This window comes from Colias croceus, chromosome 16 (genome assembly GCF_905220415.1).
Source record: "Colias croceus chromosome 16, ilColCroc2.1".
Taxonomy (NCBI): Eukaryota; Metazoa; Arthropoda; class Insecta; order Lepidoptera; family Pieridae; genus Colias; species Colias croceus.
The window spans coordinates 6,928,431-7,000,519 of NC_059552.1; positions in this window are offsets into that span (position 1 = coordinate 6,928,431).

Consider the following 72,089-nt stretch of genomic DNA (forward strand, 5'->3'; position numbering starts at 1 on the left):
GAAAAAGATTCATCCTAGTCTAGAAAATAATTTTGTGACTCTCACAAAAGAATGCGATTAAATATTCACAAAACGAAACTGATAGTAACTCTATGAATCAACAAACTTATCTCAAATTGCTTCGCAACAGGTATCAATCTGTCATACTCTATTCTCGAGGACTGGTATTCACTTTCTTAATGAAGGAAATGCAATCTCTTAGTTATAGGATTTTAGACGTATTTTTTCTTGAATATAATAATACATCGTTTGGTTAGAATAGTGAGGTAGGTCATAACAAAGAAGTTTAATACAAAAGCAGTGATAAGCGAGGTGCACAATGAGTAATAGATAAGAACGCCGGACGGTGTAATTAGCTAATAGGAAAAGGTGAACAATGGGACGCTAATGACCCACCGGATATCAATTAGATATGAGTTAATCGATCTGCACATCTTCGAAACCGTGCATCCTATCGCTTTGGGGGTGAGTGCTATCGACTCAGCGTGGTCGCTTTAGTGGGAAAAGAGTCCAAACTTTTTTTTTTTTTTTTTTTTTTTTTTTTTTTTTTTTTTTTAGGATGGGTGCCACTGATTTGTGGGTTCGCCAATACGTGAACCAGAAGTGGGTTTGCCAGAACCGGCGTATCACAACTACTAATAATATTACCAGGCGGCAGGTGCCTATTGAAAAATTCAAGTTTCATCTTATTAAAAAAAAACTTTTCTACTATTTATTTATTAATTATTTATTAATTTTCTACTATTTATTGATTTTTTTACTATTTTCTTCGGGCATGATTACGAAACAAAACGATACCTACTTAAAAAAATGCCTTTATAATTATACTAGGTTTCAGCCCGCGGCTTCACCCGCGCAGTCAAAGAAAAACTCGCATAGTTCCCGTTCCCGTGCGATTTCCAGGATTGCGTCATTTTCCCGGGATAAAAATTAGCCTATGTCCTTTCTCGGATATCAAAATATCTACATACCAAATTTCATGACAATTGGTTCAGTAGTTTAGGTGTGATGGAGTAACAGACAGACAGAGTTACTTTCGCATTTATAATATTAGTATGGATTAATATAAAATACCTACTCTCTAGTTCTTTTGAATTAGAAATCCCATTCTTTAATTATAGCAGCATATCCAACGATTAAAAATACATAATCGATTTTGAAAATTCTTTCACCCCTAGAAAGAACAATTCCTCAATAATATCATACCTACCTACGCTATAATTTTTAACTTACCTTAATAAAAAGCAGTTGCGAAATAACTGATCGAGTACTAGCTAGTAGCTTATGGCTATAACATGCAATAACTTGAAGCACTTAGATCCACCGTTGATAGAACAAAGTTGAACACTTAGGTTATCTTAAGTTAATTAGCATTCTGGCTGCATACACTTGATACAAGCTTCACGCGCATTCGTCAGGATAAAGTTATTTCAATATATTTGAGAAAACTGGTTTTATTATCTACTGTTCATTTGTTACAGAAGTTACAGTTGAGAAATTCCATTATCATTTTTACTATTTTTTTTGCCAAATTCTGCATGGAATTATGCAGGATTATGGGAATAAAATAAATACATTTAGATACAGTGCTATAAATGATAACATAAACCCTTATAAAAAATCTGTATGAACATTACTTAGCCCTACTATCTGAGGCAAATCTTCTGTGGGTAACTTTCTTTGTGAAAGGTGGCAAAATACATGCCGAAGTAACTATACTCCACATTAATATATAATAATATGATAATACAATCTACCAGATATAGATGGGTATTATACCAGATTTAATTTAATAAAAACATTATCAGCTCTATCTTGAGCCAATCTTTTTTTGGATTAATTAAAAACGTTGAAATGCCTTAAATTCCAAAAGGTTTGTTAATAATTAGAATCTATATGATTTACCTGCATACAAGTGATGTAATAGATACTAAAAAAACTACAATCGATAAAATTCATTAATCCCATACGACATTATGTCACACTCCCAACATATCACAACACTAACTCACGTGATATCATTGATTTAAATACCGCGATAGTGATGTGCCAACACGAGCAGTCGATAGCGTGAATTATATCGACACTCGCCTTATTTGCACTTAATTAGTATTTGTTGTTTATGCGTCTGATTGCTACACCTCGTGACTTGACGATCCAGATGGGGTTAAGTGGTTATTTGCATATGGTGATAGTATTTATTTAGTGTTTTTAGCATAATATGCTAAAAACACTAAATAAATATTATACATAACATACAGAACATAACATGTTCAAATAGTGGCTCAGTGGTTAAAAGTAATTTATTAAATGTTTTGAAAACCTTACAGCAAATAAGGTCATAAGAAGTGTCTATACCTACAATAAAAAATCTTAAATATTTAATTTACCTATGTATTAATTAATATCTAGTATAAGAAAATACAATAGATTTTCACAATGCTAATCCACAATTGAATTCCCAAAAACAAAGGCGCACCGCAACTCAAACTTATAAATGGCGGCCCATTTACAGAGTGTAAGATATGACGTCATATAGATCACTCACTTCGTAATAAATAAATAAATAACATGAGAAAAATTACGCCGTAAAACGAATGTTACCGGAGGCGCTACGGATGGGTTGGATTAGTGTGGACATGCCTTTGTATAAAAGAATAATGCTTAGGTTCTTAATACATACACATATACAATGTGTTAGGTCCTAAATTCAAACATGTTAAAAGTGAAATGCTTGGAAAAGGGTAAGTACCTATATATTTTGTTACAATCGCAAGTGATGAAATTATTACAAAATTAACATCGATTTGTCTTTCAAATTTGTGTATTTTTACCATGCAAGTGCTTGTATTAAATACAGTTAAGAATATGCTTGCTGTATTATATTTAAATAATATTTTTATAAAACAATAACGAAATGAATGTATAGAATCGTGTGAATCCCGCTTTGTCTTTACTTGGTTAGTATTATTAAAAACATTATACAGCATTATTAACGAACGGATCTTTAAATACTGATTATAGCATTTTAAATGACAAAATAATTTAAGTATAAGCATCCAACTTACTAGCATAGAAACCAGAGGCGGCTCGTGACAAAATTTTATGGGTGTTCACTTGAAATAAAACACTGAAAATACATGATGTAAACAGTACTATTTAATTAAAAAAATACTTATAAAGGAAATGCATACGTCTTTCTTTTTGATGTGCAAAAATATCTATAACTTGACACAATCTATTAACCTTCGTAAAATATGTACCTATGTTTTCATCGACACGGTCATTGAACTCGCGTATTGACTTTCGGTACGCGGAATCTAGTGCTTTACGAATGTCTTGTCGTCCGATAGACGCCAATTGCAGTTCATTCGACAAATGGTACCTACCGAGATTGTGAATGTTTTTTCATCTTGATTGAAAGATGAGCTAAGTCGTCAACGCCCGTTTCAGTCCAAGCACTCTCACCTCCGCCGGCCGCGCCCGCTTCAAATAAAAGACACGGAAAACAAAATAGTTTGTTGCTTTCATGTTCATCACAACCACACAACCACGGTGTTTTCACATATTGTTCGGTTTTAAACACACGCGTATATGTTTTCGTTTTTGTCGTACATTTTTGCGTAAGGTCAAGTTCAGGCCGTGGCGGTCCCTTAGCTTTCAATTCAAGCCGAATTTGTAACGTTTTAACACACTTTATAATTAAACGAACGAATTATTATTATTGGTTTGAACGCCACATTATAATTGTCCATTTTAACACTCACAAGTAACACTGATAACTACAGGCTATTTCAACAGTCAACACGTATCTTATGATTTTAATTAGAAAATTCCCGAATGTACATTCGCGCGCGTGCAGTCAAGTTGACTAGAGTGTTTGTTTATATTAGCAACGTCGCGCGCAATCGCTGTCTTGTGTACGGGCGCGCGGTAAAAACGAACCGGCAACGTTTGCGGGAGCGGCGCTCCGAATTTTGCTATTTTTTCATAGAAAATCTTCTGTTTCATGCGTAGGACTCTGACAAAACTATCTCTTTCACTCCTATTGGATTTAGTATTCGCCCTATAACACTAACCTTATTTTTCGACGTTTAATACTAACCTTCGTCGTTTCGACTACGCTGTTTATTGGAGGGGATTTAAGGGTTTAATTTAAAAAAATATATTTGTAGTTATGTTTTATTTTAACCATAATGTATTAATCTACATATAAAAATATTAAAATATTTATTTTAACATAGTTTTAATTCAAATAGTCATCAAAATGAGATCACAGTTTACACGCTTTATGAACATTCTTAATTTTTTTGAAAAATTCTGTACATATAATATATACCTCTAAATTGCTCGAAATAAACTATTAATTACAAAAATAATATCTGGAAAATTAATTAAAAATATAATTTTGATAATAGCTTAGAATCTAAAACATTTGTGACACACATCAAGTTTGTGTTCCCCACACAACGATTTTTTGCACCTAGTGCACCTATTTTTAGTCTACCTTTGCTATACGGAGGGACATATAGCATATAATATGTTTATTTTATTTTGTTATGGAGGCACATTAGCAGCATTACTTTGCTCAGTCTCATTTATAACTTTCACATTGTTTCTTCCTGGCATGTTTAAAATTTATGTGATTGAGTTCCGCAGAGTATCAGTAATGTCACCAGTAATTATACCTGAAAAACATTGAGGATCTAAAATATCTTGAAAAAAGCGTACAGGCCCACGTACTATATATCTTTGTTCTTTGAAGGTCTTCTGCTTTGTGACCTTGACTGTTGTGATGACCATAATATGTGTTTGTCTTTCCCACGAAGAATGGTACGCGATGGTCTTATAATCAAATCGCTAGGGTCAGCTGAAGTGCTAGGTGTCTCATCTTCAATAGAACGTGGGGAGATGTATTACTACTTGCCTCATAATCTTGATCTGGAAATTGCTCTTTATTGACAGTAGAAACTTCATCATCACCCTCCGTTTCATGCCTCTTCAGCCTCAATGTGGTCTTCAGGCTCTCTCGCAGATGAATTTTCCTCATCGCTTTCACTTTCTAAAAATAACGTATGAATCGTATCTAAAAAATAAAATAATAGGCACCATTATAAAAGATAAAATAACGTAATTTTAACTTAACTAAATAGTACGAAAAGTTACGTTAATACTAACCTTCGTCGATGTGACGAGCCATGGTTGCTGGAACAGCGCGTGTGGACCTTCCACGTACAAAGCACTACCGTCCATCGCAAGCGCAACGGGTTGGCTGAGATTAGCTGAAGTCAGAAAACCATACGGTCGCGCGCGTAAAAGTTATAGCGATTTTTTTGGTGACGCGTCGTCGAATCGACGAAGGGTAGTGATCTAGGGTTAGAAAATGTACTAAATATTTTTTCATTGGAGCGCAATCGTGAGCGCTCCGCTACGCGCGTTTTATAATACAGTATTATACCTACAGGTGTATGGGATGATGGAATGATGGATATATTCATTGGTATTGCCAATAGTTTTTTACGATTACGATTGATTTTAAATAGTAATAATTAATATTAATAATGAAATTAAGGAGTATGATTTTATTATAATTATTTATGGGAGTTCACTGCACCAGCGCTAATTAGGGCGAGCCGCCTCTATTAGAAACACTACATATTATGATATTATACACTTTTTATTCCTATATTATAAAGGCACATCCACACAAATCCCTCAAATCGTCGTGGCGCGAGGGAGCGACAGGGACGGATGATTTAGAAACCCCTCGGGAGAGGCGCGACGCGACCCGATATTAATATTGTGACTCTGTGGTATATGCTGATGGTGCAGATAAAACGGTATTACTAACATCATAGAATAAACCCAATAGGTACTGAGGTAAGCTTTAAATGTATACACATTTTACTAGGTTTCAATATTAAACTTAATCAAGCTGTTAATATAACATGTATTTTCAATTTATTTAATTCATAGTACATATAAGTTTTTAACTTTTTAACAGCTATGAATTATGATGCATAAAAGTGCATATAAATGCAAATACTGCACAAACATTAAAAAGTTCTACATCGCAGATATCCTTCTCTTTAAAAGTTTAAAGTGATTATTTGTTTTGTAAAAAATTGATGTGTTATATAGAGCAACGTTATTCAGTACATTTTCAGTAAGTATTTATTATTTATTTTTTATTACAAGTAAATTTAGTTTATTCCGTACATACTTACGATATCATTTCTAGTATACCTTAATAAAGTTACAATAATCATCTATACATATAATAAAATCGTAGGAAAGTCAAAACTGTACATTGAATATTTTTTTAAAAGAATACATAATCCATGATCTATAATCGATATAGAAGCCAAAAACATAGTTTTTAGAATTTTTGTCTGTTTGTCTGTTTGTCTGTTTGTCTGTTTGTCTGTTTGTCTGTATGTTTGACCGAGCTAATCTCAGAAAGTACTGCATAGATTTACTTCAAATTTTGCATGAATATTCCTTAGAGGTCGGGTGAGGATAGTTTATACATATTATCATGATATCACCTTCGGGGGAGGAGCTGTGAACCTTTATTTTTCTTACCTATTCTGTGTACTACGACAGCGTACAAGCTAAAGACTCATGTTTAAATGTTGGTTTCGAGTAAGCCATGCTATTATCTAGCTTTACAAAATAAAAACTATGTCATTTACGTAATTTGGGTAGAGAAACAGTAATTAAATGAATCTTAGCAGTTTATAGACAAATTTGAAACAGCGCCATCTATGAAGTGTTAGAAAAATCAAACACACGTTAACTATTGGAAGTTAATAATCAAATGACGCATATATAAATGTTGTTTGACAATATCTAGATTGGCACTATAAAAATTATGCCATTTAAGTAACTTGGGAAGAGAAACATAGTTTAAAGAATGTAAGTTGTATAATGTTAATTTTGTAACAGCGCCATCTATGAGATTTCGTAAAAATCAAATAAATTTACATGTTAACACTACTGAATACACTGTTGGAAATTAATAATTTAAATATAATTATGTTATTTATTTAACTCTTTAACCCATATCTTCCCTTCCCTATAAGGTATATTTCGTGTAAATAATAAATATACTACATTTTTTTAAAGTGAGGGTAGATGTTTATTATTTTAAGTAAAACTAGACACCATTATTCACAGTTAATCTAATATTGTATGTGTTCATTAGTTACAATTTTAAAAATCTTCGTGTTTTATAAATTTACTAGCTTACCGCCCGCGGGTTCGTCCGCTTTGTCTAAAACCTAATAAATTATATACTAAAACCTTCCTCTTGAATCAGTCTATCTATTAAAAAAACCGCATCAAAATCCGTTGCGAAGTTTTAAAGATTTAAGCATACCAAGGGACATAGGGACAGAGAAAGCGACTTTTTTTTATTCTATGTAGTGATATTTATGAAGCAATTGAATGCCATAAAACCAAAAATATCAAATGCAATCTTCGTGTTTTGTGAATTTTCACCATCATGCGTTCCCACAAAAGGTAAGTTGTTACTTATAGGTATTTATTTTTTATAATGATAGCAATTCATGTTTTTTGTTGGTATTATATTACACTTTTAGAATGAAATAATAAAATGATGAATTCTTTTATTATTTTGAGGTGCATTGGGAACAATAGTTTTTGATCATTCATCAATAAATTAATGTTTATAATTTATATTAATTTAAAATTTAACAAGCACAAATTAATGTAACTATTCGCATGCCAGCTGTGACTGGCGAATTGTGTAGAACAAGTTCTCTCATAACACCATTGTATTACCACTTTTCTTGCGAATAAATTCATTTCATTTCATTTCATTTGATAAAATTTTATTTGTAAGTAGCTTTTTTTTTATAGATTTACAGTTAACTTTTGATTTTTTTATTTACAGATTCAATGCTCATAAAATTATATCGCCTCTGGAAGACGATTTCTGCTGATAATTTTACAACACCACTTGAAAATTGATGATTTGATGATAAAGATAGTAGCAGCGAGGATTAAGTGGAAATTAGTAATCATCCGCTTCGTCAATTTTTGACTGAAGTTAATGTCCAACGTCCAATGGTTCAATCATTGGAAGTATCTCGGGAAATTTTGGAGGATATTTTTCAGGAAGGAGAGGAGGGGCAGCCAACCACATATCAAACTACTACGTTTTAGTACCGAAAAAAATGTTATTCCAAATGAAACGTAAATTTTGCACTCACAACTGTACAAGTAATGTTTTTATTTTGACTTTGCGGTTATCTGATTATAATATTTATCGTTATGGCTATCGAGGTACCCACCGTACTGGGATCAGAGTACATGATATTATACAGTTCATCATCCAGGATTGCTAAGAGCATTTTAACACTGAAAAAGATGTTTTCTTTGAATCGTAGTTGCTTCATTTATTTATTTTTAATCATTTTACATAATAATTATGTTTTATATTTTATAAATATAATATCATTTTCATAATTTATTTAAGTAGATAAAATAAATTATGTAACGGTTTTATAAGAAAACACAGTATATTTATTAGGCGACGGTGATTTCTTCCAGGCAAAAGATATTCATCAGCTCAATAAAATTGAATAGTATGTTGTTATAGTTATTCTTTAGATTCACAATTGTAATGAGCATTTCCGCATGCAAGTTGTATCGTAGTTTAGATATATCATAGTTTTTACATATTAAAGTTCCAACAAAACCCTCAAATTTTTTAGTAGAGTTGAGCAAGATAATTTGAAAAATGTGCCGTGTTAAGTATTATAGAAAAGGTTAGTTCGTTGGTAATTATTATTTCTTCTTCATTTACATGTTGTTAGTAAAAATAAACTTTGACTAACAGTCAAAGTAGTCAAAGTATATTTTAACTAATACTACATAATATCTATCTCCATATCTATTATACTTATGTTCAGTATTTATCTGTATTATTATTGCTTGGTAATTAATATATTTTAATGTCGTATACCTAATTATAAATATAAGTTTGATGTGTAATTAGCTGGATTTATTTTTACACACTCACAGACTTATATTTTATGTTAAAAGAGTGTTAATAGTGTAAATCATAATATTTTTTCACAATTAATAATAATCCTTTTTTCTAATGGTGTTGGCATTGAATTAAACCGCGCTGTCGTTTCGTTCACAAAAAGTGATGTTATGAGGAGCATATTCGGTCCTCATAATATCATAAAAAATCTGTGCGAAAACAATAAACACGTGTGAGGCCCTCACGGCAGATCGGGGCGGTCTGACGCGAAGTGGGGACAGCGTTGTCACTGTATCGCTCTTGCCACGCTGTTCAACAGACTTATTCGATAGTTCAGTTTTGTGTTCAGACCGCTGTGACAACCAACCCGTGAGACAACCAAACCCGGTCTCCCCTACTATCCCGTGAGACCGAAACCTTCACTGAGAGGGTATGACGTCTCACAGCTGATCGCAAACGGCATATTGTACTATCCCGTGAGACCGAAACCCTCACTGAGAGGGAATTACGTCTCACTACTGATCACGACAGTCATATTTTATCTCGAGAATCTGAAACTTTACTCAATATGAAGACCGTTTGACAAATGATAGGGTGCATCATAATATTATTCGATCTCTTGAAGATGAACATGAGCATACGCAATGACTAGAGTAGGGACGCGAATATTACAATTATATGAGACAAGAACGATTAATAAGTTTGTTTAATGAAAGATTAAGAATTGAAACTATTCGGTCTCTGGAAACGGACGAATAGCGAGAGGCCCGTCTTACTGCAGACAGATTTCGTCATAGTCTTAATGACTTGAGGTAAACAATCTACGAATTCGGTGATGTGGTCTGACAAATATAAAAGTGGGTTTGCTTATAACCTCACAATTGATTACAGATCATCTTCTGTAAAGGCGATATTAACGTAGTATGTTCTTTTTGTAATGCTTTAAAGTGTAGTAAGGAGTCGGCTTTCGTTTGAAGATACACCGGAATCTTTGAAATCACTACTTTTAGAGGAACATACTGTGCAATGTAAACTGTTATTAGACAATATTATAGTAGTGCGTTTCAAATGATCCTTTGGTGCTCAATAATTATCAGAAGGTCCGTTCATGCTTACTTTTAAGATACAAGGTCAAGTTTACCATTTGATAGGATCCCTTTTGCCTGAAGGCCAACCTAAGTTTGTTTAAATATATTTTGTATTCGACTACAACGAATAGTGGAATACAAGAAATCAATATTTCTCAAATTTAAAACTGAACTCATTTCACAATTTTAGAACAGGTTAATTCGTATGTATGCAGTTTTAAATCGACATTAGAAGCTTTTCCTCAAGATGGTGATATCGGCACTCAGGAACTCCCTGGACGTGTTATAACGCCCAGGCCACAGTATTACAAATTTTTCCTAAAATAGAGCGACGAATGTATTTTCGCATAGCAACGGAGGGGAACTCGCGGCCCCCCGCGTCAAGTGACGCGGGCCACGTACCACAAACATGCTTAGTTTGTGGTACCGAGCGCCAAAGAAAGTCATCGTGTTTTTAGTAAAGTTACTATGTTAACTAACGTAATTTAATACTTAGGTACATATTCTATAATGGTGTGCTCAAACTGTTAATCTACATTTAATTTAGATTATTATAATATTTTGATACTAAGTAATGTAGAATTTAAATCACATTCATTCATGTTTTCTTCAGATTTTAAGATTTTCTTATCAGAGTGTTCAATTTTAATGTAGTTAAATTTTGTTAGAGACAATAATTAAGAACATTCAAAAATAAAGTGTCACGTATTTTTTTTAAACGACGAATGACGAAAAACGACCCAATCGCGGACGAAGTCGCGGGCAACAGCTAGTAAATCATAATAGTGATTGTTCTGCAAATCCTCCCCATACAATCACGTTGATACTAGTGCGATACCCCGGTGTCGCATGGCACCTCCAGCTAAATTGGTTCCAAAATTCCAAATTCAAATCCCACAAGCCCTAAAGCGAATTGAATTGTAATTGGTCTTTTGATTTGGTGGCCTTTGATCTTGATTGGTCGATATATTTGGTGTACAGTTAGTATGTACCTAGGTCATGGTTTAGGTTATAGGTAGGTAATGTAAGTATTTACTGGATAATGTTACGTTTTTGTTTTGTTTATTAAGTTTTGATTTACCTATACATAATATCGTAATTTATTAGAATTATACATTTCGTAATAATTTTTAAGTAATTAGTTGAAATTAAATTTAAAAAATTGTAGAAACTATCACATATAGTTATGTTTTCAGGATTTTTTGTCTACTGAGCATCTTTGGGCAACAATGAATACATACATCTATACTAATATTATAAAGCTGAAGAGTTTGTTTGTTTGTTTGTTTGTTGGTCTGAACGCAGTAATCTCGGGAACTACTGGTCCTATTTGAAAAATTCTTTCGGTGTTAGATAGCCCATTTATCGAGGAAGGTTATAAGGCTATATTTCATCACGCTACGGGCAACAGGAGTGGAGCCAAGGGGGTGAAACCGCGCGGAGCAGCTAGTGTATCATAAGTTCTATTTTATCTGAATATGTAATAAATGTATCTTTTTCTCTAGTAGTATGTAGATCTATAAACGAGCTACTATTTCTAAAAGCAGCTTGTAAATATTGTTCTTTGTCTTGTGCAATGACTTTTGTTCAATAGAGACTGGAAATAGGTACCTAATAATAGCGCAAATGAAGAAAATCATTCCTAAGAAGACGACAGAAGAAATAAAAAACATTGTATTTTACAAACCGTATATTTATTCAAATTAAATCTAAGAAATGTATCACCTTAGGCTATGACACATGTTTTATTTCGAATTTATAATTTAATAGCTACTGACAACGCGTATAAAACGACCAATTGAACTTGACCCCTAATTTTAAGACATTTTAATCTGTCCAGGGTTCAAGAAGTTTGGTCACTTTGATTTGGGTTACTTACAAATTATGGTATATAAATGGTTCTGTGATTAGGTAAGAATGTAAATTAAATATGAAGATATAAATAAAGATAATTGGTGTGATATTAGCAGAGATGCTGTTTAGATGCTGTAGGCACAGAATACATAATAGTAGCTAAACCAGAGAACATAATATAAACGCTACTGTAGGTTTCTTTTAGGGCAATATGCATAGACATAATTTATTACTCTAACTTTTGAGTTTGAATGTAGTTTTATAGTGCATCTTAGGATAGCTGTTATATCCAGAAAATAATTTATACTATATGCCTACAGACATTTCAAATATGTATATATTATATCAATTACTAAGAATCTATACAATATCTTTAAATAATACACAACACAAGAACAAAACAAGAGCAACTGCCGAGCCACGTGTCAGAAGTGAAACCTCTTTGGCAAGATTCAAAGGTACCAAAATCGTCGCCTTACTCCATGACGTGGCGGTATTTTACTCTCTATTATTATCTATGTATATTAAACTTTCAATGTGGATAAAGAAGTTTCACTTCAAAAAAGTTCTCTCGTAAATGTAAAATTACCTACATCTCTAAAACAATTTACAAAAATCACATAATTGGTCCAAGATGCACCGTTATGCTAAAACAAAAACAATAAAAACATTATAATATACAAGTAATTGGCAAACAGCCGATTTCCCGGTAATTGCCCGGATCGGCGGGAATCGCCTTATTTCATTTAAAAACGAGGATTATTTCCCCGGGGAGGCTTGGAGACGAGAATTTCATAATATAATATTTACCGGGTCGCGGAATATCCGATAATAATTAGATAGCGACGTGATTTCGTACGGGAAGGCTAAATTAATATCAATGTTCTTTGTTTTATAAAGCTAGTGATGTAATGGTATATCGATATTAATATTAAAATTTGATTAGCTGAATTAGAACAATCTGCTGTAAGAATTAACGATATCATGAAGAATAACGAAAATTATTTCTTGTTTTATACCTATTTGTACTTAGTATTAATTTTATACTTTAGCGCTTCTGATTTTCTACAAAAATCATATCGGAACACAAGATTGTTCAGAAAAAAAGACAACTTCAGAAACAACAATTTAATTATATTATCACTTGTCTGCTTACGACGCTCTTGATAACGATTATATTTTATATAACTCTCATGCTGTGCTCTTCTTGTATGTAAGCATACTTTAAATATCAAATCTATCTGTCGCAGATTTTCCTCACATTAATCACATATTTACTTTAAAAAAAGTTTAATTATTTCTCAAAATTTTATCGACACCCCAGCGCATCCCTATCAAGACTAAGTAGCGGAATGAAGACAAATGCTCAAGCCGGCGAGGGGTTCGATCTCGGGCGACATGACAAACAATGTATGACACGCATAATTTCTAACGTCCCTTCTTGATTAAGTAATGAACTGGGAATTGATAGTGATGTTCTTTATCGATATTGTGATTTGTGAATTTTTTATGAGGTTAAAGTAATCAAAAATATGAGATTTATAACTATCAGATGAAACCGAATATTTTACATTAAAATATTTTAACCCTCTCTTTGGTTTCTTGGTATAGTTGTTTATGTTACTTATATAATGTTTCCAACATCATGAAATATTCATTGCTGGGTTCTTCTTAGAAGACCAAGAAAAACGATTTAGAATCTTTAGTATTGTAACGTTTAGATTTTTCAGTTTTAATATTTGGTCCTTTATAATTATCAACTAACTTCCACTATAAATCTACAAAGTAAATTTATATCCAGAAAAATCTATTACAAAGTTTTTGAGACGTTTTTACACCGTCACCCTAAAAATGACACACCGTGCCAATAATGGATAGTTTTAAAAACTTCCTCACTATAAACGTTATCAGGCCATCTTTATGGGCGCGACGTATTGATATGATCGTCCTTGATAAGGGTGTAAATGCGTTCAATAAAATTAAAAAGTTGAGGGTTAATTAGTGAGTGGTGCCTGGTACGACAGGCCTGCACAATCAAACTTCGTGTTACACTTAAGGTGATGTAGAGTTAGGAAGGTTTAGACGGGTATTGGGAAAAGTAGAGCAAAAAAAAATCTTTACGTGTTAGTTTTTGACGTGACAACGTCTTATAATTCGATAAAGCCGGCTACACGCACGAAAAAACATGACTCATGCGGCGTTACCTCGCTCTGACTCATCTGAGGCGTTCCATGTAAGGCTTGAAGTGCGAGCGAGAGCGCGGAACGAGCGACAAAGAAGCACAATCGGACGTTGTCACGTTCAACTATCTTCAGTAAACCGACTTTACAGACAACCAATTTTTAATCAATGTTTGGTTTATAAATTAATGAACCGAAGAATTGGCTATATGCTGGTTACAAAACTCTTCAGTCTGCATCTGCTCGTCTGCTTTCCTAAAACATAAATAAATAGGGATGTTAGGTAAATGTTTATAATTATAGTCTGAAATTCTTTAAATCTATATTATCGGATTACAAAACACAAAACGGGTGAATTATTATCAAATTTGTCATGTGCGGTTTGAAGAATATTTAAAACTAGTCTGTACTATAGGGGTCTATATATTCCTAGGTCTTTATAATAGGCTGAGAGCTAACGGCTGTCCCTGTAAGTTACCGAGTCAATTACAAAACTTTGACGAGTTGTTCGATCGACGATCTGGAATAGACCGAGTGCTTTACATGGGTGAAATTAAACATAATGAGTCCTTGTGATTGAAGTGTTTGTAGGAGGTTTTTCAAATATAGTTATGGCACAATTTGGTCGATAGGGATTAGGGACATGTTTTGCGATTAAATAGTAGCATACATTTCTAATTCATCGATTTTAATAAAGTAGTTAATTAATTCGATTTATTATACCCTAATTATGTTTTATACCTTTTGGTGAAAATTGAAAATCGGTAGTTGAAAATATAGTTTTGAGTTAACCACGAAGAGAAGACGAAGCGAGATAGACGCAGCAGAGGCCTTTGTTTAATAATATTATGACGTATGTACCTAGTGATTAAATGATAACGTCGTAGGTATACCAAAAGGACTCAGGATAAACATAAACATTATGTACCTATAATTTCTGTATCTACATACAATAACTCTTACATAAAAATAGCCTTCGAAGCGAGAAAGTTTCATCAATTTCATTATTCTTAATTAAAACAACGATAGTATTAAGTTTTCTAAGGTTAATAATGTTACAAAAACTTCATAGCCGAGTTACGAATGTCAAAGTAATTTTCCAAGCCATATAATTATTTTAAAGCCACACCATTAGTGGCAATGATGACAAAATAACCAGTAATTTGATTATAAAATATAATATTATGTACACAGCAGGAAGTCGCGCGCTAAAATTATTGCCCAATTGAATTTGGAGTCAAAATATTTATAGAAATGTCATGTATTGAAATAACTAGCTTTCCGGCTACGGTTTCACCCGCGTTTTTAAAGAAAAGTATAGTTCCCGTTCCCGTGGGATTTCCGGGATAAAACCTATCCTATGCGTTAATCCAAGTTACTCTCTATATGTGTGCTACATTTTATTGTAATCAGTTTAGTAGTATTTGTGTGAAAGAGTAACAAACATCCATACATACACATACATCCATCACAAGCCTTCGAATTTATAATATAAAATATTTTGATAGGAGAGGACATAGGATAGGTTTTATCCCGGAAATTCTACGGGAACAGGTTTTTCTTTGAAAACGTGGGCGAAGCCGCGGGCGGAAAGCTAGTAAATTTATATTTATGACTTTTTTGTCCAGTAGTATATAAGAAATCAGATAACATAGATAGTCGATTAGAACTGATAATAAATAAAATACAAGAATTTATATATAATTTAAGCTTCATTAAGCCACCGATAGTTTACCGCCCACAGTATTGCTAATTACGAAAAACGACAAACACCATAAACATTTACAATTATAATCTCGCAAATAACTTTCAATACTGCACTTGTCAAAGTGTTTTGAAAATTTAATAAAAATGTATTAAAATATGTTTTGTTTCATTTCGACTGGAACTCTCTACCGCATACAGTTTTTCCACCTTCTTACGATATATCCAAATTTAAGGCAAATGTGAATAGGCACCTTCTAGGTAAACATGTTCCAACTTAGGTCGCGTTGTCACTTACCATCAGGTGAAACAGCGGCCAAATGTTTACCTATCCATGAATAAAAAATAAAAAAAAACATATTATTATTTATCCTTATTTCTTACTCTTTCTAAATAAAGTTTACAAATAAGACGAAGAATGCTTTTAGTGTTTATTATTTTACTGTTTACTAGTAATTTTGCTTTCCTTTTTATATAACATCGAATAATAACTATTTAATAACGTAATTATATTTTAATAACATAACAGATTGAGGCGAAAGTCACATCTTTGTTAAGATTTGTGAAACTGTACAGAGTAAACAGCATAGAGGTCTTATAAGCTTAATTCTAATAATCTATAACTATATTTTATTACATTAATTTAAAAAAAAAAAACGATATTATAAAAACAAAAACATTTGAGAACCACATCTCTAGGAATCGAATCCGTCATTACTTGGACGTCCTACGCGAAATGACATTCATTATTTTTAAGGACCTCATAAAACAATATTACGATCCGTACTCTATACTTAAACACTGTTCCCTCCCAATTATGGCCCGTAACTGCCGGTTCGATTCCTGTCGATAATTACAAGTTCAACCCAAACATACCAGGGAGGCATAAATAACTTAGCTTGTCTTTTTTCTGCCTTCCTTAATTGGTGTTGTCGCTAATACAAATTAAGAGACGAAATTGGTTTTCGTCGTGTTTTGATATATTTTGGGATCAAGAGTGCTGTAAAACGTCTGGACTGTAAATATAGTGTTTTAAAACAACGATTTAATGATTTTGGCAGGATTTCATTACCTATACAAATAATAATGTATATGGAGAGTTCTATTAATTAAATATGATAATTAGTCAGATAAATCAGACGAAGACAAAAATAATATAAAGTTTGTGACATAAATAATTATTATAAGTCAATTATTAATGATGCACATAAGGTAACCGTTATTAGTGGATCACAATTTAGTATCTACTGTTACAGAATAACGCCTCTCTTTTCTACTTATCAATATCTATGTAGTTTATAATCAGCGAAAAATAAAAAAAAGCATTTGCCTATAATTCTATATGCCACAGTTATTACTAGATACAATATCAGTAGATATTAATAAGGTATTATTCAATAAAACAAAACCACCTTGATAATTGAATCCGTAGTCAACACGTAACATAAAATACACAGATATACATAGCAATTATTTTAACTCGATATAAGGTGATAAAGGTTGTTTATTCAGTGTTGAAATAACTCCTTCGTACATGATTACATAAATAAAGAACAGATGTGTCTATGAATACATAACTCTAATAAGCACATCACTATCTGTAGAGACAATACGTGCGTTTGTATGTAGGGCTAGTGATGTGCTAATGTTTTATCGATGAACGTGAAATGTGAAGTGTGAACGTTATTAGCAAGTGATAACTTTTGCATGTTATCTGGTTAAAAGCGCTAAAAGCTGGTTAAATAAATTACTGCGTTGATAATTACATAGGTACATTATAGATTATTTTGTATAAATAGCACATTAAATAAAATACAATTATACCTATGATGTTCCATTGAAAGATGGAGTTTATTGTAAAGTTTTAAACTAAAAAATTAAAAATACGAACTATATTATGGTATATTGGCTTGTAAAAGTAAGATTGTACGACTTCAAATGACTGCGTTATGATATACATAAGTACATACGAGTAGCATACTTATTGTCAATAAAGTTTATGAATCAATTACTCAGTGTAAATATGGTGTAATTATACATTGACCGCTTTCTTGGCACAGTTGTTAAGGCGTGAGCCATGAGCGTAGAACCGTTCGATTCCTTGTAGAGACGAAGAAAAAAAAATGTCTCGATCTGACTAAAAATCGATCAATGAAACAGCTGATGTACATGTACACGTCATGATAATATAAGCTATATTTTCGATTTTCCACATAAACTTTTTAATTATATTTTGTGAATTCGATAAACCAAACTAAATAATTATCGAGGATAAGCTATAGGTAGGTACCTAAATACCACGCTACGACTAATTTATGCGAAGAATGAAGATCATTGAAAAATTTTGCAAAACTTATAAAGATTTACCATTTGATTACAGACGAAGCTATGTAGAGCAGCTAGTATAAAACAAACATTATCGATAGACCCCATCACTAGAACCACACACATTATGGATAGCGGCACCTGCGCGCGCGCACCCGATGGTTATGTCGCGCGTGATTGTCATTTGGCCCCGCCTTACGCACTTGGACAATTATTATAATTTCTATTATTCCGTCCCCTTTGTGGAATATTGTTTTGGAATTTACAACTGTAATAGGTTAGGTTACTATTATAAAAGCATATAGGTTATCTTACTCCATCCATAATACTCGGGTACCATCATAAGGAAGGTACCCGGTCCTTTGGAAGGCTTACGTGGGGACACGGATCCAACACGCAGAGGCCCTTTAGAGAACTTTACTGTGTTGTGGGACACCAGCCACAGCCTGCCCATGACTGCACTATAGAGATACAGTCCTAGGCAGTCCGCGGCCGATGTAGGACTATTTTGGAATATGGATAAACAAACTAAACTGGGCTATGGAGTGGGATGTTAAATGGGCCGGTATTTGGGGACTATTGGAAACTATGGCCTTTCTACTAAAAGGTTCTACTAAAAGAAAGTAAAAATATGTTGGCAGGTGGTGTCTCGCCCTCTCACTGTATGGGCCCCCGAAATAAGTCGCTGCAATAGTGCGACAAGGGGGCAACATATTGTGAGCAGCTAAGGGTGGAGAGGCGTCCCTGGACTTTAAACTACGATCACGCGCTCCCTGAGGGTCCAGCATCATGTGCCCACTCGCCACTTACGATTCGCATCCACCCTTCGAGCTAAAAGCTCTCGCGACTCCACTCTGGCCGGCCGGTGAAGGCAAGCCAGAGGTGGGGGTCCTGTCCTCGTCAGGCTTCACTCCGACCGGCCGGTGAAGGCAAGCCGGAGATGAAGACAGGGGCCTCCCCCGGGAGCACTCGGTTCCCGCGGGGTCGCTACTCCCCGACACCCCGCCACAAGGTGTCCTGCGGGTTGACTGATTGCACGGGTGAAATATCTATTGTCACATAGACAATAGATATTCCAACCGTGGGCGATGGGGTCGTCACATCCCTACGCCCTTATTACTATTACAGATTACTACCTAATAGTTAATACTACTTGTATACGTAGTATATTATTATTAGTCTGTGATACTACTATTAACAAAGCGTACCTATGTCACAGAATAATAACGAGTAGCTAGCCTATGTGTAGTTTGTATAAATGTGAAGTGTTTTGAAGAAATTTGGCATGAAGATAAGTTATCGTTTAGAATAATTATTAAGTCTTAGTTGAATTCTAGTGGCCCTTTTAAACTTTTTGAGTAAGTAGTGTGGGTCATCACTATGTAGAGTTAGTTTAAGAACTTTGCTACTGTTATTATATATATTAAATCAATTATTTTTACCACACTTTTCAACGCAAAAAGTGCACCTAATCTGCCTCCGTCCGTGTGAATGTAATCCAAATTTAAAATTAGCACAGAAGCAAACCAATTTACATACACCAATATAAAACCGTTACACTATCTCCGATCTTCAATTACAGCTCAAAAACAAAGATTATACCGTTACCAAATCACATCTTAATCTAATCCTGAACTTCACACTTGATAAGGAACCTTATTGACACGATATACGACGTATATTGCGTGACACTTTAAAATAACTTTGAGAAAAGTGTCCCGATTTGTCGCAACAGTAGGCGTGGTAGTTACGTCAGATGTGATGTTATACAAACTTAGATTTACAGGAACTTTCATACTTATTTTGTGGGGGATAAGGTTGAGAATAAAAGAGGTGAATAACATGGATGTGTGTAAATCAAAGGCGAGTGGACGAGGCAATTTGGTGGCCATTAAAGTACGCTCTGTACATGTCATTATATAGCGCATAGAGCGTGAATACAAAATTGTGCAATGTAATAGTTCTTTTGTCTTGGTGTCGTTCTTATGAACGCTTCTGTAATGTAATTTACTCGGGTGAGAAAATGTATTATGTATCTTGGAATATATTACTTTTGATGCTTTTATTACCTATTTGTTGGAAAATTTGAGATCTACAAAATTGTCTAATATTTGTAAAGAAAGACATACTTCTATCGGACATAGGTACTTCTATCGGATAAAATTGTGTGCAAGAAAGTCTGAGAAGTAATAAAAATAATATATTTCTAATTCCGTGGTATTTAAAGGTTACCCAAACGCTATTAAATAGTATTCATAAACACATTTCGCAAACTTTATAATTTCAAGTGTACTTATCGACAAACATTGAAAACTTAATTTTAAATGTCATAACGTAAATTCAAGCTAAGTAGGTATTATTCATAGCAAAATGTCAATAGTGTAACAAAAACAGTACAGTTGTAATAATTTACCTATACCTAGGTAAAATGATTGTTCACTTATTACTAAGATATAGTTTAAAATATATACTACATATTATAATTATTCACAACTGCTCTTGATGCGTTTCCAACACAAATTGGGATTTGTATTACCTATAAGCCTATAAAAAAGATGAATGACTTCTCGCTCAACCAATCTGGAAGTAGGTGCCTACATGTTATTAACAATCATATTTATTTGTTTTAAGGTTTCTTTAAATTACTTTGCTTTAAGCTCACAATGTACCTATATGCAAGCAATTTAGAAAGTGAAGAGATGAATAAAGTTATATTTGATTATTTATTTTTATCCAAAATAACCTCAATCCCTTCGAACCTTCGATTTGTCCCAGTTACCTACTCCCAATAGTACCTAATTTAAAAAATGTGACCTATTCCGTATTACGAGCAAAATCGATAAAATTGCTCTGACATTTTGGTGTCGACACCGCGTCCAAAGGCATGCCAAAGGTCTCATTGACGCTACTGCTTCCAATTACTCTCTAACTGCTTCAATTGCAGAATTGTTGGCGAGATAACAATAGGCAATTGAGAATTTGGTACCTACACAATTTGGAAAAGTAGGTATGAGCTATATTTTACGTTATTAGGTAACGTATTGTCATCAACTAAAAGATTTCGAATGCGTTTCGATCAATCTGCATATGGTCAAATTAATAAGGACGTAAAGTGACACTGTTGGTAATGTTTGATATCATTAAAGAGAAAGTAATAAGATATAGATAGATAGAATTGATCCGTGTCATAGAAACAAAATGAAACGAGAAAAGAGGACATAAGCTTTTTGGAATGATACCTACGTTAACATAATGATATCAATTGTCGTAGGTATTTTATGATGCTGAACTTGTAGGTAAGTGACATAGTGACACTTGTAGGTACGTAACAAATTATTATTATTATCACATGTCCTTATGGTGCATTTACATCAAACTTGCGAATGCTCATTTCAACCCCACTAAATAGGGACCGAGCATTCTTTCATTGTTCTTAGTGCGTTTGAAAAGATTCTATGCAATGTTCTAATACCTACTGATCAACACTGGATACGAGTTTTTGTTTACACAAAAGATAATGCTCTTGCACTAGCTCTAGCTCTATGTTGATGTAAATGCACCGTAGACCAAGCTCCCTCCAATACGAAATGGACTAGTTACTATATAATCTATTATATACGAGCATCATCACATCAGCATTTCACTCCTAACAAAACATAAGCGTGGGCGTACAGGCAGTGATATCCATTGCAAGTTGCAACAAGGCTCGTAATTATAAACGCATCAATCACCACTCGCCTGGGGTACCAGCTAAACGGTTATTAGCTCCACGCAATTGCTATGACACTTTCATACACACATATACACAAACATACCTATACCTACCTACACACACGTATACTGCGTAAGTGAAGCCTTTTGGTATGCGACGAGTGAAGCTTTGTTAGTAGATACATTTTTAATTATAGAAAGTTTGTAGTCTGGGAGCTAGCAGCTAATTTCGTCAAGCATCTCTTCCGAGCTGATAACTTCTAGGTATAATAATAATTTGGAAAGATAGGTGTATCATTAGCATAGTGACCGTTAGCTGCTGCTTTGTTGGTGAGATTAGCAATTGTAATGTCACTTCATTTGAATGAATTTTATGAAAAAATTTGAAGGCAGGTAGGTTGTTTGTATACCTATTAATTATCAAATTTATGTTAAAAACTAGATATTTAATTATATATTCGTTGAGAGGGCTATAACTGGTCGCTAAGTTAATACCCTACGAAATGAGGACCTTTGTCGTTTAAAAATCCCTTGCATACATTACCTATAATCTCATCCAAAAAATATTATTTTCATTTCCTTACCTCAGTATTATGCTAACATTCTAAAACATCTTCATACAATCTCATGTTTTACCTTCAAAATGTGTGTAATCGCATCCACACTTGATTTATGAGCATATGAAATTTTAATATTCTGTATAATGCAGGTAATTGCGAGCAAATTGATTTTGTCGCGTAATTACAGTGTGAAGTTCGTCTGTCCTGTTATTTTGCACTTATCCAAGATTGCCGCGTAACATTTAAATTAAGACAGATGAATGGAGATGGAAACATGATTGTATATAGATGTAATGCTTATGGATTTTATATAAAATTGCTAATTTAATTTCTGTTTTTGAAATTCGTTTGATTTAACAAAGATGACGTAAAAAATGTATGCCACTCTACGTTAAAATAATAGTATCTACATTTTTTATGAAAGGTAGTTGGTATAGATCTAAAACTACCTACTAATTGCCAATTAAAACAAATACCAATTAAACAACATAAAAATCGTACAGGAATAGCATAGAGCATAGAAGAAAGTACTTATACCTACTCGAAAATTTTCTAAAACATGCGATACTAGATTTCTCTCGCGTTTTCAACTTTTCAAAGAAAAAGTATGGGATTTCCGAGATAAAAATTAACCTATGTCTTAAAGCTTAAAGCTACATACCAAGTTTCATTATAATCTATACTAATATTATAAATCTGAAGACTTTGTTTGTTTGTTTGAAAGCATTAATCTCAGGAACAACTGGTCCGGTTTGAAAAATTCTTTCGGTGTTAGATAGCCCATTTATCGAGGAAGGCTTTCAATATTATATGCATAATTTATTACCTAGTGCACACTAAAAGTTTTGCGTTGCTAGCCACCCATAAATGTTTGAATTTTGAATGTTATATTTTTTTAACCTATGAAGTCTCATAAGTTGAGGAAAAAAAAATTTGGCGGGAAGCTCGTGTCAATTTTTTTTTATCTCAAGTTGAAGTTCGTTGTCCGTAGCAAAAACGGAACTAACACGAAACAATTTTAGGGCGATGATTTTTGATGATTTTAAAAGTTCGCTTTCTCCGAAAGCTTGCGCTGCTCGCCTTCAAAATACTTTTGGGAGGGAAGCACCTTATTTGAGCACTGTAAGGCATTGATATGCTGAATTACATCGCGGCCGTGTTTCTCTTCATGATGAAATTCGTGAAGGTCGACCCTCAACTGCGATCACGGAGGAAAATATGGCTACCATCAGACGACTAATTTAAGAAAATTGCCATATCACTTATTAGGATATTCGAGGACATTTGGGGATTGGTATGAGACAAATTCAGAAAATTTTACATGAACATTTCAAAGATAGGAAGATTGGTTGCCGGTGAATTGCTCCCAAACTCACTCCTTAACAAAAACGACATCGAGTAGATTGGTGTTAAGAAATGCTATTAAAGTACAATTACGGACATTCTAATGCCGTGTATAATATCGTGACAGGATATGAAATATGTATATATGGTTATATTCCAGAAAGAAAACACCAATATTCTTTGTGGGTGTTTGAAAGTGACAGCAAACCAACCAAATTGAGGCAGGCGAGAAGGGTTGGCAAACAAATGATTGCATTATTTTTCTCTAAGACGAATCCTGTCTGCACTATCCCACTTGAGTAACAAAAGACTGTTAATGCCGAGTGGTACACCACTATTTTTTTGCCCAATGTCTTAGAAAAAATAAGAGAAAAGCGACCTAGAAGTCGCATCTTGTTGCACCATGACAGTGCTTCGGCGCACACCGCGAACAAAACAAAGTCATTTTTGGCTACTGAAAACATAGAGCACGTGACTCATGCCGCACGCAGTCCTAACCTAGCACCTTGCGATTTCTTCCTTTTCCCAAAAATCTATGATTCAATGAGTGGTTCGACATTTACGAGGCCAGAAGAGGCCGTGGTTGCTTTCAAACAGCACGCAGAAAACATACCCTCGGACCAATGGTCCTCATGTTTCCAGAAATGGTTTGAACGGATGAAAAAGTGTTTTAAATGTAGCAGAGAATACTTTAAAAAGTAGTAAATATAATATTGGACAAATAAATTGTTTTGTTTATTAGTTACGCAAAACTTTCAGTGTGGCCCACGTATGCAATCAACAGGAGCGGAGCTACGCGGGTGAAACCGCAAAGCGCAGCTATTCTAGATAACATAGGACATAACATTATAATGCACACCCACTCTAAAACACTGCCGTAAAATACATTATCAAATCCGGTGCTTCTGAAACAAATGCGCGTAAAGAATAAACCCCAAAGGGTGCATATTAATTACAATAGCTATGAAATCCAACTAGCGCCAATATATTCTGACTAATCTAGATATTTAGCCCTAGGGTCTGCGATAGTTTATTCATAGAGGTGTCGACATTCGAATGCTTTATTTTGCATCCACCTGTTGTTTCGATTGTGAAATGAAATATTGTTGAAGATAGAGGTTTTGTGTAAAAGAAAGTCGTCTCTAACGATGACTATTGTAATTATTTTATGCTAAGATCTTTTATTGCTATACATTTCAATTTAAATTCATTTAAGTTTCCATAGGTAGATACTTACCTTCAGGGACGCCTTAGAGTAGGTATGTATTCTCTGATGCTTCAGGTCAATTAAAGTGTCCTAAAAATTGTGTATTGTATGGACCTCGGTTTTATATGCGTATCGAAATCAATGCATCAATACCACATCCAAATTTATTGTACACCTTGTTTATTTACGCAAACAATTGCCATATAAAAAAATGTTACAAGCGGACCTTTCAAAAAATTAATTTTTATATGTAATACCGTATCGTATATCTAAACAAAATGTCATAAGAAATCGATTTTAACCTCAATTGACCTCAGAATAATGTCAGTCATTACTTTGAATGCGCCGAAATTGGACAAAATATCGATGCAAACATCGATTGGACGCGGTTTTCGGCAAATTGAATTAACGCTTCATATTTCAGTTGGACACGGTTTATTTTGTATCACGCCGATTTGTTGGAATGTTTTTAATTGGACACATTTTGAAGAGTCTACGTAACATGATGTTTTGCTACAACTTTATTACTCAAAAGTACGCCTAAAGGTTAAACCATGTAGATTGAAGTGTTATTAATTTATTTTAAATTATTGTGCAATTCAATATTATTATACTAGATTTCCATCCGCGGCTTCGCCCGAGTTTTCAAAGAAAAACCCACTAAATTCCTGTGGGATTTCCGGGATTAAAAGTAGCCTATGCCTTGTTCTGGGTCTTCAGCTACCTACTTACCAAATTTCATTATATTCGGTTCAGTAGTACCTATTTGCGTGAAAGAGTAACAAACATCCATCCATCCTCACAAACTTTCGCATTTATAATATAAAATACTAGCGGTCCGCCCCGGCTTCGCCCGTGGTACATATTAACGTTTTCTCTACATAAGAACCATCCTCGTACTTCAAGGAATATAATAAAAAAAGAATTATCGAAATCGGTTCAGCCGTTCTCGAGTTATGGAATTACAACGAAAAGTGGCATTGATTTTTATATATTAGAAGATTAGTGGGATGATGAGACTTTGTCTTAAACAACTTCTATGCTTTAAAATAGCTTGACAGAAAGCTATTTAAAATTCCTTATCATTGGAATATACAGATAACATTTTCAACACACACGTCTTCTTCACTATTTCTGCAATTAAGCCCAGCCAATCAACTACAACATAACTTTCTTCACACACCACATTCTCAGTACATAACAGCACTTAAATTTGTGTCTCGCAATCAATTCTCTAGTATTGACAGGACTCCGGCGCGTTTGATCGCCATGATTTGACAATAACACTTGACACCTGAGAGTCTCCATTAAGTATTGGTTTAAAAAAAAATTGACCATAGAGACCGGTGGATCGTTCGCGAGGATGTTGACTAGTAATGGGTAGAACAGGGAAGGGGTGGAGTCGCTTGGTTGATAAAAAATTTGATGCAGTTTTGGAGGTGAAGAGGATTTGTATTTTAAAGCTTGCAGTTTTGTGATGAAAGGAAGAAGTTTAAAGATTGTTTCAATGATTTTCCTGAAATATGACTGAAGTAACATTCGAATAACTTAAAGAGCTGTTAAACTCTAGGTATCGGCAATAATCGCAGTTATCGAAAATACAATACAATCGAAAATACACCGAAACAAATGGCAAAATGTTCCTTATCTAGCTCTATATAATTTAATGTCAAGTGATATTATACCTTTTCCTCATACAACAAAAAAAACTATAGCATAAGCAGCTCCACAGATTTCTGTCCAGCTACATCAGTACCCTAATGAACTCCCAAATGGAAGCTGCACGTATCAATGCCAATCAGATTTATTTATCGAGACCATCAAGAGATTTTAATGGTAGCCACCGCTGAAGCTCTGACAATAGCCGCCTAAATAATAGGTGAAACGAAGGAGCCTTGGAACCTTTGAATACAATAAGTGATAATATTATATCAGTCATAGGCCTCTTTGCATCTGCTTAAAATTAAACTTCAAATAAAGGTTATTGCAAACAAATCTACAAATCAGCTGCAACTATTTTTGCAAGTGACTACTATCAAGCTGATTTTCCGTTTGTAGCTTTATTTTGATGAGACACCGAATAATTTCGTGTACGAAACTCTCGATTGTGGTAGCTAACAGAGATAACAAGGATAAAATTTTTTGATTTGATGGTTCTCAAATATTTATTACGCAATTTGTAGGACAATATGTCTGTTGAATTATATAAACATTAACTAAGTGAAAACAAAAAAATCAGCTTGTTAGTAATCATTTATGATGACCTCGTTATCGATACACTTTGGAAAGGGGGACTCTTTGAACAAACCATAGATTTTGTAGGACAAATATTTTTTCGAATAATTTAGGTAATTATCTTGAGATTTAACAAAAAAATAAATTCAGTTAGTAATAAATAATTGAGAACCATCAAATCAAAAATTTTTATCCTTGTTATCTCTGTTAGCTACCACAATCGAGACTTTTGTACACGAAATTATTCGGTGTCTCATCAAAATAAAGCTACAAACGGAAAATTAGCTTGATAGTAGTCACTTGCAAAAATGGGCGATGTATCCCGAACTATAAGTCCATGATGTTGCGTTTCTAAGACGAATCAAAGATAGCTTTTAATTATAATGGAGACAGCACCCTCAATACTTATGGTAATTGATATAAAAGCCACCGCTTCTATTTCTTTGTCATTCTGCGTGATTCTGCTCTCTGGCTACGTTAGTGTGGAAATGGAATGTTTATTTTTGTGTAGGATATTTTTGAAGGTGGAAAATCCTAGTCTGTCTTATTTCATTATTTTATAAAGGTTAATTTTGCTTGAATGTTTGTTTGCACAAGCTTATCCCAATAATATTATTTTTAAAATGAAAAATACTTATCCAAAAAAAGCTATTGACTATATTGCATTACAATAGGAGTCGAACATAATTAGATGAAAAATATTTCAATAATGGGGAAAAATATAACTTTTGACATTAGCTGCTTAGTAGCTGGTTTGATATAAAAAAAAAAAGTTTTGAAGAATACTATTATTGAAAATAATGTAAACTTAAAGTATTGTATTATCGTAGTAGAAACATAGGTATATGGGTATATCCGTATACATACTCCGTCGTTTTTTGACGGTATGTAAATATTTCCACTAAAACAGCTTTTTATTCCCATATATGACCAGTAACCGTAAGGCCGTATCCACACAAGCAGCACGATGACTTGCAGCACTGTGACGATGATATATGTTCCCGGCTTAATGAGACGCGCTGGCTGCCACAGATTAGCGAAAATACTTTGCTTAGACTTTGCTTAGAGCTTGTTTAGCTGTATAGAATTAGTAATAGAAAAATAAAACGGAAGAAAAAACGAAAATAATTGTATGTTTTCTTCACCATTGTATTCAAAGGAACTGATCGGCTACGAAGTTTAGGCTTTAGGCGCGTTGAGAGTAAAATTTCAAGGCAAAACCGTAACGACGATTTTGGTATCTTTGAATCTTGCCAAAGAAGTTTCACTTCTGACACGTGTGCTCGGCACGCACATCTTTTTTAATGTAGAAGCAGGCAACTGACCTGATCGTAAGCCGATGGATGAAGTTAGTTTTGAAATAATTGTAAAGTCTATTGATATAGCTATTTTAATTTAAATAGCTGCTTGTGTTAATTTACTAATAATTTATACATGAAACATAATGTCAAAGCTTTTAACATTTAGGTATGTCTTACAGAAAGCTATGATTAAGCTATAAAATAATTTTTGTCTCGAAATCACAGACTCAGTTTCTTTAAAAAAAAAACAGATATGATTAGAGTTAGTAAAACAACTTTACAATACCATAGTTCATTTACTACGATTTGTCATCGCTGTCGGATGGACCGCTAATGATGCGGTTGACAAATGGATAGAGGCTAATGACGGGCGATACAAGATGGAAATCCTGGGTGGCTTCGGCTTTAGATTTTAATTTATTTACCTCCATTTTACTTCCGCTGAGAAAATAGGCTTTTTATTATGTGGGTTCTCTAGTATATTCAATATTAGGACAGATTAAGCTGTCCTGACGAGACTCTTCATTGAATGGTTAGTATTTTTTTATTTTAATGTTCAATCAAACCACTTTTGTTTGAAAACTATGTAAATGATGTCAATAAAATAAAATTAAAATTAAATAGGTACGTTTTTAAATCGTGAGCTATTAAAATCAATCCAATATATTATATCCATTGCATTTAAAATAATCAGAACAGTTTGATCGAATTTACTTTATTTTATTCCGTTTCCAGCCACGTCTGACTTTACAAAAAAAATCGAAAATACTTTCACTGTTCACACATCATTCGAAATTCAAATAAAAACGTAAGATATGATTTAATGGACGACCCCCATCACTTACGTGACGTCATCGTCTACGCAACCGCGGGTGAATAGTGAAAAAGACATTATTCCAAATTCAAACTGTAATTTATCAAGCCCGATCCTCTCCTTTGACCCACACTGTTATGACAAGATGAAATATCCGCCGATGATATTCCAAATTCGAATCTTGGATTCGTGTTCCATTTTTAAATGTTTCTTTTTTAGGGTAACGCACAATGGCCAGTGTCGTATTAGGGATGTGACATCCGCCTGACAATGTATCGATGACTGATAGCTTATGATTGTAAGTTAGGGTTAAAGAATTCATTTTTTATCGTCATAAATGATAGCTACTGCACGTCATCAGTTTAGATCTTCGGCTTATTTTTTAGTTTGATCTATTGTAGAAAAGTGTTTGTCATTGCAGTAATCATTAGGTATGACATCACCTTCGAATATAAATATATAATATATTTCATTTTTTTATTGTGTTTTGGATTCAGGAAGAGATAGAGATAAATGGCTGGCTTATGTGTTGTCAATCAAATCAGTATTTTTAATCATAATATAATTATTATTACCTATCCTATACCTAACTACAATCCTATATCTAGACAGTGTCAAGGTGATGATATTAACATAGTTACGACTATTGTATAACCTAAGGAGTCTCTGGAAGGTCTAAAAATGATTACTAACCAAAATAAAGTAACCTTTAAGATAAAACTTCTACTAAACGCAGAAACCAGGAAAATCACACAATTAAAAAACAAAATATTTCCTGCATATCTCTGTAAAATTAAAAGCAATAACATTGTCAAGTAATGAAAAACGTGAGAAATTGGGATATTTATTCTCGAACGTTTTAAAAGCTTTTTCGTTATGATTGTCAATGCCAATGCCAATTGCAGCGGTGGCATTGTAAACAATGTCACACGCTGGCGAGACATCAAAGGTGCTATGTATGCTGCAAAACATAAGCTGTAGCGATTTATGTTTGTGACCTGTTTTGTTTTTGTTGTGATACCTATTTATCTTGATAAATAGGTACTTGTACCTATAATATTAAACTTTTACTATTTCTTACAAAAAATTGTACTACCTATACTAAATAAGATTTTTAATTTATACTTTGTGTTGTTACCTTCTTGTTTATAATATTTTCTTGGTACCAGATTAATCAAGTATTTTTATGTTCATCTTAAGTGCAAAAAATAAGGAATAATCTTGCTGATTTATAAATACTAAAGTTTGTTAGTAGGTATGTGGATGTGTGCTTGTTATTCTTTCACGAAAAACCACTGATTGGATCTGTATGAGATTTTGGTAAAGCCCAATGGTTTTGTAATAGCCCGGATGTGCCCATAGATTACTTTTTAATTGTTATCCAGTTACGCGTGTAAGGGGCCATCCATAAAGTACGTCACACGTAAAGGGGAGGGAGGGGTCCTAAGTTGCGTGACATCACATTTCAAAATACTACTACAATATACTAATCGCGTACTTGGAAATATAAATTAAACTAAAAAATATGTCCAACTCTATCTTAAGGGCAATACGGTTTAAATTGTTTTGTTGACAATTTATATTTATTCATTAGTTTATTTTTTGTTATTGTTTCAAATATTTGATATTATGTTGATTTCATAAAAAGTATTTAATTTAAATGAAAATAAAACTAATTTCGGAACTGCTGTTTTAATTTAATAATTTTTCGATGTTAAATTGCAAAACATGTGACGTCACACTAGGGTGGGCCAGAAATGTGACCACCTGTGACAACGATGGGGGGATCAAAAACTCATGAAATTAGTGTGACGTACTTTATGGATGGCCCCTAAAACCTCGTGATCAAGCTAGTTAAAATATCTTAGTAGAGTCAAGTAGAACTAATTATAACGAGCTCTACTTAGACATTTCTTAAATTCTTAATTATAACACAAACATTACATTAGGTACATTTATATCTTAATAGAGCTAAATGTTCCCGGTTATACCTTAGACCACTCTTCGAACGGCTAAATACAAAGGGAACCGCGATCGTTTGCGGCTCGGCCTTCATTGCTCACGATGACATACACAAAAACAATACATACGAATATTGGATATGATGTATTTTTAGATAAAACTATTATTTTTATAAATTTAAAAGAGAAGTTTATTACAATATTGGAAAGAATACTTATTAATAAATTCGAAGGCAGGCACGCATACAAGCTCGTTTGGTTTAATTATAATTTGACTCAAGATCATTAAATATTAGAATTTAATAGTAAAGAAATAGTTTGCTTTAACTAACAAATTTACCTATGTACTTTTCGTGTGATAATTTAAAACATTATAACTGTGTTTTGTTTGTAAATAAACATTTCAGATCACTGCAAATTCACAGTCATTATCAATTGAAATAATTATCTATAATTGATTACGTGATTTATCTGCAACTCACGTCTATACTACACGTGAAACAAAAATCGAAATTGTAATTTCCTGGCAACGTCTGATCGAGGGACAACAATTTGCGGTCACCGTCTGATTATTATCGACAAACATCGATGTGGCATCACTAATCGAATCCCACCTCTAAAACAATGTTCCAAAGTTGAGAATTCGAAATCGATACAGGCTAGGTATTTAGGGATGTCTCGAAATTCGTCACGTTCGCCGACATCTGTCGCCATAATCGAATAATCGAGTCGATGCTCGATCGAATCGGTTGCACAATTCGGCACGATGACAATTCGTAGTCGTGATTATACGTAATAACCCCCAGAGATTGGTTCCGACGCGGCTTGATGACAAGCGAATTATTAGTGATTGCCTTTTTTCGTTCGATCCAAAACGAGGCATGTGTTTCCAAAACCGTGACATTGTAATAACGTGTGTTTTCTGTTTAGATGGGCAGAAAATTTAGCAGAACAAACATGTCTTCAAAATAAATTGAAGAGATTTTTGTTATATCTAAGTAGATGCTAAATCTATGTTTATCTACGACATTTAGGTATGATGGTGAAATAAATGATTATGTTTGAAAGTGTGTGTTTTATTTCACTTCACTATCACTACATAGTATAAAACAAAGTCTCTTTCTCTGTCTCTATAACTACTTCCTACTAACTATAAACGGTTAATAATAAAAATTGCCAGCTCTAATGCTGATAATATTATATTTAAAATTAACTCTACCTACGTTCGTAAGACAGGAATTTTATGGCGATTATTTCAAATATAAGTAACTTATAGGGTTGTCAATTAATGATGATATGATTTTCCAACAATAAAGGGTTAAAGAAACGGTTGTGTCGAAAGGATTTGAACTCTTGTCCCTCTAAGGGCTAAGGGCAGATGTATTTAGCAGCTGTTCTATTGACCAGACTTTAAAAGTGAAGCGGTCAGCTGTCTATGGCTTCAACATTGAGATATTGTTAACGTTTTTACGGAAATGAAGAAAAATTGAACGTGGAAATTGTTTTATACGCCTATGTACGAGTACTGTACTGGGAAAAGTAAATAATATTGTTATCTATACTAATTTATTATTTACTAATATCAGGAACTACTGGTCCGATTTTCAGAAAAATTCTTTCGGTGTTAGCTAGATAGCCCATTTATCCATAAAAGTTCCAGGGGTATGCGTTATTTTAGATGATTACCTATAATACATCCCGATCGAATCATGAGTGAATTTCATATAACTTTGCTTAATAAAACAATCAGCCGAAATGAACCTTCCATCTTGAAGTTAGTCAACAAAGAAGTGACAATTATTTTAAAGCTCAAAACGGTATCATTTATATTCCCTCCATTTATAATCCGCAAATTGAATAAGCGTCTTTGACAGCATCAATTTCCAAGTTACGAACGGTTACCCCAAAAATCCACTTAGCCAGTCTATTTGAAATTTTGATCAACCCCCACTTGACACCGCGCATCAATTGACGATGTAAATTGTCAAAGCGATGTTAAGCTCGGCTTACATGGCGGGAATTTGTAATGAGACCTAATTGATAGGAAGGGAATTGATAATAATTGGTGGTTAAGGATTATGAATTGTGATGAGGTTTCGTTTCATGGAGTAAATTCTTGTAAAGTTTGTTTACAAGTATATTCCTTCGTGTTCCATAATTTCGTTGGTATCGTAGTAAATATTATGTACATTTATCTCATTTTTTCAACCTCTTATTGCAACTAGCAAATTTAAATACATTTAACTTTTATATAACTTGAATTTCATTTTATATTAAGGTTCTTCCAATACCCAAAACTAATATTTAAATCCTTCTTAACTTCAGCTTATTTATCGTTTGTTTTTTCACAATAATATTATCTTTAATTTATTTATTTATTTATTTATTTATAACACTTTACTATGCTAGTTATACAAATAACATAAAACTAAAACTTATAGCTAAACTAGCACAGAGGGCGGCCTTATCACTAAAGAGTGATCTCTTTATTTACTCACTATTGACTTTACTTTCATTCCTTTCATTCCTTTATTCATTCCTTTATTTTCATTTTAATAACAACTCTTTGAAACCTATTATTATACTATCACCTAATTTTTACTTGCATCTTACTATCCAATACCATATCAATATGAAAAACTCTTTTAAAAAAATTAGTATTACCTACATACCAGCACCATATAACCCTACTATACTCTGGTTCCCCGTTTTGCATGGGTCGGATTGTCTCATACGTCACTTTGTCAAGAGCGACGTTGATCGATGGAGGCACCTGCTTCCTAACCCTACCGGCTACTTCATTCTTATGTGCGTCTTGGTTGACCCTAGTTTTAGATGTATTGCTTCTAACATATACTTATATATAGGTATTAAAGATATACCAACAATAGTTGCTACTAAATCACTATTCCTTTGTGCATCTATGGTTTAAGAGTATAGTTTAAGAGTGGCTTCTAAAATATAGATGTTTTACTACTTCCATTTTTATGTGCATCTTTGATTGACGCCAGTTTTAAAATTTACAATATAGCTGGAAGCTAGTGTAACTAAGATTTACAATTCACTTATTAATTAAAATAATTTAATACTTACCCTTACCTTGGCACTGTATCTTCTACTTATAAAATAAAAAAGCCATATCAATGTTTATTTTCTGTAATTCATTAAACCGTTGATTTCATATTATCTTAGTTTATTTAGTCATTTTTAACCCAATCCAAGTATTTACTTACAATATGACAAAGAAGTTAAAAAAATTATATCTCAATACTTTCGATATTTCTCTCTACATTTCATGTCATCGAAATGTCATAGATATGTTTCTATTCCACGATGACATGACAAAACTTCTCGTACGTGATTTTGATATTAAAAGTATTCAATAGCTGATGTTATTCCAAAGAGACTTTTCTAAATATGATTCAATTTGAGACCACCCAAAATGAATATGTTCGTCACTTTTTGATATTAAAATATCTGTCGACAGATGAAAAAGACATTTCTTCTTTACGTATTTATAATTTTTGTTTTTTATACCTTTGGGTCCTCTGTGTATATATATGTACAGAAACTTTTGTCGTAAATGATCTATAGATCATAATATTATATATAGATCAATTTTCAATCATTCCGCATAAGTTTCATACCATTTATATCGTTAATTATTGTTTTTACGAACAAAGACAATATTAAAGTTGTGAGAGTAAATGTGAAAGTAATGCTTTTAAACATATTCGACAATTTATTTTTGTTTACATACCTAGATGATATTATTTTCGCACTGTAAGAATATTTTTAAATAAGCAATAAAATTTTATCAATACTGGCTCTTACACGCGAAAACTTTTACATATACAAACTACAATATTCCAATTTAAATCAAGTCTTGATAACACAACTAATCGAACTATACACTTAATTGATTTTTGCATACAATAATGGCCTATAAAATTATTTATCTTGATTATCATCTTTCATTACGTTTCAATTTGAATCTCGAATGAAATGTGACGTCATTCAAAGGGGACAATAGTGAATCAACGTCAAATGTCAATTTGGCCGCTGGCGTCATCTTTTAATATCGAAACCAGTATAAGTTGACCCGTGAAGGGACGTGACTGGGCAACATTTGGTAGCAGCTTCTATACGAGGCGCATGCGACAGGGGTCAAGCTCGCTGGTCGGTATCATGACTAGCGGTTTCTGTGTCGCCTACCCTCTTATCTTTAATGATAATATTAATGTTATCTTAGAAAGCATCTTTGTACCTTTTCGAGTGCTCTCAATATTTTGATTCGCAAATTGATTTTGTTGATTTTTAGGATTATTTAACGCTCGTTTTTTTATCATTTGAATCGTGTCGTGCTGAGTTAAATAAAAAACTGTTGAGTTAATCATGTTTTGAACTATAAATTCCTTTACTTGTCAAAATAAAAATCATTTAACATTATAATAAATATGGTATTTTTAGATAATTAGGATGGATTTATATTACAATGCCGTTCATTCATTTGACCATTTTAAAATACGAAAATTACAAACATAAAAATAATTATCCATTTCACACTATAACTAAAACACTCATTTATAAGCAGGATGAAATCGATCAATTCATTTCGCATCCCTAGAGAAGAAAATAATGTAACACACGAAGTCGATTCGCCAGTATATTGAGAAATAAATTTTTCATTCCGCCCGTGGCCAGTTGTGATAACCTCCTTGACCGGGGCCTCTCCAGGGATACATAAAGGACTTCTCCTGTATAAGGAATCGCATATTTCATAAACGCCCTTTGATCTAGTGATGTGACGGTGGTATCAATAAAGTGAATTAAATTATCGACGGTGATGACCACTTGACTTCAGGTGGTCCTGCTTCTTGCTTGACCTGCAATTAAAATATAATATTATCGATGTGGTATCGTGAAATTTAATAAATAGAGATAGAGAAAAATATTGGCAACTTTCCTTTTCATTATACCATAATTCATATTATTTTTTTATTTGACATATCAAAATATATGCATGGTTGGACAACGAATTGTTATTAATTACAAATTACAATGTTATCATGATTTACATGTTACTAATACTTATTTATATTCGATATACATTTGTCAAGTAAGACTATAAACATATCGAAATAATCAATGATCATATTAAAACCATTAATATTTCTCCATCGTTAATAATTTATAATCCGGCAAAAAACATAATTCAAGTTTTAAAATAAATGAATTACGGTGGCTTATATGTCACTTTATGCAAATGTTTTAAGTATTATATATTGCTGTCGCTACATTTTATTTACTTATAATTTTAATATTTTCTTACCAGGATGTAGCGCTATTAATTAATTTGCCCCATTTTTCATGCAAATTGTAGACTTCCGTTACATAGACAAAATTGTTAATGATTACTTTTAGTCGATTCCCACACCTCGCCAATTCCCATCATAATAACGCGTGTTTTTTGATGACTTAACGTAGACAATTAAATGATTTGCACTTACACTACATAATTAAAAGGTTAAATTGAATATTAAATTACTTCACCAATGACGATACTTTTTAAAATAATAGTACTGCAAATTTTAAATGCAAGGTAATTGGAGACAAAAAGCAAAAATGTCGTCTAAAACTATCGACATTTCTATCGATAAACAATCAGACATCCCTAGTCCCGTTCACACCCCGAAATTTTTTGTAGTCACACAAAGGGCTGAACGTCGGACGGACAAAATAATAAATATTTTGACGATAACACATAAATATTCGGCTTTTATGAATAACAAAACGGTATGCCACTGCTTACGGCGGTAATTTCTTTTTATGGTCACTCCTTCCTCTTATAAATCTTGGACTATTTATTAGCGAAGGGTCGTGCTATTTTGACGGTCTAATATTGCATACAAATTGAAGGGTAGTTTGATATTTTGGAAGCGATAATGGTGATTGTTATTTTAGGGAAATTGTATGGTTCGGTTGTATTTTGTTTAGATGTAACGTTTAGATGTAACGTATCCTGTCTTGTACCTAGGAGTTGCTATCATTTACTTTCTAGCTATTCTAGTAGTATCTTTATAAATAATTGTGGATTTACTGTCGATCTTTTATCAAGTGAATAATGTTTGAAAATCTAGATTTTTCTGAATTTAGCAAAATTTATCAGACCATCAGTTAATTCTTTTGCCATCTGTGTATCACAGAAACGAGGTGAAAGCAAAATAACATAAAACATTTCCTTAAACTCAAATCGCATACCTACCTATTAGGTATAGGTAAATCACTTACCTTCTTAAAAATATTGAATTTGTTAGAAGCTTCTAGGACCTTCTATAATATAGATTGCTATATTATGACCTAAAAATTAGCAAAAACATTAATTCATAAATAAACCATTGGCGCATACTGCAGAGTGCAGACGCGTCGCGTGCTGAACGAATGCAGGCAATTTCCGCCATTGTCACTAAACACCGGCACGCCTGTGCTCAAGGACTTTGTAAACTTATTTCATTTATAGGGTTAACTAATACGGTAAGTATTACAATTAGAATATCGATATTATTAGGCGACAAGAGTTTTTAATTGATAGAAACGCGATATAATAATCTCTTTATACAACACGGTATTTTAAACAGTGAGCTCTGTAAAGAAACAGAAAATATGTTAAAAAGTTTGTGAATACAAAAAAAAAAAAATCTCTACTATATTTTCTTAGATTTTGAGCATATAGGTACCTATTTAGTTAACCATAACCTCGTTAGAAAGGAAACCCTTAACTTTTCGTATTTTCATTACGAATATCTAATAAATATATTATATCCATCTAGAAGAATTACTTACCTATTTCGTTGATTGTTAATATTCAAATTGGCTTTTCTCAACTATAAAGTAAAGAAATAATAATAGACTATAGATCAAAGGTATTATATTTATTGAAAACACATTTGGCCAATTGACCTTATCATTTCAATGGGCTACTCAATGAAATTGGTCCTTTCAAGTCGCTGGCTTTCTGCGTCAAAAGGACTACAAAGAAGTTAATGTTTTATGTTTATTATAAGGTACTAGTTCAATGATTGAAAGGTCAATTGTAAACCCTAATCTAGAGATAGTTAAGTAGAGGGGCTTAAAGTTATGTAGGTAAATATAAATAGGTAGTAGTACTAACTACTAACTGAGCGCAGCGGTTTAATCCGCGGACAAAAATATGTTCCAAAACTTGATTGAATTTTTGGAAAATTATACCTATTACTTTTGATCTTCAGTTATGTTCATATAGATGTTTAGATCCGAGGTTTAGTGATCCTAACTGGAATCATTACATTAAATAAAAAGTGAAGATTTACTAACTACCTTCCTAATAAAATAGTTATTAAAGTACATTTACTAATTAAACAATTTAATATAATGAATCATAATTCTACGATTATTTTACATCTCTTTTATGTGCGTGATTAAAAAGTAAATATTTATAAATTCTAATTATTATTATATTAGCGACATAATTAATAACTAAAACGATCGCAACATAATTACCACAACAAAGAAGCCTTTTCATTGCCGTCTCATAAAACTTTCGAGGTTGATTAAAAATTTTTTAACGAGGCCTTCCAATTATGACCCCAGGCCAGATTGTAAAGACCCGTTTAACCCTCTAGTGTTTTAATGAGGGTCTTGGCTTTTTTTCACCACAGGGCTCAAGGTATACTGGTCGTGCTTTTTCGTTGTCAGTTCAAAAGGTAGGCGTGGTTGTAGCAAGCGTAAAGATCAAAGATTCCTTTTATTTTTCAAGATCAATTTGTGAAGTGGTTTATGCGCTCACAGAATAAAATAGATTGTTTTATTTTCAATGTAAAATCATACGTTATTGTCCTCCCACAAAATGTAAGCACAATGAGATAAAATATCGAAGCAGTTAAGTCGTGAGATTGTAATTTTTATAAAGTTGAGTGCAATTTTGTCGGTATATTAAAATGTATCACTGTGTACTGCATATTAATGTGATAATGAAGTAGCCTCTAAACATGTTTGTGGCTTTTGGGGGATACTAAAATCACAATAATTATTGTTTTGCTGTAAAAAAAGGGCCCAATATAATAAGTGGATCATGCGTGTGTCTCTCATCCATGACAATGATCTTATGTGAGGTCAATTGTTCCATAACATTCGTCACAAACTCGAAGTGTGATGAGACATGCATAGTTCTATATAATACCTATAATAAAATTAAGTAAGTAAGTACCTATTTTTATTAAAATATCTGGTACATTAAAAGCCAACGTTAAAAACATTTTCTGACCCTTACAAAATTTGTAGAGTTCCTCTTTTCCTCGTTTCTCTGAAAACATTATTAATCTTTTGGAACATGACTCCTACAATTAGCTAGCTACACTGTTAGAACACAACTAAATAATAGATACAAAATATTTCCCATATAAGCGGCCTCCTCACCCCCTGCAAGAATCTAGAAATCTTTCTTATCAAGCAAATGATATCGCGAATTCAGTACAAACAGTATTGAAGGAACATACATCCAATGATCCAAGTAGTATCTCTGTAAGAAACCAACATTAGATACCTAAATGCTAAGTACCTATAATATCTTTGGATTTTAAAGACAACGAAACGGATATAAAACGACTCTTCAAATATTTTCACATACCTATTCTTCATCCGGTGGATTCCCCAATAAATAAAGCTAATTTCACTTCCCCGTACACGTCGTACCGATATTAATTAAACATCGTATCGCGTGATCGTTATCGTCACGTAACCGCTCACCTACTGACTGACTGCTCTGATTCGAGTGTCATTGGACATGCTTTGTTTTACCACAGTGTTTTACTTTTCAATTATAAAGTGAGTAATACTTTTACTTTGAAACGTGTGTATAAGACAGTATTTTATAATTATGTATTTCTAGACGGAAAGAGCATTAAATTATCAAATCTAAGTGACTAGTCTGTAGGTACTTAGGTAAGTACCTACTAGTTAAAACTATTAAAAGGGTAAAAAATTATGAATGCTCTCGCTACAAATAAAAAAAAAACAACTATTATGGACTATTAAAACCTTTAACATATTTTACACAAAAGTACACACATACATTATACAATTTCAAATGATCAAAAACCAGTCTAAAGTAAGTTTGTCCCCAATACCGTAGTTAGAAAATAAGATGTGTTATGAGTAGGTACTATTTCCACACTAACACACATTCATAAATCATAATTTATCACGTCGTCACTTATAATAATATGACGTTGAAAAATCCAGTCTACGCTTTATGTATTTATAAATGTAGAGCACAAAATTAAGAGTTTGTTTAAACGCGCAAGTCTCAGGAACTACTGGATTGATTGCAAAAATTATTTCACCCTTAGGTATGTAACTACCCTTAATGTCTAAAATATGTACTACGAGCGAAGCGGGGGCGGATCGTCAGTATTAAACAATAATTAATCAGATTTTTCCTAAACCAACACACCAAGATAATAAACTAATTTAGGAAATTACCTATCCCTATTAATTAGATAACCATCGTTGAAATATACCTTAGATTGACGATAAGTGACAATTTAATACGTATTTGTCCCATAAAATTTAATAATACCTTTGTATAGAAGTATTATAAAGTGGGGTGAGCGTTGAACCATACAGTTTCTTAACTTGTCACGCTCTACGACAATCAGGCATCTTATTAATTATAAACATTATCCTTATATGGACAATTTAATTCAAACTTGTTGTTTTATGTTGAAATTTGACTTGATTTTGTCTTGTACTGTTAGGAATAAGGTTTAAGAAATGTTACAAAGATGGTGTGAAATAGAATAGAATTAATGTCATCATCATAAACCATATTTACTGCATTCCCTGATCAATAATTGACAAATTCAACTATTAACTTGGTAATCTATCAAGAGATGGTGCTAGCATATTATCATACCTGATTTTGTTCTTCATAATACAAATAACAATAAATTGGAGAAAATATATCTTCTTCTTAATTTGATTCTTCCTTGTCATCATTTAAAATTGGAAACGTAGATATTATTATAAACCCTTTAGAAAATCCTGAATAATTAGGACTTCTAAATTTAGAAATCAGAACAATCTTTCATCATACAAATCTAACAAATTGACAATAAGGCACCTATGACGCGTGCACTTCGTTCACTCAATGAAATAGCAATCAAAACGGATATATTTTGTTGCACTTGGGATGAATTCACGCGAGTAGCTTTATTTGTATTATGTTATAAAAAGTAATGTATGTAATTAGTTTGTATGTTAAATATTTCTATGTAACCAATTAAATGTAAAACCACTATCGTATTGGGAAACTGTAATGTTAGTGTGTGTTTATAAATAAATAAATAAATAAATAAATAAATAAAATTAGCCCAGAACATTCCAGACCCTATTATTGTCCCTGAACCTAGCAAAAACCAATAAAATCATATGACGATGTTCCTTGACTGCCCACTACATAATGCATGTGCCCGCTCGCTTGTGTCGGTCACACTACGCCACCTGTAATTTATTCATTAGGTTTCATTTACGGATGTTATGTAATGTAATGTTCACGTATACTTAGAACCTTTTGATTTTTAGGACATTCTATATTTTTTTATAATTTGAGCAATCACAGAAGAGGTCTTTGTGACTAAAACGATAAGTACCATAGAAATCTAAATAACAAGACACATAGAAGTGCTATAATGTCATAATTCGTATGAAAACCGCTGTCGCCAAAATCAACACATTTAAACCGATAGCTAAACAGTACACACAAGTAAACTATGCCTTTTATTGGACAGCTTGTTATTTAGATTTCTATGATAAGTACTCTTTCTTACATAATTTCAATTTTGAGGTAGAGTATCTTTTGTAGATTCTATTATCTATGCTAAAAAAATGAATGGATTTTTATTGTACTTACCCAATTAATTACTAGCTGACCTGACAGACGCTATGCTCGTGAAGTTAAAATAGCATTGAGTTTTCTTGATTTTTTTATGTTTCGCGCATATTTCTTAAAATTTTCTTTCATAAGAATCTTCTCCTGATTATAACGAAAACATTAATAAAGATATCGAAATTGGTCCAGGTGTTCACACGTGCTGCCGTGAACAAGGGAAGAGATAGAGATTATAATATGTAAGATTCAGGATTTAGTGAACAATATGTGATTAATTAAAAAATTAATTGGTAAAAATGTTGATTTATTTTTGCTCTACATTATCGAGAAATGTTAAGTAAGTATTAGGTTATAGTCGTGAAGCAAAGTAGAGTAACGTGTAAATATTATTTTTTATTTTTAATAATAATTCCAAGATAATTTAACAAGCTAGTAAGAGATACAATGTAAACTGTATCACCATAAAAACAACTTTTAGGTAGTAACCAGCTTAAATAAGCGAGCGGTAGCGATAGCGGAAAGACTCTTTTAAGTTTTTCAATTCAATAATCATTAGGTAATTAAACATACAAATATTATATTTTTCTTCAGACAATATTATTTAAGATAAGATCTCTAGTAAAAATAATGGTTTTATTAAAAGAAAATGGCTACCTTCAAATAAAATATTTAGAAGTGTTAATGTGGTTAATCTTGATGTGCCTGTACATTTTCTTTGACCGTCCTGTTGTTTATTTGAAACAGAAATTACTTACCACATTCATCTTCAATTAATCAAGGCATTGATTGTTTTAACTTTTTAGATATAGTTTGAACTTTTCACTTATCTTTTTAAGATAAAATCAGAAATATAACGGGTTCCTCTGAATCTCTTACCTTTTATTTAATCATATATTATAAACACAAATCCTTCTACATATTATAGAACCTACCTAATTAATTATATTATATATAATTAATTAATTATATATATATAATACGTAATTTTTACGGTACATATTAACCCGCTCTTTATGTGTGCACAGCCTTACAAGTAAAGGGGTGAACACATGCCTTCCTGCCATCAGTCAAGTTGACAATACGAACAAAATTATACCCTACACTTACATGCGAAGTTGACGGTAACATAAGCTTTACTGTTCGTCTTTAAATATATATAATTATGCTATTAATGACCGATGTATCATCTTACTTGTTATTTTGAAAACAGTGTAAAAATAAAATGTATTATTTTAAATCATGAATTTCTTTACAAGCTAGCGGATGGACTTTTGTTTTCTATTATATTACAAAAAAACTTACAATTTAATTGAATTGTCAATATTTTAATTTTGTTTACCTTCCAAGAAAATCATATCTTACCATATAAAAATAATTTTATCCATACTAATATTATAAATGCGAAAGTAACTCTGTCTGTCTGTCTGTTACTCAATCACGCCTATACTACTGAACCAATTTTCATGAAATTTGGTATGGAGATATTTTGATACCCGAGAAAGGACATAGGCTACTTTTTATCCCGGGAAAATGATGCAATCCCGGAAATCCCACGGGAACGGGAACTATGCGGGTTTTTCTTTGACTGCGCGGGCGAAGCCGCGGGCGGAAACCTAGTATAAAAATAATTTTAAATTTTAATTGGAACATTTAATTAATGAAATAAATCATTATTTTGACGACTTTGTTGTTCATAACAAAATAATTAAATGTAAAGATAATATTTTCATAATGCATTTAGATCATTAACATTTTCATCTTTCACCGATATTGTGTTTTATAAAATAAAAATAATTAATCTTATCTAAATGAGCTACCAAAATAATTAACAAATAAATTATACGCGGAATACCAAAGAAAGATGATTTAAACTTCAATATGATAATAAAAGAAAGGAGTTGTCGGCATTTACTATTTTAAATAAGAAATACTAGGCTATAATTGGTATTTTTAATTTCTCAAATGTATTCTGTGAACCGAATACACATATTTTTAGAATCTAGATTAACTAACTGTTTTAGAAATAACTTTCACGCAAGATAAATTATTTAATTCAAAATAAACTGTAATTTAATTACTTCCAATGTCCACTGACGGCGAAAAATATAATTTAGACATAACAAAAATGCCAGAAACAATTTCATATTTCACTAAATTCTCTTCTGGTGATATATTCTAAGACAAAGTTTTAAATACCTTCGCTATTTTGATTATGTATCTTAACTAAAGGTGTTAAGGTATAGTTTTGTTTAATTTTTCGGGTCAAGTGTTATTTTTTAATTTTGTAAATTGGTAAAAGGCTTTGACAGTTCGCGGTAAGGTCGGCAAAACGGTAGGTTGGATAATCTTGATGTTGGGATGATATTGCAAACCTTTTTTGTCAAATGTCAACTTCTGTGGTCGCCAAGACTCGCTTGTGGGAATTAGGGTTCCGTTATATTAAAATGTGTCAAAGATAAATTATTATTTTATTATTATTAAAAGTGCTGTATGCAGTTAATTTACACATTTTTTTATAATATTTTCAAGAGAATGTTTCTTTGTTTTGTTTCACTTTAGGGCTTACAGTTTTTTTAAGATTAAGTACAATTTTTATATATCTGTATATCATTAAGCATTGAAATCAATATATAAATTATTAGGAAAATTATAAAAATAGATAAAAATACTCATCAAAATTAAATAAATAACTTATTTATTTTAATTTATTAAACATCAAAATATCTAGAATCGAACCCATATTGTACATAACTATATTATATTTATAGACATCGCCACACACGGCTGTTCCTCTTGGGTGCGTTATTACAAGGTCGCGGATATGTTGGCGGCTTTTGGTCCGCCCTATGAGATTCGATACTGCATCGGCGCCTAATATTAAATTCATTGATATCTACATCTAATATGTTACTTCTATGGAAAAAACTGTAAGACTATATCTGCATAATATTGACGCGAAATAGTGTTATAACTAACAACAATTATTACAAAATGCTTATTATTAATACCAATATGGGACAATTATTGTAAAACTCATTAAAACTCAGAGGATTTAGGAAACAAAATAAAGTTTAATTTCAAGTGATGAACTGAGTTACAATATATTGAAAAGTCGTTCATTTTATAACGATTAAATGTCACAAATCGATAAAATGTGCTAAAGGCACGTTTTGATCCATTCAAAGGACACATAGGTACCTAACTATAGTTAAACGTTAAAAAAACTTACAACTAATATATAACGCTGAAGTGTTTTTTTTTTTGAATGCGCTAATCTCAGGAACTACTGGTCCGATTTGAAAAATTATTTCGGTGTTAGATAGCCTATTTATCGAGTATGGGCTATATAATATCATCACCCTCAGATCGACAGGACATTCTAAATTAAACACATCTCATAAAAACATGTCACATAGACAAAGTTCACAAAAGACAGTCCTTTACAAGTTTTCCTTGAAAAGCCCAAGCAGACACGGGATCAAAGCTAGTGTTTATGTCCTATGACGACGTCTGTCCGGAATGTTAATTGAACAATTCCACGAAACAATGTGTAAACAAGGGGAGATTTTTAATTTAATCACTTTGTTGTATGGGAGAGGGGTTAAATAAAAATCTTCGTCAACTTTATCTTGTGGCTTGTAATTAATTTAATATGTTGTTTTAATTTAAGGAATATGTAGGAGCTGACTTTGAGAACAGTTTGTCGAAGATTTTGGTTTATAAGCGATATAGAATTGTTTAGTGGTAGGTAGATAATTAAAATAAGAGGTGCAATAGTTAAATTATAGAAAAGTGCTAATTGCCCAGATATTCAGCAGAATACCTATTCTATATCGTATTATCCCAGTTGTAGTAAAACTTGTTTCAATCGCGGTTTTAGAAGAGATTTCCTGAATGAATGATGCCTCTGAGATTTTCAGCGGTAATTTTCTAATCTTAAAATAGATACTACTAGATTTCCGCCCGCGGCTTCGCCCGCGTTTTCAAAGGAAAACCCACATAGTTCCCGTTCCCATTGGATTTCCGGGATAAAACCTATTCTATGTGTTAATCCAAGTTACCCTCTATATGTGTGCTAAACATTGTTCGTTTCAGTATAATTTGCGTGAAAGAGTAACAAACACACACACACACACACACACACACACACATCTTCACAAACTTTCGCATTTATAATATTAGTAGGACTGACTTATTAACATATAATTCATAAACCAGCCATTTAATCTTCTAGTGTCACGGTATTCGTAATCAGATTCCTCAGAAATAGCTTAACCGATTTTCATGAATGTTGTGTCGCTATACCTATTAGTTAATGAATTAAAAAGGCTGTGAACTAAACTAGACATGATTTTAAAAGCGCAACTATGGAGTTTATTTCCGGTTCTTCTCCATACTGCTTTCCGAATCGTTGTAAATGTTAATATTGTTATGACTATCAAAAGTGCTTCTAGAAGAAGTCTAACTGAATAAATAAATGTTTGAGTTTGAGTTTTACTCAGGATCAGCTAGTAAAAAAGCTTTATCACCTGTCAACCAGCTTCATAAAACAATTAACTACAGCCAATGCGCACGCGCAATGAGTTCGGTGACCGGGCTAATTTCGTTCCTTCCTGCAATGCCCGGCTATTTTCGATTACGATTACTCTATCCAAGTGATGATAGGATGGCTTTCAGTGACGTCATTATGTGGATAGATGCACCTTGGATTGATGTTGGATAGATTGCAGAAGAGGAAGTCGTTGGTTAAAATGATGATGTACGGTCTACATAATTTTTTAGTGTGGCGGATAAGAATATCTTCTGAACTGAAAGTATAGACTTGAGAAATTTTAACGGATTTTAAACGCTATTTATTCATTATATTATCCGACGTTTCTAACACTTTGCAGCGAGTGTGGTCACAGGGAGACCAAGATGTTAACATTGCATTAAAAATCCGTTAAAATCGTTAATTTCTAAATGTAAATATAACACTCGCGGAAAATCAAACACTACCTACAAAATAATAAAATCGACTTCAGATTTAGGGAGACGGTCAAATACATAGAATTGGTATTCGTTGTTGTGATGCGTTATTATGTTACATTTCAGGTGAACCAAACTTAAACAGCAATTTTCTAAGTATCAATACTTTATAATTCCTTCTAAGTTCTAAATACGTCAGCAATTTCATTTGTCCTTCCTGCAATGTCTGCTTATTTTTCGATTACGATTACTCTATCCAAGTGATGATAGGATGGCTTTCAGTGACGTCATTATGTGGATAGATGCACCTTGGATTGATGTTAGATAGATTGCAGAAGAGGAGTCGGTGATTAAAATGATGATGTACATGATATCTTCACTTGGGCGTATAAGAATAACTTCTAATTGGAAAAAATAATGTTTTGTTTCAGAGAAGCGGTCGTTGGTTGCGAAGAAACGAGTCAGTACCTACTGTATTGGATCTTGTGATTTGTTATACTATGGTTCAGCTCAAGAAGATCCAATTATAATATAGCTTCTCAGAAGCAGATACATACACACCAAATTTTGTTAAATAATTATGATTCATTCCATGATTGATCCCATGATTTCATTCCATATCTATACTAATATTATAAAGAGGAAAGGTTTGTATGTATGTATGTATGGTTTTCATGCATAAACTACTGAACCGATTATAATGAAATTTAGCACACATATAGAGGGTAATTCAAACTCAAACTCAAACTCAAACATTCATTTATTCAATTAGACTACTATTTAGTAGCACTTTCGAATCGTCATTACATAATTATTTTAACATTTACCACCGATTCGGAAAGCAGTGATCTATGGAGAAGAATCGGCAAGAAACTCCATAGTTGCTCTTTTAAAATCATGTAAATATTACAATATATGAAACTTATATCTAACTACATAATATGCCAATGAACTGTCTTGTGGTTTTTACGCGACAACCCTCCATGGGTTTTTATCGTCCATATATTCCTGAATACTGTAGTACGCTCTCTGAACTAATACATTTTTTATATAAGTTTTAAATTTAGAACTACTAAACTCTTTAATATTGTGAGGAATTCTATTGTAAAAGCGTATACCTTGACCCATAAATGAATTTTTAACTTTAGCTAATCGGAAAAATGGCATTTCAATTCTATTCCTGTTCCTTGTGCCATAATCGTGTCTATCTCCTACTCTTGTGTGTAAGTCGGAGCTTTTGTGTACATGCAAAATATTATTAAATATATACTGTGATGGTACAGTAAGGATACCAGTATTCTTAAAATGATCTCTTAGTGAATCCCGAGCACGTAAATTATATATAGAGCGAATGGCTCTTTTCTGTAAGATAAATATAGTTTCTATATCTGCAGCCCTGCCCCACAGTAGAATTCCATAGGACATAATGCTATGAAAGTAGCTGAAATAAACCAGTCTAGCCGTATCTTCATCGGTGAGTTGCCTTATTTTTCGGACTGCATATGCAGCTGAACTGAGCTTACCTGCAGCGGTGTTGACATGGGCTCCCCACTGTAGTTTCTCGTCTAATGTTAACCCTAGAAATACAGTAGACTCAGTAGGATGCAATACCTCCCCGTTCAAGGTAATATCTCTGTTCAACTTTTTTACGTTAGGAAGTAGAAATTCAACACAAGTGGTTTTTTTGGCATTTAATAATAAATTATTGGCATTAAACCATTCAGATATGTGTAAAAGAGCACTGTTCACTTCGTCAACATTTGGGTCATGCCTATCCACATTAAAAATTAATGAGGTATCATCTGCAAACAGAACTATTTCACACCTATCCTGCAAATAATAGGGAAGATCATTGATATATACCAAGAACAAGAAGGGACCTAAAATTGACCCCTGTGGAACACCAATGTTAATTGACGCACCGCTAGAACGTTCTCCATTAACAACTACAGTCTGTATCCTATCATGCAGGTATGACGCTATGAGGTTCTGTGCTTTTCCTTTAATTCCATAGTGATTAAGTTTACGTAACAAAGTACAATGTTCAACGCAGTCAAATGCCTTGGAGAGGTCACAAAATATCCCCAGAGCATTTTTTGAGTTTTCCCATGCTTTATATATATGTGTTAGAAGTGCAACCCCAGCATCTGTGGTTGAGCGCCCCTTTGTGAAACCAAACTGTTTGGTGTGCAGTAAATCATTAGATGCAAAATGACTACTCAGTTGGTTTAATATTAACTTCTCGAATACCTTACTTAATGTTGGTAAAATAGAGATAGGTCTATAATTGTTACAGTCTTCTTGATCAATTTGGATTAACACATAGGGTTTTATGCCGGAAATCCCACGGCAACGGGAACTATGCGGGTTTTCCTTTGAAAACGCGCCGGGCGAAGACGCGGGCGAAAAGCTAGTCTATGATATGATAATAATATGATTGCCGATAGTGTAGTAAGTATAGTTTGTTGTCCAAAACAGGTTCGACATTACTTTTTTGGCTGAGATATGGCATATGATGGTTTATTATAACCATAGAAATCTAAATAACATTATAACACTTATATTTGAAAAAATGCATCTTCTTAGTAGTAAAACATACTACAAAGACCGTATATGATCTTCAGATCAAATGGAATTTAATAACTGTCAATAATTTGATCAATTCAATCTGCTATCTAACTTAATTATAAACATCACCAAAATCGTCATCATCATCCCAATCTGATGAAGGTTTTAGCCATCATCCACTATTTGCCTTCTTCTAAGCCCTTCCTGGATAAAAGAGTAACAAGTTTGTTACAAAATCTGTTAACAATTTGTAAGGATATCATAAACGTTGTTTAAACTTGACCCCTTAACGAGCCATCTTTACGAGGACCACCCAAAGTTCAATTGTCGATCGTTAAATATCCATAACACTATAACCGTGGTTTCTGACAAACTACCAATTGCCCCTGTTTAGAATATTACCCATTTTAACATAGCTGTTTAGGTGGTCTAATAGATTGGCGTTCTTATTAATCTACTGTTTTGAAAGGAGAATTAGTTTTGTATGTTCTGAATACACATAAAACTTGGGTGACATATATATAAACCAAATTGTTTAAGAGTTGCAAATTATAGTATTCTTGAGTGACATAATTATGTAATCTTGTTTTATTATTCACCTTGGTCTTTGATTAAATTGAGTGGAGTTAAAGCAAAATTCTGGTAACTTATAAAATTGGTAGAACAAACATTTAAATAAGCCTTAAAACCCTTATTTATTGTTTTTTATCTTCACACTGATATTACGCATATTGAATCTTGCATATTTAAAACGTTTACTCAATTTCCATTAAAAATACATTTGAAAATGCCATTAATCCCGCTAACTAAATCATACAACAAAGTAGCATGAGCTCACCTAAATAAATCTCATGTGTTAACGCTGCAACACCTAGTTTAATTTATTGTTACTTCGGATTTGTTTTTAATGATTTTACGAAACTTATCATGAAGTATAAATATCCAAATATTTTGGTTAACATTTCCTCTGAAACACATCTGGATTTTACTGAAATAAATAACTCTGGCAATAATTGTCAAATGTGTAATACTAAAAAGAAACAAAATAAAAGTAACAATAAAACACGTCCCTAATCTTTGAACAGCACATAAAAAGAACATAATTAACAATATAAGGGGCAATAAAAGATATTAAGAAAGCAGCACGGGACTTGGCGAAAGAACAGCACAAAATTCTAAATTTGTCAAATGCATAACCCCGATGTTCGCAGTCACTGAGTCAATAAACAGATTTTGAGATATTTCAGGCCGTCCGTCACTCTGTATACGTTACGATCTCACAGAGACATCTGACGACAGACTATTAATCTTTTAATAAATACCAAGCTATGCGAAAACAAATAAAACCACCCATTCACATTGTCACCCTCGAACTAAACACCGAAAAGATAAAGTCGAAATTCGAACCGCCGCCGACATTGTAGACGCAAAACTATTCTGTTTTATATTATTTGTGACTTTACAAGACAACATTTTACGACCAGCATGAAACATGTTTTTCACACTTTTTTTCAACTAAACATATGTTAGGAACGGCGCTACATTTAATGGCTGTTATGACATTATTCGAGATGAAATGTATCATTTTAAATATGAAAAACTGTTATCTTTTAATATGTTTAACAAGACCGGGATGTAAAACGCATTTCGCTTTGACAAAAAGTTAACTGTCGTAATAAAAATGTCGAAACGAGCGGTGTCACAGAGAGCAGAGCAAAAATAAAATCATGAAAGACTGTCATAACAGGGCTCGACATAGTTTCTGCTACCGTCTGTTGTTAGAAATAGAAATGAAGCATTAAACTTTTTGTGTCACGCATTACACTTTTAAAATACGCATATGAATAACAATTGAGTCAGTCGTGACTGACTTTGATGCGTCTAATAAAAAATAAAGCGATGGAGTGGAAGCCTAAAAAGCATCAGTAATACTGTTTGCTGTAACAGTAGTTGTTTCAATGATTATATTACTTGTAGGTGATTTATATTTTGCTCAATATCCATACCAATTGTCAAAAGAATCGGATAAGAAACTACTTCCTGTACTAGCAATAAATATTCACACAATTTAGTTCGCGTGTAAGTATTTCCTGACGTAAATACTACGTAACCCAGAGGAACTCAATCACGAACATCGTGAAAAACGTTGTTTACCGAACATTCCACGCGTGATTTTGCAACAATAACTTATTTTTACGACTCCATAATAACTCGGCGAAAGGGAGGAATGTCGAAATTGAAGATAATATACCTCCGCGTGCGACAGCTCACACTTCACTTCTAGATATAACGCCGATAGCGTCCGCTCTATTTTTGTCTGGTTATACATCTACTAATTTATAGAGCTATAAAGTTTTACTTGTCACTCACCGGGGATTTATGTTCCGTTCGTCCTAAATGCGGTATCTTCCTCTGACGAATTTCCTCATGTCAACGTTTTCTCTAAACAATAAGGCGCAGAGCGTAGGCGACAGAAGTTACGCCGGTCCATTTGGGTCCATCCATCTGTGACGGACCGATCGCTACAGAGGATATTGTCTTCTTATGCGGCGCGAACAAAGTCTAGTTTCCTGGATGTCTTCGCAATTTGTTTGCGAATGAACAGATTCTTGGTCAATGTTTTGGCAATCGATATCTGTCTCTCTACCATGGAGTTACGGTCCAGTTTAGCTTGTAGTGAGGTAAAGAATAGGACTATGTCAACACAAGTTGTTGTAAATCGGACAGGCGGCGCCGGCGACGTCGTCGGCCACCGTTCATCCAAACACCCGTCGAAGCGTATCGAGGAAGGATGCTTAACACTTGCACCTCTAATTATACCCGGGAAACGTATTGTGCAAACAAATAATGGAATTCCTCTGTTTTGTACGCGTGTCTTGGCTCCGTAATTCATAATATAGACAAATAATACGTGTACACAATATTTTTCTTTTTCTCAATGATTTCTGAGGCATATTAATCCCTAAGTTGAAAAATAGTTTCATGAATTTCGAAAAATTCTTGGCGTATCTAGATACGAAAATATCTTTAAAACTTTCGTTGTAACTATAAAGTCGTGTCTTCGTCACAAAGCCAAAAAAATGAAACAACCAAACAATGTAAAAGATTCCCAGAACATGGCCGAGAACAGATTGTTTGTACGAACGCAGATGTCACTGAATGAGGTGTGTTTCAGTGAATTACCCCACAAATAGACTCCGAGTTTTCAGTATTAGGTTTACGATTAGAACTAGATCTAGGGGACAATTATTTATATACATATTCATTACGATAAATAAGCTACTTTATCTGTTTTTTTTTTTGACAACACATTATCTCTAGCAAACTAGATCTACTTACAAAAAATGGCAAAGCAATTTGTAAATAACCATCGAAAAATCCCTGATAGCTTTTAAAACAGCAGATATACTTCATTTTAATCACAAACATAATTGACGTCACAAATTCCACAAGTAGCACGATAATTCTCGAGCAACATAAATTAAAAATAAACGCGCGCTAAACAGCAATTTGTCTTCTGTAAAGTAAACACGGAATTAGCCACATCAAACAGGGCCGAGTGATTCCATTGACAATATCCATTAATACCGACGAATCGGACGATTAGTAAACAAATGAGGGAAGTGACAGATCGGTTGGTCTGGTTAAGGGGAGTGTAGACTTGCCGGATGTTGATAATTGTGGTGTAATTGTACCTGGGGATTTGGTTATTGGTATAGTTAGTGGTGATGATTAGTATGAATTAATTAAAGACGTTATTTTTGGTAGTGTTGTAAGTGGAGATTTGATTATAGTTGACAATATACTCGTAGAGGTATTAAGAGACTGATAGCATTAATTATACTTCTATAAAGAAAGTCTTTACTTTCTTACTTACTTTACGTAGAGACGTAGACGTGGTGGTTCAGGTAACATTTTAAATACTTCATCATAATAAGATACCATGTTTTGCTCTTTGTCATGTATTAATTGCAAAGTTAAACTATCATAGTTTCATTTGTTAGTTTATTAACCATAGTTTATAGATGCTCTATTTAAAGGGTTCCAAGCATGGTAAAGCTACACAAACAATGTAGCCCACACCGCCTTCCGTATTCCCACATAACAATAAATCATCATACAATTAATACGAAGCACATGCAGTGTGTAAGCAGCGTTAAATCACACCTACGAGTAAAACTGATGGTGACAACATGTGTCCTATACTGCTTCAGTTTACAACAGCTATTTTAGTTTAATGACAGTCTGGAATAGAAGACAATGAATCGTTTGGAAGATCGGTCCCGTTTCCGTTGGCATACGTGGATTTAGCGATGACATTTTGTATTAGCGTAATGGATTCTGATGAAAAATTAATGTAGGCTCTGCCTGAGTGTTCGCGCGTTTAACATGACGGAGTTATTTGTCCTTAACGTCACATTAATCAATTATGGAGGCAATGGAAATCTAGATTGGAAGATGTTTGTGAAGTGGGAGTAATTCGGTTCGAGACTGTAATGGCTGCATGACTAAACAGACTAGATATGAAATTGTTTCGGCCAATAAATAACTGTAAAATTTATCTGTAAGTTAATAATTTACTGCATACACAAATGTGTTAAGTAATTGTATGTCTGTTCATTTTTTATTTCAAAATCTTGTAACATTAATCTTAGAATAACATCAGAACTACCTTACAAAAAGATCCCTAATTATGAACGGGAGCGTGTCACATTTTTTGTCGAATGTTATATTTCCTTTTTGTCGCAGCTTGTACCAATTAGCGGCTTCAAATCTGTTTAGTGTAATCTGTTATTTAATCCCTCATTGAGTTCCAACGACGTCATATTTAATTCATTAATGTTTTGATATTATTTTTAATAACATAGATATTATTGTCACAATCAAGTCTATCTGCGTTAATTTCATTGCAATCTATATTAATTATTAATATTTGTTAAGCGCATGATATTGTTATTTTTATCATTTAAAAACGAAACCATTAAGCCCTTTTTTCGAAAAAGATCTTAGAACATATTATCTTCATGAAATTAATAAAATTTCATATATCTTAGCAAAAATCACGCAAATTACCAAAAATTTCTTACTTTCATTACAATCTTCTTTTACTGTCAATTTATAGATATAAATTTATAAATTAAAACCAATCCTAATCTGAGTGACATCAACAAAAACCGAACTACAAGCCAACCATTATTTTATCTACAAATTGAGGACCATTTTTTGTTCGATCATCTGGCTTGTGTTATTTTTGTCACCGTCTCAATTAGTTGCATTTAAATCCGGCTTAGCGTGTAATCGGTTGTTTAACTTTAATCGTCGTTTTGTAACAAGGGATTAACGTCTTCCGTTTGGGGGAAGCGTTTAAGTGACGATTTGTATTTTTTGATTGGTGATTTAATTCAACCACAATTTTTTTGGTAGATTCGAACGAAAAGATTGAATTCATAATATTATGTTTATGAATGAATGAAAATGCTTTACTTGCACCAATAACAAAATTATCTTAAGCTAAAATATTATTATAAAATATAAATATTACATGGAAAATTAATGCATATTTTGCATACTCTGCAAACGTCTTCTCTAACTAGCTGTCTGCAAGTAGGCCCAGAAATAAGCGCGTTCGAACAAATATGTTTCTTAGCACATCCCTCGCGCAATTAGCGCGTTAAAAATCTTCAAAAAAGATCCATTTTCCATCACCCATGTCTTCTGCAGTCTACAGACGATGTCACATGAAAAGTCTAGTATCTCTAGTACATTTCCCCGGTTACATAAATATCCGTAACCACTTTCATTGGCGTACCGCGTAACTTTCCGTACTGTATGAATGTTTATTGCTATCACTTCCGTTGTAATAACGAGTTATATTGGGTGGAGTTTTTCTTACATTATGAACATGTATCAGGTAGTATATTGGTCAGTCATATGTGTCAAAGTGTATGCTCGATAGGCGCTAGTTAAAAATTGCGTGATGAATTTATTTATTATTTTTGTAACGACCGGAAATAGATATAAGTATGTATAATTGTGTTAGTTCGATTCTAACTTCTAAGTAAGTAAATTTGTGTTGTTTCGCCATCAAATCTAGGTTTAAAAAATATGTGTTGAACTGCCTTGTTATTTTTATAACACCTGGACATAGATATCTATACTCTACTCTAGTTATAAAATTGTCATGAAGTTTGTTGTTTTTGTATAACTATTGAAAAAGATGTAGGTTGGTAATGTTGACTTAAGAGATATGATCTATTTATAACAAGAAAATCTAGATACCTACATAGGTTAGAGTGTCTTGGGTTAAACCTTTGCTAAGAAGTTAGATTGAAACTTGATGGAAGTGTAGAAAATGTACAGGAACTATTTAGGGTAGATCAATAAAATAATTAGTGCAATCTTAAAATATAAGTTAGCTTTTTTTTATATGTCTTTTGATAAATTTGAATTGTCATTTTGTAGTATTAAATCCATTACTACAATACATAATAATTATGAAGAATGTCAAGTAAGTACCTACGTAAATAACTACAGTACCTACCTATCAATTCTTTACTTTTATTTAATGAGACTGTCATTACATAATATAACTTACCCATAAGTTATATAAAAATAATTTATATTATATAACTGTTACCATCAATTTGACCATACAACTTTTGATTAGTTACAAAATTGGCGTGCAAATAAATCAAGCTGAAATAATAGTATTTTTCAATTGGTCGTCTAAGCCCACACTATCATTAGATACTATAGCATTTACCAGAAAGTAACGACTTGGGTGGCCAAGATCGGTTCACCTAACTATCCTATAGTGATTTACAATTATTTTCAGCTGTCCGCGACTCCCGCGCACATACAATGGAGCATATGACAAATTTCAACTCCTATAACCCGGCCAAGTTGAAAAGTCACAGTGACAATTCTAATTGGTCGGAGATGTGGCCTCTTCAATTCGGACGGTTGTCAGCCCACCCGGGCGTGTGAGAGTATTTGTTTACATTATTTTTTACAGCGGCCACGACAGAAACCAGAGCAAGAGCTTAGCTAATTTTAGACGGGTTTTTATCCTTACCACGTGGGGTCATTGACGTGTTCACTCCATGATGATAGATAGGACTTATACGTACAAATTGTAATTATTATCATGTACTATGAGTCAGTAACAAAATGAAACTAATGACGTGTTTAAGTGTCTATTAAATTCGTTTTAAACCAACTGCCATAAAATACGCTTGGAATTGGAAGTTCTGTTCTGAAGTATGGTTTCCATCTAGGTATATATATGTATATTTATGTTTTACAAACATAATACTACATGAAAAGAAACTTTAGTTCAAATTAAATCAACCAAAACCATATTAAATTTATTAAAAAAGTCAATACGAATAAATAAGAGACTAACAAAAAAAATCATTTTTATTTCAACTTTTTCAATATACAAATTCATTCAGTGTCCACAATCACTGCCACTGAATGAAACTTTTGCAATTAATTCGTCAAATATTTCCATAATGAACATGAAATTCGCGGAAAGAACCAAATACGCGAAAGCATCTCATCCAAGAAGTGTCCCGTTAGCGCGTGTGGCCAGAACGGAAGCTGGCGGCATGACCGTTCTTACTGGGAAACTATTCGTGTGCACTTACTGTTGGAATTGTATTTAATTTAATTTAATTCGTCTTAAAGATAAATGGACAGCAATACTTAAATTATTGTCATTATAACATTGTTGGTAACATTTTTTTTAAGTAATTTGAGACTAAATTTCTTGCAATTTTGGTTCTGGAAAGTATAACGATAAAATATAGTGGTACCTAGGTACCAACTTCAAGAAATAAAATAATTATAGATAAGCACAAAAAACTTCGGGTAGGTTCCTAACCTACCACATGTTTTTGAGCACTTTTAATTTGAGTTAACAATTTCTAAGAGAAAAATAAAGTTGAAAACTTATCTATTTTAACAAGCTATTACGGAATAAATGAGCAACGATTCGTATTATTAGTAACTGCCCACACAAAAAGTAAAAAATCGTAAAGATATCGTCATCGTCACGTTCACCTGCCGTCGTAACGTCGTAATTACTTTAATTGAGTTTTTACGCCGCCGTTCCAAGGATGACACTATTCCACGTTCGATTTTTATCTTTGGCTAGATCACAGATTAAATAAGACGTAATTGTTTTCGCGCCAATTTATGTGTCAATGATGTGTACCTACTGTGTAATTAAAAAATAATGAGTATTTTTTTATGATTGTGTCTAAAATTTGAATAAATTGGTCTCCATATTTGAGGTAAAAACTGTACAAATAATTTATTCTACATACGTAGGTACTTAAGCAAATTAATTCAATATTCATACCATCGTATGAAGACAGTATTGTACCGAGAAATATTTATTTTTTGTGACAGCACATTGTTATAGAAGCGGATACGGTTCTTTTCTTGGACGATAAAAACACTAGCTTTGACTTTGTCGGAAAATGACGTTACATGTTTACTCCACGGTCCCTGCATTTAATGAGATTATTATGATAAAATCTTTATGATTGACGAATAAATTAGTAATTAGAGACCAAGTGGTGGAGACAAGTTGGGAATATAAGGAAAATCAGAATAACTATTCCAACTTGATGATATAAAAAGGTCTGTTAGAGCTACTGAAAATTGTTAATATTACATTGCTGTTGACACTATCTATACCAAAGACATAAAATGTTATAATCGCAATATTTTGCTCAAGACAAAAGTAATTGTAAACGGAAACAATCCATTTATAATCTAATAAGCGGCTCCTTTTCAATAAAATACCTTTATTAGGTCCCTAAAGGTCGATATAACGCTAGACAACTGTATGTGACATAGTTTGCCGTACGAATTTAATTGTGGCGGTGTCCTTTGAGGTGAATCCAAGATGGCGGCAGATCAAAAGCGCCGCGCGTGTGTCGGCGACGATGAAATGTCACCACGAAGTAATTAACAGGTGGTTGTTGATACCAGCATGGGAATGGAGGCTTCTTAAGATCCTTTACTAAATGTGAATGGCATTTTGTATTGGTATTTATATGGATATGCTAAACTAATAATCGAAAAAAATTAGCTGTGCTATAACTTTGTTTGGGCTTAGGTTTATATAAAGGTTATTCTAGAAATTACCGATCGGCGTTTTACAAAGCGATGTTGCTTGTGAAATTGCGAATTATTCAATTTTCTTTCTACGTGTGGTGTAATATTTTTTTAATGCATAACTAGCTGCGCTTTGCGGTTTCACTTGATCAAACAGAACCTATGTTAATCACCGATAGTAAAATTCAATACTTACAAAATAATTTGATCTTTGAATCCTTACTTTTTCAATTCATGCTCGAGCACAATTGAATAGTTTAATAAACTTCATATTAAAACAATATTTAGTTCCTAAATCATAATCACATTACCTTTTACTAACTGTCAAGTATATATCGACTAGAGCCGTGACAAATCGGTAATTGACAATATCGACACTCGCTCCATAATGTCCGGGTACAACACTATTATGACGTCACACTTCCTGATTCGAAAGTGACATGTATTGGATAGTGAATGTGAAGGGAAGAGGTACATGGGTACATAATTATATCACTGAAATATAGCTTAGTAGTTAGTACCTATAATAATTATCTGTTAAAAACTCAAACACAAACACTAGTTGGCGCTTAGTAGACAGAGTTGGTAAAATAATATAACACACAGGTAATATAGTACGATCACTAACTACGAACAAAATTATGCTTAGTTTTGCTGGAACATACTTAAAAATTCAATATGACGGACAATCAAAGGATAGTACATGGATATAGGATACTTATACACAAAAAAGTTTCACACGAGAAAATATTAAAATTAGGTTTCTAAACTTTCAATTCACAGCTCAACTATTAACTCTATCATTACATATTTAATACAAACCAAGTTATTGTATTGCAATTCAAAAGAACTAATAATCGATAGCGTCCTATGATTGGCGGAGTCATGCGCCCGCGCAACTTATCTAAACGACTCTAATTACAGATATTGTTTACACGTCACGATTTTATAGTTTTGCTGCTTAGTCTTTTGTTCTGCTCAGAATACGCTGTAGATTTGAGTGTTAGAATTTAAAATGTAAGTTGTGATTGTATAGTAGAGACTATTTTTAGTGCGTACGACTATGATATCAGCTCATCAGCACTGTTTAATTTTCAAAAATATTCGAAATCGGTCAGATGATTAGCGAAGTTTCTTAAAATTTAAATTAAAAATTAAAATTGGCTACTAATCTAGTACGTTTACATCCCCACGACACGATATCGCATCACGACACATCGCGACCTGTAATCGTGACAGAAACGAATGCTCTTCATTCACAGTCCAGTTATGGGTGCCGCTACAGTAGTGCCAGAGTAACAGAGCGGCAAGATTTAACGAGCATGTTGCGTATAATGTTTCGTCATACTGTACGGAATTACTTATATGTATGTGCTTTAATTAACAGCTGAGAATATGGTCCTTTTATATAGTCTCATCGCTGTGATGGTGAGCTAGGCTCGGCTGCCCGCTCTACATAAAACAAGAATATATAATTATAAAAACAAAAGACTCGACTAATTTATTTAACCACTACCACAATTCTGATGATTACAACGATATATAGCGTCTAATATGTAGTTTGGGCTGAAGTGCGTGCTAAAGAAATATACGTACGCTCGAAAAGCATAACCCTCATTCGTTTACAGTAGGGTAAAAAAAGGCACTAATACCAAAACCAAGGAGGCGGTCACGTGAACTCATAAAGGTCATTCACAAAATTGGCCGACCCATAAGTGGGCAACTTTCTAAGGCACATTCATCAAAATGCGTTCCAACTGACAATTTACGAAATGTAAACAATGAGCCATTGAACAAAAAACCGAGATGTAATAGCAGTGAGAGAAACAATGGTTGACCGGTTATCTTTGAATAGATCTTGTCTAATGTCGAATATTTTCGGGCGAACGTTTTAAAGGGAAACTACGGACTAAATTAGAATTCGGTGCGCGTGGTGCTGGGTACGGGAGGGAGCGGAAAGTATGGATGAATCTAGTTTAATGAAAATATTGAAATATACATTAACATCATTATGTACTCTTCAAGATTAAATGTAATATTGTACAATTTCATAACTTTTATAAATAAGATTTCCATTTTCATAAAAAAGCAAAATTCCATGAATGCTTCAAAAAGCTATTTTTATCGAGTATAGGCAACGGCATGAGAACTTGCTTTAAAAAGACGCTGTGCCCTAAAATTAAGTATATCGAAAACTCATCAAATCAAAATGTATCAAAAACTTGGATATCAAATATCAATATATCAATCTAGAATCTAGATAATAAATTATCAGTTCTATAATATGCGTAATTCTCAAACCGCTCACACCATGTATCTTGCACCACACACCCCATACAAGGTGTTATTATGCAAATGATGAGAGCTCGGATTCGGCTGAGTCAATACGCTGTAAGGTAATTGGCGACACGTACACGGTAGAAGTCAATAGTGCCGCTATACTTGACCTTTATCGATTCTTTTTTACGTGTGAACATTGTATTCGTTAAGGTTATAGGTTATAGTTTTTTGAAGGGACAATTAATATAACAATATAAGAGCACGAAGCTTATAGAATGATTAACTATATCAAGTTTTGGTTCGAGTTGGTAAAAATATATTCTATCTCTTATACCTGTTTTATTCTACAAGCGTAATCCAAAACAATTTCAAATTCATATTGGCACCTCTAAAGAATAATGTAAACACTCGAGTATAATTTTTCATTTACGTTTATTCTAATCTTGTGAAACTTCGGTTCTATTCAAAGCTCTTACACTTTTAAGTTCATACAAAAAGTATGCACATATTATATAATCAAAATAAATACTCAATTTGCGACAAATTTTACCTTATTTCATCAAGTATTATTCCTCTTAAATTTATTAGCATTTATACAATATAACCACTCGAGTATCTCCTCTTAAAGCAATATTTACATGATCGATTATTTGCTTAACGATGTTCAGACATCTTGTATAATTATTTCAAGTAAGGTGACATTATGTTAAGTGTATTTTTTATCGATACTCCCACCTCCCATCACTAACCAAAAAGGTGACGTAAGTCACGATTCCAATGCGAAGCAATAATCAGCGGCGTCCGTGCAGTGACAGTTGTTTTGAATTATTGCTCGTATTGAGATCGTAGGAGCGATAGTGATGTGATCACTCTTTTTATTTTATCGATGCCTTAACCTAATGTAGTCACGGGTCAATTATGGTCTGTCCGATAATTTTATGCTAATCGATCGCAATATTATTTTTTAAATACGTAGTAATGATTATTTTACTATGGCAATAAACAGAACTGGTAGAGAATTATTTATATGACTTTTGATTGATTTAGATCATTTATTTTTAAACAAAAATTTCGCCTTCAATTGCTTATTCCTACGTCATTATTTAGCTTTGAAATATCTATAAAAAAATGTTCATCTGTAGTATCTACATTTACAATATATTTATCATGGAAAATATAACACTGTAAAAATAATCTAAAGCAATGAGATGCATATTATCGTCATTATAATTTGTTTGTTTTTTAATTACCTACCACCGATTCGGAAGCTCGCTTTTACCGAGAAGAAACAGTAAGAAACTCGATAGTTATTATTTATAAAGTAACTTTTCATTCTAATAAAACTTATTAATCTAATGAGGTCTGAGGAAAACCATATTACCAAGTAATTGTCACCATTTGGTCACGATCTTATAGATACTTACCGATTTCCTCCTCTTATAAAATACCCATATTATCTTTAATCTGACAACATGACAAATCAATTCCTTTGAAACAGGATAATTATAGAATAAACTTAATTGAATTGTTTAACACTTGAGAAAGCTATTTTTAAGTATTTTTACGTGTAAGTAGCAAAAAAGGTTTAGCAAGTAATCTTTGTTAAACTTACTTTAATTAATAAAAATAAAAATAACTGCGTTAAAAACAACCGACTTCAAAAACGGAAAAGTAAGAAATAAAAAAGATTTGATATTATTAATTACTACATATTATTTTTATGTGCTATTTACTAAAAAGGTTTGATGTCGGTGCATGGGCTTAATACTAAGTGCTTAGTGTTTGGCACCGACTTCAAACCTATTTAATAAATAGCACATAAAAATAATATGTAGTAATTAATAATATCAAATCTTTTTTATTTCTTACTTTTCCGTTTTTGAAGTCGGTTGTTTTTAACGCAGTTATTTTTATTTAATACTTTTTAGTGTATTTTTCAACACGAATCAAACGAGCCCAAACTCGATAAAGTTGAGTCAATATATTATTACTGAGTTCCTATGGCCACCTTCCGATTCCATCATCAGATCAGCTCCATGTCATGATAATGTTTCATCGCTATCCAATTTACATTCGTATACAAAATTTCAGCTCAATCGGTTACCGGGAAGTGAATCAAAGTTACTTGCTACATTGAAATTAAGTCATCGAGTATAGACAAAAATGCTCATAAAATAAAAACTACTAGGCCTAGCCGAATAAAATTTTTATGGGACCAATTCGACACCATCCCGCATCGAACAAAAAAAGAATCACGTAAATCGGTTCAGAAACTTCGGAGTAATCGGTGTACATACATAAAAAAAAAAAAACAAAAAAATATACCGGCCGAATTGATAACCTCCTCCTTTTTTTTGAAGTCGGTTAAAAAATACGTGTGGCACTCGGGGACTGCCGCGGTAAAGCTATTGCATAGCATGCCTTCAAGCCACTCCTCCGTGCCTGTCGGAGTGGGGAGCGTGAGGTTTTTCGTTACGCAATTTCTGAATTCGGTCCCCACGCTCAAGGCCCGCGATAGAAGCTATGCAATAGCTTAAAATATAGCATAATAAATATTTCAGATTCGTATTGTACACAAATAAAGCTCTGATTAAGCTGTAAGTTAGTTTGCGTGAAAAATATTAAGCTTATATTTGAGTTCTTGTATTTTGGTATAATATGTAGGCGGTTCGTAGAGTTCGTAGTTCAATAGGGTACTATTGAAAATTTACTAGTGTAATAATCACTACATAGTATAAAACAAAGTCGCTTTTCTGTCCCTATGTCCCTTTGTATGCTTAAATCTTTAAAACTACGCAACGGATTTTGATGCGGTTTTATTAATAGATAAAGTGATTCAAGAGGAAGGTTTTAGTATCTAATTTATTAGGTTTTAGATAAAGCGGGTTAAGCCGCGGGCACATATCACAAAAAGCTTTGCTATCAAGATATTGATTCATATGCAATATTGTATCAATGCTATTAAATATTAATATTTAATACCTAGGTATGTAGGTACATTTTTTTTAATCATCAAACCTCAGATCGGTTATCTATTACATACAATTGAACACGATAAAGTGTTGACCGTTTAAATGAATATCGTGATATGACATCACTATGTTCAAGGTTCGATTTCTATGCAGTGTCGATTATTTGAGGTGTGCACTTGAGTATTTTAATTGTACATTATGTACATTAAATATTAAGTTTATATTGCTTTTATTGAATAGGTAATTTCTTAATTATGTTTTAAAAGATCTCTCAATTATAGAGATTTGGTTGTAAAGAAATTGAATTCATTTTATGAAAAGGTTAGAGACGTAGTCTAAGACCTAAGTTTATAATTTGGATCTAGTAACAACCTATATATACTATTCTACTAATAGGTTCTTATTTCTTCAATAACAAATACAATTATTAATTTTATAAGAGCAGTTATGTAGTTTCTTGCCGGTTCATAGTGCTTTCCGAATCGGTGCTAAATGTTAAAACTGTTACGACGCGACGATTCAAAGTGCTTCTAGGAAATGTCTAATTGAATAAATAAATATGTCTCATTCAAATATAAATCTTTGAGTTTGAGTTTAAAAGAAATAAAGAAATAAATTATATCTACAACAAAAAAGCCCTAGCAAATTATAGCATCTTTAAAGGAATGTTGGTAGTTAGCTAAATAATCTATACTAATATTATAAAGCTGAAGAGTTTGTTTGTTTGTTTGTTTGAACGCGCTAATCTCGGGAACTACTGGTCCGATTTGAAAAAATCTTTCGGTGTTAGATAGCCCATTTATCGAGGAAGGTTATAGGCTATATTTCATCACGCTACGACCAACAGGGGTGGAGCCACGGGGGTGAAACCGCGCGGAGCAGCTAGTTAATGAATAAAATGATAAAAGCATTGTTAATACATATGTACCTATAAGTAAATAAACTGCAAGCGGTTTAAAACATTTGTATCTATTTTCAAAGCTTTATCTTATTATAAAATGATTAAGTATTAATTTTCTATGTCAATTAGTGCTACATGTGTTAAACTTTATAGTGATGTTTATCTATTATGAAGAAAATATTAGAATCTGAATCAATAAATTATGTTTTATGTGTGAAAATACGCTTTTAGTTTGTATATTTCATATATAGGTACACGTATATTATAATATATTTGATGATATAATGATGATAAAATATATTAAATACATGATGAAACAAAAAGTATCTCATATCAAGGCAAAATTAACAATTTCATAAAACATCGATTATTCTTCCAAACCATTTATGCCCGGTTCCTATATTCAACGGATCGTCATAGTATCAAAGCTACTATCCGTTTTTCAAGAACTAACTACGAGTCGTTAATACCGTTCCACAATTTTATTTCTTGACGTGCTATCGACGGACATCCGTTGGTCATAAAAATACCGAGCCCTCTTCACTCACAGATGTGCGTTTCGTTATAAGCCAAATTGAAATTAAAATAACACAAAATTCAGGACAAAATAAGTTAAATATACAGCCGAATTATAAACTTTAAGAATAAAGTTTCTTATTAATAAAGAACTAATACTAAAGAACTATATATTTGTAGACATCTGCGTGATAATTTTCCTTCTAAACAACCTAATGCGTTACACAGAAAGCAAAAACGGAACGTTTTTCTCGCGCATGCGTGCATTGCTTGTCAGTTGTCAAATTATTGTCATTCATTGTTGATTGATGATTCATTGTCAAGTTTTATAACATTTTATAATTAAAGAATAACAATACCAAACGACCACTGTTTATATATTTATTAAAAATGGATATTACGCCGGTAAGTACGCCTTTATATTTCTTCTTTAAAATCGTCTGCCGCTTACTTTTTGCTTCGGACACTTTTAAAGTCAAACATATATTTCTGTTACAGAAATCGAAGAAGGCTATGAGTAAAGACGAGATTGCTCAATTATTATAACCAGTAAGGAGACTAATGCTTCTACGAATAAATTAAAGGATGAATGTTGGACTTCGTTGACCAACACATTTAATGCAAAAATTTGTCAAATACCTACCAGGAAAACTTTTTATTTTCAACCAAAAAATTCAAACATAATAAGGATGATGGACAAATATTATGAAGAAATAATTGAAATACTGAACACACAATAATTGAAATACTGAACACACAATAACTAATTAATTTTTGTATATTATTAAGCAATATATCTAGACATACAGTAGAAAAAGAATTTGTTAGGTAGTGCTAAATGTAAATCTTATGTAAAAAATGTATTTAGTTCAGAGAGCCTATTACAGCGTTAAGAAATATAATATAGAAGATGATAATCGATGGAGGGTTGTCGTGTAAGAATCACAGGACAGTTCTTTGGCATATATTATGTAGTTACATATTATTATATAAAATTAAACTGTAATAAAGAAATAAAACTTTTATTCCATTTTATTATGTACTTTTATTTATTTTTTATTATTTACAATACAATGTTTAAAAAATTGATTTCTACATTGCAAACATAGACATACATATATATATACTAGTGGTCCGCCCCGGCTTCGCCCTTGAAATACTGAACACACAAATCACAATAACTAATTAATTTTTGTATATTAGATATTAAGCAATATATCTAGACACACAGTAGAAAAAGAATTTGTTAGGTAAATGTAAATCTTATGTAAAAAATGTATTTAGTTCAGAGAGCCTATTACAGCGTTAAGGAATATAATATAGAAGATGATAATCGATGGAGGGTTGTCGGGTAAGAATCACAGGACAGTTCTTTGGCATATATTATGTAGTTACATATTACTATGTAAAATTAAACTGTAATAAAGAAATAAAACTTTTATTCCATTTTATTATGTACTTTTATTTATTTTTTATTATTTACAATACAATGTTTAAAAAATTGATTTCTACATTGCAAACATAGACATATATATATACTAGTGGTCCGCCCCGGCTTCGCCCTTGGTACATGTTTATGTTTTCTTTCCATAATAACCATCCTCGTACTTCAAGGAACATTATAAAAAAATAATTATCGAAATCGGTCCACCCGTTCACGCGTGATGCCGTGACCAAGGGAAATAGGTCTGCCACTGATATCGATATTGTGCCTAAAGCATAGAACCTCAGCGTCAACAGTAATTGATGTTATGGAGATACCCCATGATTCCTGAAATGACAACATAAATTAGGTATGTAATAAGGTTAGACGTGTTTGGTATAATAATATTAATGCCTCCATTAAACTAACCTGGCTCCTTTTATTCGTACGTCTGGATAAATTTCAAGAAGTAATTGTTCAACAGATTCTTTATCAAGTCGAAATCTCAATTGAAATTCGTGAGAATCCAGGGTCGCAAAAAAATCCACTCCTTCTCTATAATATATACTCTTTCACGCCCACTATCTTCTTCCGAAATTCGATATAATATTAAACACTTCTCTATCACTATCTGAACTCCACATTTCGATATTGAAGCGGAAACAATGAAATAGTAAGAATTTAACCGCCCGAAATCGACGGGTAAACAAAATGCTATACGAATAGTAACTTTGACAGCATAATGACATTAAAAATATTTATAGGAACGCGATAAACTGTCTTCTCCATACAATATGCTTACCGTTCGTTAATAGTAACCCTCCCATCCGTCAGTAGGAAGCCGTCGGTAAGTTGCTTGACGAGACGTTTTTTATAGGAACGATTTTCGCTTACGCTTGGTTAATTATACTACTATTCGTAACTAAAACGGATCGTTTTTCAAATATAGGAACCGGGCATTACTTTATAAGTAGATACCTAAGTACCTAAAAATAACAAGTTTGCTCTTCTTGTTTGATTAAGAACCATCAAAAAAGTTCACATATATATCATTAAAAGTAAATGAGATAAACGACAAAAAATATGAAAATTGCACGTATCAAGTGCATTTTCTAAGGTCAATGACCTATCAGAAACCAGTTTTACATTTAAATATAAACCAATCGATTTGAATTTCTCAAAAGCGTATTTAATCACAATATACTAATATGCATAACTGCATTCGTTATTGATTACAAAAACGCGGTTTAATTCCTCTTTTAATTAAGACATGATCAATGAATGTTTGGATGTTAAAAACAGTTAACGAATTTGAAGTTTATTTAAAGACTAGCTTTCCGCCCGCGGCTTCGCCCGCGCTTTCAAAGAAAAATTCGCATAGTGGGATTCCCGGGATAAAACCTATCCTTTGTGTTGATCCAAGTTACTGTCTATATGTGTGCTAAATTTCATTGTAATCGGTTTAGTAATATTTGCGTGAAAGAGTAATAGATTTATGAATGGTATTCAAACCCCTCCGCGAAAATACTATTCCTCAAATTGACAGACAGCCTTAGGATTAAGCCTATTTACAGCAGTCTGAAAAAAGAAAAAAAAAACACAACGGGTACAACATAAACTACGAATGCTTAAAACAAAACATACCCAACTATACAAATACATAGTCTATACTACTATAATATAAATTAATAAAAACTCCATCAAATGACAAAAAAGCCGTGTTTCATATCGCGGCATCACATCAACGATACGATCTCGTAACAATGGGCCTGTAATTGACAAACCATGACTGGGTGAAGTCAAGGCCTCGCCTGTCTTCCCATAGATGTCTTGGCTGAGAAAAAATAGCATTATATAATATGTTCGTTTCAGGGTTTCGGGTGTGAATTTAATCAAAATTTTGTGTAATTATTGTCAGGAAAAAAATCCATTTGTCTTGTTTACGTTTGACAATGAATGCTCATATTATTTTAAGCATATTTGTATTTTAAATGATACGAAATAAGTGGATAGTAAGTACATAAGTATAATAAGTAAATCCTGAACTTTTTTGATGTTTTCTGTTTCTGTTGCCCTAAAATATATTTACTTGTTTCTTTTATCCTAATTGCATACCATTTTAAATATCAAAGATGGCTTATTGATATATTATTTTGATGGCTTGCCATCTATGTATCTTCCGTGCTTACTATTAAGAAGCAAGCAGAGTTTATCAATAATAAAAAATGGTATACCATATAAAGAATTATCTCACCGTCTTCCGTCATGTAACTTCCGTCTATAATTGTGACCTCTGATCACTTGTCACGATCTGCTTTGAGAAGGTCAAGGTACGTCTATTGATTTTGAGAGATTTTATTGATGGAATTACAAAGCCATATATTTATAACAAAGAAAATATGTATATGCATGCGTTGTGTGTCTTAAAATGTCGTTGCTTCGTTGTATTGTAAAGACTAGAATTATTAGCAGGGCTCCATGATATAAAGGCCTAGGCGAAATGCTCACATTGCTCTCAAACACTGAACGTATATTATTATGCTGTATAAAAATACTTATAAGTATTAGTAAAACCTGATCGACTCATTCCAGATTGGAAATAAGAAAAATAGAATAAATATTCACATACATCAAGAAAGACTTTAATCCAACTGACAAGAAATACCGTTCAAGCCATAGAAATCTAAATAACAAGGCACTGTTATTTAGATTTCTATGGTTCAAGCCCAACTCCTCGTTGAAATAGACACAACTAAAGTAAGTAATCCGACATTAAAAGTCAAACAAAATAATTGACGATAATCCCATTGCTCCAAAAGCCCAAACAAATGAAGAGACAGACAGTCCCATCACCATATCTTACGATCATTAATCACACTTTTTGTCGCGATAACACGACGAAATCATCATGAGGTTTTGGTGATTCCTCGTGAACTAGACCGATAATTAGTTTTTAAATTGGATGCCGGACAAAAAACGCCAAAGTCAGCGAACAACACCGTTATTATGATTCTACGAACGAATTTTTATTTTCGTCCTCTTGATTGGATTTGACAAATCGCCCGGCGGACCGGTCATTATGGGGGCATTAAATTATTGCTCGGAAATTAAATTTTAAAAGGTGATTTAGATAATAACCGTTGTTAAATCGCGAATCGCATGAAACAACGTTTATTGGGACATCTCTCGTCTATTATAATTTACGATGTCCGTGCGAAAGGCGACGTTAGACTCGCATAGTTAACTTTTGCCCGCGACCCAATACTTTATGTTATTGCTGTCTGTAGAAAATACAAATCAATGGAATTGTAGGTACGCTTTCAATATAAGCATTCAGAAACTTTATTATTAACAATATTAAAGTATAAGGTAAGGTAGATATAGGTATTGTCTACAGTTTACAGATTTATATTGATATCTACTGACTTTTTCTTTGTTCAAGAGAAGCATGGTAATAAAATTAAAATATTAAACGACCCGATTACTAAGATTGGCTATATTGTTGAGAAAAATATTGTGGTAAAAATATTAATACGGTTTCCTTGTATTTTCCAATATGAAAAAAAAGTTAGGTACCTATAAAGCGTATTAAATAGGTAATTATTAAATTGTATCTTCTGATAACATTACCATATTCTCGAGGAAATCCAACTGTTATCAGAAACGTCCTTCCCGCAAAGAATTCAATAAAATCAAGTACAGATTTTATCGATACATTAGGAGCTGTTCAGATATAATTTATCTCAGTTTGTCATTATTATCAAACAAAGGGATTTATGCAATATCCACCGGTATTTAATTCAATTTACGATTAGATAGATGACCGTTGATATGGTTGATTTATTACAACGTGGTAGTAGTATTGAATAAGTTCTTAAAATAAGTGTACCTACCTACCTTTTTATTTGCGTAACATTTTAAAATGCAAATGGAATGTTTAGAAATGTTAATTTTTCTTAAAGTGACCTGATAATTTGGGAATGAACATTTTTTTTCCTGTTAATCGTCCAATAGTGAAATTAAAATCTGTGATTTGTCTTTCAATTTTCATTATCTGTAGTTAAATTTTGTAAATAACCTTCTTACATATTGTTGTTTGTGCCCATTCATACTCACTAAAATAGTTCTGAACATTTTAAGAATCGTGGTAACCTACTCATATTTCTCAAAAAAAAAAAAAAATAGTCAAACCTAAACGCAAATAATTAATTGATTCAAAATTTAGAGGCACACTAAATATTCTTCTATTATTGTAAAACAAAATTACGGTCGCTGCTGCGTAGTAGCCAGTTTAATATATTATACTTTTCCATTGCTCGTTAGTTGACCTCAGAGATTGTCCATCATTCCACCTTAACCAACGACACCTTTGCCTTTATATTCAAACTGTCCGAATCACACGTCAAGATGATTTTAATACATCTTTCTTTTGTTTGCGGCTATGAGAATCGCGATAAAGTGATGCTAAAACGTCTGGAAATTGAAATGGATGTATTGAAATAATAATGGTAATTGAAATAAAAGTAAATTGTAATTTATCTTTATTTAAATTTAATATACAGAAGAATATCATGATTAATGATACTACGATTATAAGCGTATCTATGGTTCGGTAGCTATAGGATTCAAGACTGTCCGAATCAGTGGTGTTTTGGACTAATCTGCACTTTATTCACGGCAAATGTCATCCGTGGAACAAATAGGTAAAAGAAATATCCGGAAAACGCTATTCAAGACACAAAAGTATGCGGCGAAATGTGACAACGGCCAATATCTACGCACTTTGTCAGCCATTATATAAAACTTAAGATCTTTAGAAATATATCCCTGTAGTACCAATAATATACGAAAGCAGATACTGACAATGTTTCTCTACAATCACATACAAATATAGAAAACTTCAACAGAGCTAGCGCGCAAGAGCAACTTTTGTCTCCGCAACTATTTTGTCTCTCCCATCAACTCTATGGGCTAGTAAGAAAGTGCGCGCACGTAGAACAACAACTTCCTATAGAGTTGATGAGAGACACAATAATTGCGGAGACAAAAGTTGCCCTTGCGCGCTAGCTCTTACCTAGGTATATAAACCAACCATTTAAATCCAT